Source organism: Zingiber officinale, chromosome 6A (genome assembly GCF_018446385.1).
Source record: "Zingiber officinale cultivar Zhangliang chromosome 6A, Zo_v1.1, whole genome shotgun sequence".
Lineage (NCBI taxonomy): Eukaryota > Viridiplantae > Streptophyta > Magnoliopsida > Zingiberales > Zingiberaceae > Zingiber > Zingiber officinale.
Window position 1 is genome coordinate 116,299,450 of NC_055997.1, and position 72,089 is coordinate 116,371,538.

A 72,089-nucleotide genomic window follows, 5' to 3' on the forward strand; every position below is an offset into this window, starting at 1 on the left:
GACCACTAACAAAAGCTCCACCAAGAGATAAGTTTCGGCCAACAAGAGGAGAGGAGAGAAATAGGGCCGGCCACACCACCAAGGAAAAGAGGGAGAAAAATAGAATAGAGTCGTTAGCCTTGAAGTCTTCTCTACCCCCTCTTTTATAATCCTTGGTCTTGGCAAATAAGGAAAATTTAATAAAAACTTCCTTAATTCTTTTGCCAATGAAAAGGAAAATTTATTTAATTAAAACAATTTTTTCTTTTCAAAATTCAATGGTCGGCCACAACAATAAACTTCCAAGCAAATAAAATTTTAAACACCAATTAAAACTTCCTTATTTGCTTCCGAAAATTTATAAAATTTCTCCAATAATTTTTATCCCTTCATGATTGGTTTATAAAAAGGAAATTTAATAAATTAAAATCTTTCTTTTAACATGTGGATAAAAAGAAAGTTATCTCTAAAAATTAAAATCTCTTTTAAACTACAAATAAGGAAAGATATCAAATCTTTTCTTAATCTTTTGTAGAAACTTATAAAAGAGAATATTTAATTTTAAACTCTCTTTTAAATCATGAACATGGTTAAAAAGGAAAGTTTTCTTAAAATTTAAAATCCTCTTTTAAACAACAAATAAGGAAAGATTTCAAATTTTAAACTCTCTTTTAAACATGTAGATGATTTACAAATAAGGAAAGTTTTACCAAAATTAAAACCATCCTTTTAAACTACAAATAAGGAAAGAGATTAATCTCTTCTCTTAATCTTTGTAGAAAGTTATAAAAGGAAATTTTTAATTTTAAACTCTCTTTTAAAATCATGATATCCACATAAGAAATAATTTTAATAAAATCCTTTTAATATTCTAGTGGCCGGTCACCCAAGCTTGGGACCACCTACATGACTCATCCACTTGATCTTGGCCGGCCCTATCTTGGGTTCCAAGCTAGCTTGGCCGGCCCCATTGGATGGGTAAGAAGGTGGGTATGCGGTGGGTATAAATCTCTATATACTAGAGGCTACGATAGAGACCGAGAGGAGGAATTGGTTTTGGTCTCCTGATGAAATTAAGCATCCCGTGTTCGCCCCGAACACACAACTTAATTTCATCAATAATAATTCATTCCACTAAAGAACTATTATTGAACTACCGCACCAATCCCAAATTACATTTTGGGCTCCTTCTTATTATAAGTGTGTTAGTCTCCCTGTGTTTAAGATAACAAATGTCCACTAATTAAGTAAGTTACTGACAACTCGCTTAATTAATATCTAGCTCCAAGAGTAGTACCACTCAACTTCATCGTCATGTCGGACTAAGTCCACCTGCAGGGTTTAACATGACAATCCTTATGAGCTCCTCTTGGGGACATTCTCAACCTAGATCACTAGGACACAGTTTCCTTCTATAATCAACAACACACACTATAAGTGATATCATTTCCCAACTTATCGGGCTTATTGATTTATCGAACTAAATCTGCTTGTTATTATATTAGGATTAAGAGCACACACTTCCATAATAACTGAGGTCTTTGTTCCTTTATAAAGTCAGTATAAAAGGAACGACCTCAAATGGTCCTACTCAATACACTCTAAGTGTACTAGTGTAATTATATAGTTAAGATAAACTAATACCTAATTACACTACGACCTTCCAATGGTTTGTTCCTTTCCATCTTGGTCGTGAGCTACTGTTTATAATTTATAAGGAACCGATAACATGATCTTCTGTATGTGACACCACACACCATGTTATCTACAATATAAATTAATTGAGCAACTATATTTATCATAAATGTAGACATTTGAGCAATGTGATTCTTATTTCTAGATAAATGTTTATACCAAAAGCTAGGCTTTTAGTATACACTCTAACAATCTTCCACTTATACTAAAAGACTAAGCTGCCATATCTGCTGCCATACATCTGATTCCCAACCCTTCAACATGCCCATCAAAAGCTCTTGCCTTAAGGACCTTAGTGAAAGGATCTATAGGTCATCACCTGATGCAATCTAGGCAGCAACAACTTCTCCTCGTTTATACGATTTCTCGTATTGGGTGGTACTTGCGCTCTATTGTGTTTACTTGCCTTATAGACTTATGGTTTCTTCGAGTTTGCTACTGCACCAACATTATTACAATAAATTATAACAATCTTTAGACAAACCAAAAATCATATCTAAGTCTATCTTGAGGTTATTAAGTCATTCAGCTTTTATTGCTACCTCAGAGGCTTGCCATATACTAAGCTTCTATGGTGGAGTCCAGAAAAGCACCTATGCTTATCACTCTTCCATAGTTATGACTTTACCTCCTAAAGTAAACACAAAACCCCGAGGTTGACTTATTATTATCCCTATCCGATTGGAAGCCAAAATCCATGCAACCCACTAGGACCAAATTAACTGCCTTGTAAGCTAGCATATAATCTCTAGCGCCTCTAAGGTTCTTTAATATATGCTTTACTGCAGTCCAATGTCCTTGTCTAGGGTTACTTTGATATCTGCTAACTATGCCCTTGGCAAAACAGATTTCAGATCTCGTGCATAGCATACATTAGGTTGTCTAACTGCCGAAGCATAAAGAACTGCCGACATGTCCTCAATCTCCTTTAATGTTATCGGAGACATCTCTTTAGATAAAGACACTCCATGCTTAAAAGGTAAGAAACCTTTTGAGGAGTTTTACATGCTTAAAACGAGCAAGGATTTTCCGATGTATCAAGCTTGGGATAAGTAAAATATATTTTTTCTTTCGATCCCTTATTACTTTGATCTCAAAAATATATACATTCTCCCAAGTCCTTTATATCGAATTATTTGGACAACCATACCCTTACTTCTGACAACATTTTGATATTATTTCCAACTACCAAAAATGTTATCTACGTATAGTATAAGAAATACCACCACGTTTCCATCACACCTTTTGTATACACAAGACTTATCCGTTTACTCAATAAATCCATAGGTCTGGATTACTTTAATAAACCGGATGTTCCAAGACCTTGAAGCTTTGCCTCAGTCCATAGACTGATTGAGCTTGCACACAAGATGCTCTTAGCCCTTTGCAATGAACCCTTCTGGTTGCTTTATATGGATGCTTTCATCAAGACTTCCATTAAGGAATGCTGTCTTGACATCCACTGCCAAATAGATAAAAGAATCCGGATAGACTTAAGCATGGCTACCAGTGAAAAAGTTTCCTTTTTCATCAAGCCTTGCTTTGAAAGTTACTACCTTCCTTTCTATCCCTCTTTTCCTATTATAGACCTTTTTACACCCAAAGGCTTTTATGCCATTTGGTGGTTCTACAAGCTTCCAGATTTTATTAGAATACATATATTCTAATTTTGTTATTCATTACTCTTTGCCAAGATGTTGCATCTTTATCTTGGAGTGTTTCTTCATATGTCCGGAGATCAGGTTCATGTCCTCCAGAGATCGAGTCCAAAAACTCTCCCAAAACATGAATCTTTTTAGGTTGCCTAACAACCCTCCCACTACGACAAGGCACTTTCTGCAATTGTGTATCATTTGTGATACGTGTTGCAGTTTCCTTGTGGTATCTCATCTTGTACAGTTGGTACTAGATTAGACATGTCTTTTATTACTTCCTTAAGAACAAATTTTCTTATGAGCACATGGTTTATTACATAGTCCTTTTCTAAAAATCGGTCATTGATGCTAACAATGACCTTCTGATTTTTAAGACTATAAACCTACTTTCATTTCACTAGGATAACCCACAAACAAGTGAATTCCTGTCCAACTTATCATTGTCTCTCTTCTGCATATGTGTTGGACTACCCGAATCCGAATATGCTTCGAAATAGGCTTACGCCTATTCAGCAATTCTATATGAGTAGAGAGTTCTGACTTTAGAAGGTACTATATTCACTCCCATTTCCAGAGTATATCCTTAAAATGATTTTGATAATATTCTTAATAACTCATCAATCTACTTATTTCCATAAGAGTCTTATACCTTCCTTTTCCTACACCATTCTGTTGGGGTGTACCAGGTGCAGTTAGTTGGGATTGAATCTCTACTTCTGATAAATGACTCCTAAATTCTCCCAAGAGGTACTTGCCACTACGATCTTACCGTAGTGTCTTGATACTTTTACTTTGTCGTTTCTCCACATCAGCCTCGTACTCTTTGAACTAATCAAAGCACTTAGACTTGCGGCACATCAAGTAAATATATCCGTATCTCAAATAGTTGTCTATAAAATAGATGAAATATTTGAAACAACCTCTTGCCTGGATGCTCATAGGATCACACAAATCAGAATGAACCAATTCCAATATATCTTTGACTCCATACCCCTTAGACTTAAAAGCTTCTTGGTTATTTTTCCTTCCAAGTAAGACTCGTAGGTTGGAAAGATTTCCACTACTAATGAACCCAAAAGTTCATCAGCTACCAATGAATCCTACTCAAGTTAATATAACCTAGCCTTAGAAGCCAAAGATATAATTGGTTCATTTTCGAAGGTTACTTTCTCTTAAAGTTAGAAGATGTGTTACTAATTTCCATTTGTTGCATCGTGAGAGTTATTGGATTTATAAATTGCCAACCAATGTACCAGAACAGATAACTTCCCTCTTTTTCTTAATAACAACTTTGTTATTTAAAAGAAGCAGAATATCAAGTTCTTTGAATAGTTTAGAAACTGAAAACTAGTTCTTTCTAAACTTGGTGCGTAAGGACAATTACTCAAAAATCCATGTTTTATTCTTATCAAAAGATAAACATCTCCCACTGCAACAGCTATCATTTTTATAGTAGTGCCCATGTAGACGGTGTTTTAATTTTCATTTAGTTGGTTGGAACCCTGCAATGAATTGCGGACATGATTAATGGCATCTGTATCTACACTCCAGGTTCTGGTAGATAACACCACTAAACATGTTTCAACTAATGAATTAAATACGCCTATATTGTTCTTAGTTCTAAGAAGACAGTCTACCTTAATGTCCAAGTCCTATTTCCAATCATTACAATTGGGATTACTAAGTCTTTCTTATAGTATGACTACTAGGGGATTGACAAACATTTTAAATCCTAAGAATCACAAAATACTTGGTCAAGATCAACTCCTTAAAAATCCCCATGAATTTTGTATGCCACGATAGTGTGGACGTATACAAAATCGAAGAGGAGATTTTATTCATTAATTTTATTATCTCGTCAATTTTACTTTATGACGAATAAAATTAATAGTTGATCTGTCATTGATCAAATATTTGGTCAAAAACTTTTGAATTTAAAAAAAAATATTGATTCCTCAAACAATATTATTTAAATTCACCAACACCTCAAACACCGTGAATTTTGCATGTCACGTTAGTGTGGACGTATACAAATTCAACATTTGTAAAAGGAGGGTTTTAACCCATTAATTTTATTATCTTGTCAACCTAACTTTTTGACAAATAAAATTAATAGTTGGTATCATTTGGTCACACAAATAATAGCAGTGACTCCGATGGGGAGGATACTATTAGATGTGTCTAAGTGTATACCATTACTTGACACTAAGTCCATTAATAAGATTATGCCCCTTCCGTTGGGGAAGATCACACGCCTTTGAGAACTTCAGTCATCACAAAAAGGAAGAGAGGGAGATGATGCTGATGATGGCCACAACAAGAAACAATGGAGGGAGAGAAAAGCTTGTTTGCATCACTTACAAACCAGTAATGGAGACCATGGGATTTACTTAAAAATCCCTCTCCCATTTAATTATTTATAAATGAGGAATTTTAACGATGCTAGCCTACTAAATATGTAAACTAACATGCACACACAACACAATATAAAAGCAATAAATAGAAAATCTAATTTTCAACTATTATGACTTTTATCTCTTGTTGTCCTCCATGTGTTGTCATCCCAAGCTGCTGCCATATTTGGCCACTGCCACCGGGTCTAGCTGTCGCATCCATCTTGCTCCTAGTTCCGCTGCGCCTCTGGTCCTTAGAAGGTTCCACGCTTTGCAAGATTCGATCCGCGACATAAATAGAATTTTACATTTTGATCCTATATTCCTCGAAGGAATTTACATGTAAACTAGATCGAACATAAAATAAAATTTACATCCATCGATCCTATATTCCATAAAAGGAATGTACATGTAACTAGATCAAAAATAAAATCCTAATAAAACTAAATACAGCTCCTGCTGTATTTTATAATACAATCATGCACACACAATAAAATGCCCTTGACATGTCCAAGGGTCCAATCACACACATAATAACTATAAGCCATAATAGTTGGATCCTGCATCCACAAAGTTAGCACATCCTACTATTAACCTGCCTAAATTATGTATGACATGTGCATAATTAAACTAATACCAAATACACAGAGGCAAAACCCTAGCTCTGATACCAATTGTTGGTTGCTACTCGGAAAATCTAGAGGTTCCACTGTACAAAAATTTTGTACAAAGGTCTGAACCTTTTCCTAGCTACCATGTGTTCTTTTAAATTAAATTTTGGATCGCCTGCGGAACTTAACACGTTTGATCCAAAACTTAATCTATTTGTTCTTTTAGGTTTTGACTTGGATCTCCTGCGGAACTTAACACGTTCGACCCAAATCACCTTAAGTTATTAATTCCATTAAATATTAATTTCCATAATTGATTCCCAGTACTGACGTGGCGAGGCACAAGGCCTTCTTGGATATGGGAGCAACCACCACCGACTAGACAAAACCTTTTATGGAAAGATAATATTTAATTTCCTAAAATAACTTTAGGTTAACCGAAAAGAACAATCAAATCATAAGGGAAAGAAAAACAAAAGAACACTATATCAAAAATAAATTCGAAACTCTAGAATCGTATGCCTCTTGTATTTGGTATTATTTCCAAAAATAACTAGTATGATGCGGAAAGAAAAATTACTAGTTATACCTTTTAGAAAGACCTCTTGATCTTCTACCGTATTCCTCTTCTAACCTCGGACGTTGTGTGGGCAACGATCTTCCGAGATGAGAAACCACCAATCACCTTCTTCTTCCTTGCAAGTTTCGGCCATCAAAACATCTTCTAGGATGAAGAGGTTCGGCCACCACCACCATGCTCCAAGGGATGCTAGAAACGAGGCTTGCTTTCTCTCCTTCTTCTCCTTCCTTGATCCGGCCACTAACAAAAGCTCCACCAAGAGATAAGTTTCAGCCAACAAGAGGAGAGGAGAGAAATAGGACCGGCCACACCACCAAGGAAAAGAGGGAGAAATAGAATAGAGTCGTTAGCCTTGAAGCCTTCTCTACCCCCTCTTTTATAATCCTTGGTCTTGGCAAATAAGGAAAATTTAATAAAAACTTCCTTAATTCTTTTGCCAATGAAAAGGAAAATTTATTTAATTAAAATAATTTTTTATTTTCAAAATTCAATGGTCGGCCACAACAATAAACTTCCAAGCAAATAAAATTTTAAACATCAATTAAAACTTTCTTATTTACTTCCGGAAATTTATAAAATTTCTCCAATAATTTTTATCCCTTCATGATTGGTTTATAAAAAGGAAATTTAATAAATTAAAATCTTTCTTTTAACATGTGGATAAAAAGAAAGTTATCTCTAAAAATTAAAATCTCTTTTAAACTACAAAGAAGGAAAGATATCAAATCTTTTCTTAATCTTTTGTAGAAACTTATAAAAGAGAATATTTAATTTTAAACTCTCTTTTAAATCATGAACATGGTTAAAAAGGAAAGTTTTCTTAAAATTTAAAATCCTCCTTTAAACAACAAATAAGGAAAGATTTCAAATTTTAAACTCTCTTTTAAACATGTAGATGATTTACAAATAAGGAAAGTTTTTACCAAAAATTAAAACCATCCTTTTAAACTACAAATAAGGAAAGAGATTAATCTCTTCTCTTAATCTTTTGTAGAAAGTTATAAAAGGAAATTTTTAATTTTTAAACTCTCTTTTAAAATCATGATATCCACATAAGAAATAATTTTAATAAAAATCCTTTTTAATATTCTAGTGGCCGGCCACCTAAGCTTGGGACCCAAGCTTTGGCCGGCCACCTACATGGCTCATCCACTTGGTCTTGGCCGGCCCTAGCTTGGGTTCCAAGCTAGCTTGGCCGGCCCCATTGGATGGGTAAGAAGGTGGGTATGCGGTGGGTATAAATCTCTATATACTAGAGGCTATGATAGCGACCGAGAGGAGGAATTGGTTTTGGTCTCCCGATGAAATTAAGCATCCCGTGTTCGCCCCGAACACACAACTTAATTTCATCAATAATAATTCATTCCACTAAAGAACTATTATTGAACTACCGCACCAATCCCCAATTACATTTTGGGCTCCTTCTTATTATGAGTGTGTTAGTCTCCCTGTGTTTAAGATAACAAATGTCCACTAATTAAGTAAGCTACTGACAACTCGCTTAATTAATATCTAGCTCCAAGAGTAGTACCACTCAACTTCATCGTCATGTCGGACTAAGTCCACCTGCAGGGTTTAACATGACAATCCTTATGAGCTCCTCTTGGGGACATTCTCAACCTAGATCACTAGGACACAGTTTCCTTCTATAATCAACAACACACACTATAAGTGATATCATTTCCCAACTTATCGGGCTTATTGATTTATCGAACTAAATCTCACCCATTGATAAATTAAAGAAATAAATATCAAATATATGTGCTTGTTATTATATTAGGATTAAGAGCACACACTTCCATAATAACTGAGGTCTTTGTTCCTTTATAAAGTCAGTATAAAAGGAACGACCTCAAATGGTCCTACTCAATACACTCTAAGTGTACTAGTGTAATTATATAGTTAAGATAAACTAATACCTAATTACACTACGACCTTCCAATGATTTGTTCCTTTCCATCTTGGTCGTGAGCTACTGTTTATAATTTATAAGGAACCGATAACATGATCTTCTGTATGTGACACCACACACCATGTTATCTATAATATAAATTAATTGAGCAACTACATTTATCATAAATGTAGACATTTGAGCAATGTGATTCTTATTTCTAGATAAATGTTTATACCAAAAGCTAGGCTTTTAGTATACACTCTAACACTGCCACGGTGGGGGTCAAAGGAGGTCAAAGTCAAGATGGCCAACACGTGGACGGTGTTGGTTGGTCGGGCGAGTCACACGCCGATCGGAGATTAAATACCGACCTACCGTCTTGGGCACAGGAAGTAATCAAATCGATGCTCAAGGGACGCGCAGAAGCTGAGCCGAGCGGCTCCTCCGCTCGATCTAGCAGTAGACTCAATATCAGCTGAGCACGCAGACAGTGAACTACCCACCAAGCGGCTATCCCACTCGGCGCGACAACGGACTTTCAGCCGAGCGACTATCCCGCTCGGCATGACAGCAGATAGCACTAAGATAGTAGAATTCCGGCCGAGCGGCCATTCCATTCAGCCAAGCAACAGATAAAGAAAGATATCTTTCGACATTCTTTTGGGAGCTAGTGTCACTGATAGGCGACATGGTCAGACAGGAGATCGTACGGCGGAAGCTTCACTGTCACTTCAGAGATATGCTCAGCCTATTAAGGTATTGTGTCAATGACACTTTACTGACACGTCTTTTTAGAAAAAGCTTTGAGATGCGTACTCACCTTGGGAAGCGTGCACACAAGCTTCCGGGGCTCTATATAAAGGGGGTCCAAGCATCGGCGAAGGTATGCTTTACACACGATTTCTACTGTTGCACTACAATTCTCTTTACTTCTTCTTGCTTCACCGGAGACTGACTTGACCGTCGGAGGGACATCGCCGGGGACCCTTTCCTTGGCTCGACACTGACGCTACTTGTGTTGCAGTCGGGAGTGGAGTCGACAAGAGGTCAGCAGGAGCACTACGTCCCCAGCATCCATCTCATCAACTTTCGGACAGGATCACTTATAAAACAACAGAAAAGAAATGAATAAAATAAAGATAGAGGCAAGAAAGATTTACTTAGTTTGCAATCAGAGAATTACTAATCCAAGACAAATAAAGCTCACTAAGGTCTCCTTCTTCCAAAGGCGGAGTAGGCTCTGTTGGTGCAATATCCCCTGGTTCAAGGTTGACCAGGTTGACTAAGCTTGAGTTGGCTTAAGTTTGAGTTTTGATGTTTGGGTTTTGATGTTTGGCAATATATGGAGATTGCAGGAGCAATCATCCAATTGGAGAGAGTGTTGATACAATTCCCCTCTGGTCTAGGACTGATCAGTTAGATGTGAAGAAGAGTCAAGTAAGTCAAAGGCTTGACCAGATACTTGATTGGGAAAATCCTAACTGGAGGTTAGGCAGGTGAAAGACCTAGTGAGTGAAGTTAGGCGGTTGGAAAATCTTGGTGAGTGAAGTCAGGTGAAAGACCTAGTGAGTGAAGCTAGGCAGGTGAAAGTCCCGATGAGTGAAGCCAGGCAGTGGGAAAATCCTAGTGAGTGAAGCTAGGTGAAAGTCCTGGTGAGTGAAGCCAGGCAGTAGGAAAGTCCTGATGAGTGAAGTCAGGCAGATGGAAAGTCCTAGTGAGTGAAGCTAGGCAGATGGAAAGTCCTTCTGAGTGAAGTTAGGCAGATACAAAGACCTGGTGAGTGAAGCCAGACACGTGGAAATCTAGGTAGGTCAAGGTTGACTGGACACCTGGTGTTGGGAAGTCTAAGTAGGTCAAAGGAGTGACCGGATACTTGGCACAAGGAAATTCAGTGGGTCAAGGTTGACCGGACACCTGGTATTGGGAAGTCCAAGTAGGTCAAAGGTGTGACCGGATACTTGGCACAAGAAAATCCAGATGGATCAAGGGTGACCAGACATCTGGTGGAAGAAAGTCTAAGTGGGTCATAGAGGACCGGACATTTTTCACGAGACGATAAGTCCAAGTGGGCCAAGGTTGACCGAACACTTGGCATGAGGAGAAAAGTCCAAGTGGGTCAAAGATTAACTGGACACTTGGTGAAGAAGTCCCGACAGGTCAACGTTGACCGAATGCTAAGCATGAGGAGTTTCAACAGATCACGGTTGATCGGATGTTGGAATTGAGGACCCTTGAGCTTGAGTTAAGTAAGTCAAGGGTGGTCAATCGATCAGCCGATCGATTGAACCAAAGCCTAATCAATCAGTCGATCAATTGGGAGAGTGCTGCGATAAATAGCAGCCCAATTGATCAACAGATTGATTGGGCACCTGAATCATGAGTACAGAATCTTCCCCAATCGATCAGTCGATCAATTGGGCACCACTAGGGTTGGAATCGGGTAGGGACCCGTCCCGTAACAATCTTACCCAATTCCCGTCCCAATAAAAATTGGGAATCAATTTTTTCTCCCGATCCCGTACCCGACAAGTGTCGGGACCCGAATGTTCGGGATCCCGTCGGGTAGGGAGATGATATCCCGAATGTTCAAATATTTTCACTATACAGTAGTATTTTGAGTCTATATCAGTACTGAGATATTATCAAACTACCAGAAATATTGTAAATCTACCAGTATAAACCAAAAGAAGTGTAATTTTGGAAGAAGAGGATCCTGCTGTTATACTGCAGGAAGCAGAGAAAATCCATGATGAAGAAGAAATCTGTTTAAATCAAATCTGGAACTGAAGCTCACGCGAAGCTTCAGCAAACCGAGAGCTCAGCAAAGCTCAAGAGGAAGAAGAAGAATTAGCAGAAGCAGCTCTTCCAGTGTTTTTTTTCATTGTAGAGGCCTTATATCATCTGGTATCTCCCTGCAACCTGCGAAGAAGAACAGACGAAAACAGCCTGGACCGATCAGGCTCCATCCTGATCGGTCCGGGAATCTCCTGATCGGTCCCCAGATCGATCCCCAACTCCCAGATCGCCGTGAAGACCCGATACGGGAACGGAGGAGGCAGCACGGCTTCGACTGTTGTTAGGGGCGCTGTAGCCGAACACGCAGAGAAATGGAAGAGAGATAAGAGAGCTCCCAAATGGGCAGGCGGAAGCAGCGGATCGAAAAGGAGCTGTGGTTGTGTGGGAGTGGGCTAGGGTTCCAGTGGAATAAGTTGGCGAATGGTGAAGGGCGAAGGGCGAAGGGCGAAGGGCGAAGGGCGAAGGGCGAAGGGCGAAGGGCGAAGGGCGAGGGCGAGGGCGAGACCACGAGGGTGAGGGCGGAGGGTGAACGGCGAACGACGAAGGGCGAACGGCGAAGGGCGAATGGCGAATGGCGTGATTCGAGTGTTGTCGGCGGCGTGAAATGAAGTAGTGAACACTGAACATGAGTGAATGAGAATTTTGGATGCGTAAGGCATAACAACGTAAGTCCCCTAGTTAATTAATTTACTACCTTACTGTTTACTTACTTCTCTTATTTTCTTTTTGTGTTTTTTAAAATCAAACTTCAGTAATTCAGTTTGCTATATTATTTTTTTTTAAAAAAAAAGTTGAATTAAAAATTATTATTAATATATTCGGGTCGGGTCGGGAATCCCGTCGGGTAAAACTTGTGTCCCCGATCCTTTTCCCGATTTTGGTCGGGTCGGGAAAAATCCCGACCACTCGGGTCGGGAAAGATTCGGGTCGGGAAAAATTCGGGACGGGAGCGGGTTGGGAGTCGGGAAGGGTCGGGAATTTTGTCAAAAAATCCAGCCCTAGGCACCACCAATCGATTGGTCGATCGATTGGGGCTAGTTTTCTCACCCTGACATGAGGAAGCCTGACCGATCAGGTAGTTCCCAGTAGAGTACAAAGGTGCTCTGAATCGATCAGCCGATTGATTCAAAGCCTCCCTAATCAATTGGTCAATCGATTGGGATGTGAACGTTGCGAAGGAAGGGTCAAGTTTTAAAATCGTCTTCCTCGCAGCGACTCGGCATCTCTTTCTATGGTCTTCTCTCACGATTCTCATAGGTTATCACCGCCAGTTCTTGAAGCGTCTTGGAGTCAGGTGTTGCTGCATTTTGTTAGTTAGAGCCCTAGAGCCAATCATATGATGATTGTTGTATGGACTCGATGTATCATATTCCTATATGTTCATAAAGGCATTTCTTTTATGGTTATTATACTTACTTGTATTGGTACCAAATAACTAAGTATAATAGCGTCCATGAGTAGAAGGTTCTTATCTACATTAATCGATTGGTTGAATCGATAGTGAGATGATATAGAGAACACTATTCTTAATCATTCCTAGTCAAGTATTAACATTCAGGGACAATGTTAATGCGACGAGATTAGCATGTAGGTCAACTCGATGACTTGATCTCACAAGTTATGGATATAGAGATATCAAGTTGACACATGGGTATGCATTGAAGAATGCATACTGAATGACCCGCCATGAGAAAGTATCATGGATCGTTATATGAGTGTCATGTACTTTCTCATGTGACTATTAGTATGACTATCAATCCTTGGACCTGAAGTCACCATGGTTCCCTACATAAGGAGTTACATACTTTGGCTTCGTCAAACGTCACCCGTAACTTGGTGGACTATAAAGGTGATTACTGGGTATGTAACAAATTATGCGGAGGAATGTGAGTGATGTAGATGCGATCTATCCCTCCTATATGATGGGAGTGACATCATCATTCTTGATAGAGTGAGACCACTAAGTGCATGACGATGCCCAAATGAGTCAATATGAGATATTGAGCTCATTTGATTAGAGTGAGTCTACTTGGAGTTCAAAATATAGATTGATTAGAGGATGACATGATCTATACCTTATTTGATCAATCTAGATATCAAGGATAGAAGGACATTATCATATATTGTGAAGGGTCACAATTAGTAGTCACAAGGTGATGTTGGATCTCAACATTCTTGTAACTTGGGTAGTGATGATGTGTTGCTAGATACCGCTCATTACTTATGCTTCTAAATGGGTTTAGGAGCATTGTCAACGTTACAAGAACCTATAGGGTTACACACAAAGGGCAATTAGATGGAGAATAGGTTCATATGATGAACCAAAAGGATTAGGTTCATATGATGAACCAAATTGGATCAAGAGTAATCCAAATTAAACTAATTGAGTTGGACTCAATTTGATTCATGTGTCCAATGAGTCTAATTTAAATTATGACTCATTAAATCAATTTAGTTTAATGAATAGAGATTCATTAAATTAAATTGACTTGAATCAATGGTTAGATTTGATCAACCATGGGAGAATTTAAGTTAAGTTTGACTTGACTTGAGAGGGAAGATGAAGGGTCAAGTTTGACTTTGTTAGGGTGTATACTAAAAGCCTAGCTTTTGGTATAAACATTTATCTAGTAATAAGAATCACATTGGTCAAATGTCTACATTTATGATAAATGTAGTTATTCAATTAATTTATATTGTAGATAACATGGTGTGTGGTGTCACACACAGAGGATCATGTTATCAGTACCTTATAAATTATAAACAGTAGCTCACGACCAAAATGAAAAGGAACAAATCATTAGAAGGTCGTAGTGTAATTAGGTATCAGTTTATCTTGACTGTATAATTACACTAGTACACTTAGAGTGTATTGAGTAGGACCATTTGAGGTCGTTTCTTTTATACTGATTTTATAAAGAAACAAAGACTTCGGTTATTATGGAAGTGTGTGCTCTTAATCCTAATATAATAACAAGCACATATATTTGATATTTATTTCTTTAATTTATCAATGGGTGAGATTTAGTTCGATGAATCAATAAGCCCGATAAGTTGGGAAATGGTATCACTTATAGTGTGTGTTGTTGATTATATAAGGAAACTGAGTCCTAGAGATACTAGGTTGATAATGTCCTCAAGAGGAGCTCATAAGGATTGTCATGTTAAACCCTGCAGGTGGACCTAGTCCGACATGATGATAAGGTTGAGTGGTACTACTCTTGAACTAAGATATTAATTAAATGAGTTGTCAGTAACTCACTTAATTAGTGGACATTCGATATCTTAAACACAGGGAGACTAACACACTCATGATAAGAAGGAGCCCAAAATGTAATTTGGGATTGGTGCGGTAGTTCAATAATAGTTCTCTAGTGGAATGAATTATTATTGATAAAATTAAGTTGTGTGTTCGGGGCGAGCACGGGATGCTTAATTTTATCGGGAGACCAAAACCAATTTCTCCTCTCGGTCCCTATCGTAGCCTCTTGTATATAGAGATTTATACCCACCACATACCCACATTCTTACCCAACCAATAGGGGCCGGCCAAGCTAAGCTTGAAGCTCAAGCTTAGGGCCGGCGAAGCCTAAAGGTTGGCCTTAAGGTGGCCGGCCAATAGCTTGGAGCCCAAGCTTAGGTGGTCGGCCACATCATATTAAAAAGGATTTTTTATTAAAATTATTTCTTATGTGGATATCATAGTTTTAAAAGAGAGTTTAAAAATTAAATCTTTCCTTTTAAAGCTTTCTACAAAGATTAAGAAAAGATTTGAAATCTTTCCTTATTTGTAGATTGAAAGGAGATTTTATTTTTAAGAAAACTTTCCTTTTAACCATGATAATAATTTAAAAGAGAAGTTTAAAATTAAATATTCTCTTTTATTAGTTTCTATAAAAGATTAAGAAAAGATTTGATATCTTTCCTTATTTGTAGATTGAAAAAGATTTTAATTTTTAGAGATAACTTTCCTTTTGGAAATTATCCACATGTTTAAAAGAAGAATTTTAATTTATAAAATTTCCTTTTTATTAACCACCATGAAGGGAAAATTATTGGAGAAATTTTTTATAAATTTCTGGAGACAAATTAGGAAGTTTTAATTAATTAAAACTCTCCTTGTTTATAACTTGATGGTGGCCATGTAAATTGAGAATAGGAAAATTATTTTTAATTAAATAAAATTTTCTTTTCATGGCAAAAGAATTAAGGAAGTTTTTAATTAAATTTCCTTATTTGCCAAGACCAAGGATTATAAAAGAGGGGGTAGAGGTGCCTTCATGGGTGATCAACTCTATTATTCTTCTCCTCTCTTTTCCTCCTTGGTGGCCGGCCCTAGCTTCTTCCTCTTCTCTTCTTCTTATGGCCGGCGGCAACCTCTCTTGGAGCTCTTGATGGTGGCCGGTTCTAGCTAGGAGAAGAAGGAGAGAAAGGTGGTTTTGTTTCTTGCATCCCTTGGAGCTTGGTGGTGGTGGCCGGACCTCTACTTCTCTTGGAGAATTGTGGTGGCCAAAACTTGTAAGGAAGAAGAAGGTGCTTGGTGGTTCTCATCTCGGAAGATCGTTGTCCACACAACGTCCGAGGTTAGAAGAGGAATACGGTAGAAGATCAAGAGGTCTTTTAGAAGGTATAACTAGTAATTTTTCCTTTCCGCATCATGCTAGTTATTTATGGAAATAATACCAAATACAAGAGGCTTACGATTCTAAAATTTCGAATATGTTTTTCGATGTTGTGTTCTTTTGTTTTTTCTTTTCCTTGTGATTTGATTGTTCTTTTCGGTTAACCTAAAGTTATTTTAGGAAATTAAATATTACCTTTCTATAAAAGGTTTTGTCTAGTCGGTGGTGGTTGCTCCCATATCCAAGAAGGTCATGTGCCTCGCCACGTCAGTACTGGGAACCAATTATGGAAATTAATATTTAATGGAATTAATAACTTAAGGTGATTTGGGTCGAACGTGTTAAGTTCCGCAGGAGACCCAAGTCAAAACCTAAAAGAACGAATAGATTAAGTTTTGGATCAAACGTGTTAAGTTCCACAGGCGATCCAAAATTTAATTTAAAAGAACACATGGTAGCTAGGAAAAGGTTCAGACCTTTGTACAAAATTTTTGTACAGTGGAACCTCTAGGTTTTCCGAGTAGCAACCAACAATTGGTATCAGAGCTAGGGTTTTGCCTCTGTGTATTTGGTATTAGTTTAATTATGCACATGTCATACATAATTTAGGCAGGATAATAGTAGGATGTGCTAACTTTGTGGATGCAGGATCCAACTATTATGGCTTATAGTTTTATGCGTGTGATTGGACCCTTGGACATGTCAAGGGCATTTATATGTGTGTGCATGATTGTATTATAAAATACAGCAGGAGCTGTATTTAGTTTTATTAGGATTTTATTTTTGATCTAGATACATGTACATTCCTTTTATGGAATATAGGATCAAAATTGTAAAATTCTATTTATGTCGCGGATTGAATCTTGCAAAGCGTAGAACCTTCTAAGGACCAGAGGCGCAGCGGAACAAGGAGCAAGATGGATGCGACAGCTAGACCCGGTGGCGGTGGCCAAATATGGCAGCAGCTTGGGATGACAACACACGGAGGACAACTAGAGATAAAAGCCATAATAGTTGAAAATTAGATTTTTCTATTTATTGCTTTTATATTGTGCTGTGTGTGCATGTTAGTTTACAAGTTTAGTAGGCTAGCATAGTTAAAATTCCTCATTAATAAATAACTAAGTGGGAGAGGGATTTTTAAGTAAATCCCATGGTCTCTATTACTGGTTTGTAAGTGATGCAAACAAGCTTGCGCATTGGCTCTGAGTGCCTTCCTCCATAACGGATGAGCTTGTTTGCAGATCACTAGAACAGACTTCCATTTTTGGATGACTATAGGAAGTTAATTAAGAGCGTGTGATCTTCCCCAACGGAAGGGGCATGATCCTGTCCGAACCAGGGGTCAACGAACGCTGGGGACGTGGCGCTCCCTGCTGAATCCTCGAGTGCTCCGGCGAACCTGCAACAAAACCGAGCCGGGAGGGGTGTCCCGGCGACGGCCCTCCGACGCTCAAGTCAGGCGAGGAAATAGCAAAGAAGTGGCTTTTAAGTAGAAGACTCGTGTACCTCCGGTGAAGAAATGGAGACCTTATATAGACCTCTCAAAGAAGCCTGGGCGCGCCAATCAAAGCAACCACCTCCTTTTGACCATGCCCAGGTATGGGTCTGTCAGAAGGGCCATGCCCAGACATGGATCTGTCAGGAAGACGTCCATGAGGCCATACTGCTACTGTATCAACCTTTCCATGATGTGACGGCGAGATCTTCCATCGTGCAATCTTGTGTACGGCCCAACCATCAGACATGCCTTCTCTGACATCCCAGATCCCGAGGCAAGCGAATAGGCCGCTCGGCTACCTTTGTACCCTCGCCCTTATCTTGGCCGAACGGGCGACCCGCTCGGCCCTTCGATCCTAGCCGAGCGGGATACGGGCAACCCGCTCAGCCCTTCGATCCTCCTGCCTTAGCGTCGGAAACCCAAGCCCATGGATGGGTTATCTCTAGCTCCGCTCGGACCCTTCAGAGGGTGGGCCCCCCCATTCTTACCGCCGGATCAGGGCATAATCTTATTAATGGACTTAGTGTCAAGTAATGGTATACACTTAGACACATCTAATAGTATCCTCCCCATCGGAGTCACTGCTATTATTTGTGTGACCAAATGAAACCAACTATTAATTTGTCATAAAACTAGGTTGACAAGATAATAAAATTAAAGGGTTAAAACCCCTCTTACAAATGATTGATTTTGTATACGTCCACACTAATGTGGCATACAAAATTAACGGTGTTTGAGATAATTTTATTTGTCATAAAGTTACGTTGACAAGATAGTTAATGGGTAAAACCCTCCTCTTACAAATGTTGATTTTATATACGTCCACACTAACGTGGCATGCAAAATTCACGGTGTTTTGAGGTGTTGGTAAATTTAAATAGTATTGTTAGAGGAATCAATATTATTTTAAATTTAGAGTCTTGACTAAATATTTGATTAAAGATAGACCAACTATTAATTTTATTCGTCATAAAGTAAGGTTGACGAGATAATAAAATTAAATGATAAAATTTCCTCTTTGAATTTGTATACGTCCACACTAACGTGGCATACAAAATTCATGGGGATTTTTAAGGAGTTGGTCTTAACCAAATATTTTTGTGATTCTTAGGAAGATGGTCAATCCCTAGCTGATATACTTTAGGATAGACTTAGTGGTCCCAATTATAATTGATTGGAAATAGAATTTGGACATTAAGGTAGACTGTCCTCTTAGAACTAAGAACAATATAGGTGTATTTTATTCATTAGTTGATACATGTTTAGTGGAGTTATCTACCGGTACCTGGTGTGTAGATATGGGAGCCACTGATCATGTCTGCAATTCATTGCAAGGTTCCAGGAAACCCGACAACTAAATGAAAATAAAAAATACCGTCCATATGGGCACTACTGCAAAAGTAGCAGCTGTTGCAGTGGGAGAGGTTTATTCTCTAATAGGAATAAAATTTGGATTATTAGGAATTGTCTTTACATACTAAGTTTAGAAAGAACCTGATTTCAGTTTCTAAACTATTATAGAATAGATATTGTGTCTATTTTGATAACAAAGTTGTTATCAAGAAAAATAGGCAAGTTATCTATTCTGGTATGTTGGTTGACAATTTATAATCCAATAACTCCCATGATGCAACAAATGGAAATTAATAACACATCTTCTAACTTAAGAGAAAGCAACCTTCGAAAATGAACCAATTATATCTTTGACATCTAAGGCTAGGTTATATTAACTTAAGTAGGATTCATTGGTAGCTGATGAACTTTTTGGGTTCATTAGTAGTGGAAATCTTTCCAACCTATGAGTCTTACTTGGAAGGAAAATAACCAAGAAGCTTTTAAGTCCAAGGGGTATGGAGTCAAAGATATGTTGAAATCGGTTCATTCTGATTTGTGTGATCCTATGACTATCCAGACAAGAGGTAGTATTGAATATTTCATCTATTTTATAGACAACTATTCAAGATACAAATAAATTTACTTAATGTACCACAAGACTAAGTACTTTGATTAGTTCAAAGAGTACAAGGCTGATGCGGAGAAATGTTAAAGTAAATGTCACTATGGTAAGATCGTAGTGGCAAGTACCTCTTGGGAGAATTTAGGAGTCACTTATCAAAAGTAGGGATTCAATCCCAACTAACTGCACCTGGTACACCCCAACAGAATGGTGTAGTAGAAAGAAGGTAAAGGACTCTTATGAAATAATTAGATAGATGATGAGTTATTTAGAAAATTACCAAATTTGTTTTAAGGATAAACTCTGATAACGAAAGTGAACATAGTACCTTCCAAGTTAGAACTCTCTACTCATATAGAATTGCTGAATAGGTGAAAACCTATTTTGAAGCATATTCGGATTCGGGTAATCCAGCACATATGTTAAAGAGAGACAATGATAAGTTGGATAGGAGTTCACTTGTTTGTAAGTTATCCTAGATAAACAAAAGTAAGTTTATAGTCTTAAAAATCAGAAGGTCATTGTTAGCATCAATGACTGATTTTTTAGAAAAGGACTATATAATGAACCACGTGCTCATAAGTAAATTTGTTCTTAAGGAAATAATAAAGGACATGTCTAACCTAGTACCAACTGTACAAGATGAGATACCACAAGAAAACTGCAACACGTATCACAAATTGATACACAATTACAGAAAGTGTCTTATTGTAGCGGGAGGGTTGTTATGCAACCTAAATAGGTTCATGTTTTGGGAGAGTTTTTGGACTCGATCCCTGGAGGGCATGAACCTGATCTCCGGTCATATGATGAAGTACTCCAAGATAAAGATGCAGCATCTTGGCAAAGAGTAATGAATAAAAGAATTAGAATATATGTATTCTAATAAAATCTGGAAGCTTGTAGAATCACCAAATGGTGTAAAAGCCGTTGAGTATAAAAAGGTCTATAATAGGAAAAGAGGGATAGACAGGAAGGTAGTAACTTTCAAAGTAAGGCTTGATGAAAAAGGAAACTTTTTCACTGGTAGTCATGCTTAAGTCTATCCGGATTCTTTTATCTATTTGGCAAGAGGATGTCAAGACAGCATTCCTTAATGGAAGTTTTGAAGAAAGCATCCATATAAAGCAACCAGAAGGGTTCATTGCAAAGGGCTAAGAGCATCTTGTGTAAGCTCAATCAGTCTATGGACTGAGGCAAAGCTTCAAGGTCTTGGAACATCCGGTTTATCAAAGTAATCCAGATCTATGGATTTATTTAGTAACTAGATAAGTCTTGTGTATACAGAAGGTGTGATGGAAGCGTGGTGGTATTTCTTGTACTATACGTAGATAACATTTTTGGTAGTTGGAAACAATATCAAAATGTTGTCAGAAGTAAAGGTATGATTGTCCAAATAATTCGATATAAAGGACTTGGGAGAATGTATATATTTTTGAGATCAAAATAATAAGGGATCGAAAGAAAAATATATTTTACTTATCCCAAGCTTGATACATCAGAAAATCCTTGCTCGTTTTAAGCATGCAAAACTCCTCGAAAGGTTTCTTACTTTTTAAGGATGGAGTAACTTTATCTAAAGATATGTCTCTGTAGACATCAAAGGAGATAAAGGAAATAAAGGCAGTTCTTTATGCTACGGTTGTTGGAAGCCTAATGTATGCTATGTACGAGATCAGAAATCTGTTTTGCCAAAGGCATAGTTAGCAGATATCAAAGTAACCCTGGACAAGGACAGTGGACTGCAGTAAAGCATATATTGTAGTACCTTAGAGGCACTAGAGATTATATGCTAGCTTACAAGACAGTTATTTTGGTCCTTGTGGGTTGCATGGATTTTGACTTCCAATCGGATAGGGACAATAATAAGTCAACCTCGGGGTTTTGTGTTTACTTTAGGAGGTAAAGTCATAACTATGGAAGAGTGATAAGCATAGGTGTTTTTCTGGACTCCACCATAGAAGCTTAGTATATGGCAAGCCTCTGAGGTAGCTATAAAAGCTGAATGACTCAATAATCTCAAGATAGACTTAGATATGATTTCTGGTTTGTCCAAAGGTTATTACAATTTATTGTAATAATGTTGGTGCAGTAGCAAACTCGAAGAAATCATAAGTCTATAAAGGCAAGTAAACACAATAGAGCGCAAGTACCACCCAATACGAGAAATCGTATAAACGAGGAGAAGTTGTTGCTGCCTAGATTGCATCAGGTGATGACCTATAGATCCTTCCACCGAGGTCCTTAAGGCAAGAGCTTTTGATGGACATGTTGAAGGGTTAGGAATCAGATGTATGGCAGCAGATATGGCAGCTTAGTCTTTTAGTATAAGTGGGAGATTGTTAGGGTGTATACTAAAAGCCTAGCTTTTGGTATAAACATTTATCTAGTAATAAGAATCACATTGGTCAAATGTCTACATTTATGATAAATGTAGTTGTTCAATTAATTTATATTGTAGATAACATGGTGTATGGTGTCACACACAGAGGATCATGTTATCAGTACCTTATAAATTATAAACAGTAGCTCACGACCAAAATGGAAAGGAACAAACCATTAGAAGGTCGTAGTGTAATTAGGTATCAGTTTATCTTGACTGTATAATTACACTAGTACACTTAGAGTATATTGAGTAGGACCATTTGAGGTCGTTTCTTTTATACTGATTTTATAAAGAAACAAAGACCTCGGTTATTATGGAAGTGTGTGCTCTTAATCCTAATATAATAACAAGCACATATATTTGATATTTATTTCTTTAATTTATCAATGGGTGAGATTTAGTTCGATGAATCAATAAGCCCGATAAGTTGGGAAATGGTATCACTCATAGTGTGTGTTGTTGATTATAGAAGGAAACTGTGTCCTAGAGATACTAGGTTGATAATGTCCTCAAGAGGAGCTCATAAGGATTGTCATGTTAAACCCTGCAGGTGGACCTAGTCCGACATGATGATAAGGTTGAGTGGTACTACTCTTGGACTAAGATATTAATTAAATGAGTTGTCAGTAACTCACTTAATTAGTGGACATTCGATATCTTAAACACAGGGAGACTAACACACTCATGATAAGAAGGAGCCCAAAATGTAATTTGGGATTGATGCGGTAGTTCAATAAAAGTTCTCTAGTGGAATGAATTATTATTGATAAAATTAAGTTGTGTGTTCGGGGCGAGCACGGGATGCTTAATTTTATCGGGAGACCAAAACCAATTCCTCCTCTCGGTCCCTATCGTAGCCTCTTGTATATAGAGATTTATACCCACCACATACCCACCTTCTTACCCAACCAATAGGGGCCGGCCAAGCTAAGCTTGAAGCTCAAGCTTAGGGCCAGCCAAGCCTAAAGGTTGGCCTTAAGGTGGCCGGCCAATAGCTTGGAGCCCAAGCTTAGGTGGCCGGCCACATCATATTAAAAAGGATTTTTTATTAAAATTATTTCTTATGTGGATATCATAGTTTTAAAAGAGAGTTTAAAAATTAAATCTTTCCTTTTAAAAGCTTTCTACAAAAGATTAAGAAAAGATTTGAAATCTTTCCTTATTTGTAGATTGAAAGGAGATTTTATTTTTAAGAAAAACTTTCCTTTTAACCATGATAATAATTTAAAAGAGAAGTTTAAAAATTAAATATTCTCTTTTATTAGTTTCTATAAAAGATTAAGAAAAGATTTGATATCTTTCCTTATTTGTAGATTGAAAAGAGATTTTAATTTTTAAGAGATAACTTTCCTTTTGGAAATTATCCACATGTTTAAAAGAAGAATTTTAATTTATAAAATTTCCTTTTATTAACCACCATGAAAAAATTATTGGAGAAATTTTTATAAATTTTCTGAGACAAATTAGGAAGTTTTAATTAATTAAAACTCTCCTTGTTTATAGCTTGATGGTGGCCGGCCATGTAAATTGAGAATAGGAAAATTATTTTTAATTAAATAAATTTTTCTTTTTCATGGAAAAAGAATTAAGGAAGTTTTTAATTAAATTTCCTTATTTGCCAAGACCAAGGATTATAAAAGAGGGGGTAGAGGTGCCTTCATGGGTGATCAACTCTATTATTCTTCTCCTCTCTTTTCCTCCTTGGTGGTCGGCCCTAGCTTCTTCCTCTTCTCTTCTTCTTATGGTCGGCGGCAACCTCTCTTGGAGCTCTTGATGGTGGCCGGTTCTAGCTAGGAGAAGAAGGAGAGAAAGATGGTTTTGTTTCTTGCATCCCTTGGAGCTTGGTGGTGGTGGCCGGACCTCTACTTCTCTTGGAGAATTGTGGTGGCCGAAACTTGTAAGGAAGAAGAAGGTGCTTGGTGGTTCTCATCTCGGAAGATCGTTGTCCACACAACGTCCGAGGTTAGAAGAGGAATACGGTAGAAGATCAAGAGGTCTTTTAGAAGGTATAACTAGTAATTTTTCCTTTCCGCATCATGCTAGTTATTTATGGAAATAATACCAAATACAAGAGGCTTACGATTCTAGAATTTCGAATATGTTTTTCGATGTTGTATTCTTTTGTTTTTTCTTTTCCTTGTGATTTGATTGTTCTTTTCGGTTAACCTAAAGTTATTTTAGGAAATTAAATATTACCTTTCTATAAAAGGTTTTGTCTAGTCGGTGGTGGTTGCTCCCATATCCAAGAAGGTCATGTGCCTCGCCACGTCAGTACTGGGAACCAATTATGGAAATTAATATTTAATGGAATTAATAACTTAAGGTGATTTGGGTCGAACGTGTTAAGTTCCGCAGGAGACCCAAGTCAAAACCTAAAAGAACGAATAGATTAAGTTTTGGATCAAACGTGTTAAGTTCCGCAGGCGATCCAAAATTTAATTTAAAAGAACACATGGTAGCTAGGAAAAGGTTCAGACCTTTGTACAAAATTTTTGTACAGTGGAACCTCTAGGTTTTCCGAGTAGCAACCTACAGACTTAACCTTGACTTGACCAAATGTCATGTCATTGTGACTTGGCATAGGGCCGGCCAATGATGATGTGCCACATCATCAAGGCAACTTCATGGTATGTCACCTCATGAGGGAAACCAAGAGTCTTGACTCTTGAGATTCCATGGAGGTTACAAACCTCATTGAAGTGGTCGACCACTTTTAGTGATAGAATGAATTGATTTTCATTCAAGGCATCATCTTCTTCCTCCTCTCTTCTTTCTTGCTCTCCCTCTCATCCTTGCCGAGATTGCTTGGGGTGCTAGCACACTCTAAGGTTTCCTCTCCATCTCTTGTTTGTGTGGATATTTCTAGAGGTGTGTACACTTGAACACACTTGAGATCCGAAGAACCTTGGACGAGCGGGATTTGCGAAGGGCTTCGCTTCAAAGGTATAACTCACTTTCTTGTAGATCTAGTGTAGATCTAGGATAGGAAACATGTACACGAAAAATTTTAATCTTCGCACGGATCCAGTGGCTGAGAACTTCGGGGTTTCCGCAACGCAAAAAGTGATTTTTGTAGCCCGAAAGTCCTAAAACATTTCCAAGGTCAAGAGGCATTCTAAACAAGAAGGAGAAGCAAGCTAGGGTTTCCTCATTGTAAATCTTGCAAGATTTATTATTGTATTAGCTTGTATTTCTTTCTTCTTGTATTGAGAGATTGTACAAGGCTTCTCCGCCTTCGGTAGTTACTAAAAAGGAGTATTTTTCTTAGCGGAGAGTGCGTCATGTGTGGATCCTTGGATTAGTCACCTCTTCTTGAGGTGGATACCAAGTAAATCAACGTGTTAGCATTGTGAGTCTTGTTTCGAGTTCTTTCCGCTGCACATCAATAACACTGAAGCAAGCAAACAAAGCGCAACAAGCTGTTCACCCCCCACCCTCTCTAGCTACAAATCAACCCTAACAACCTCTTACAACGTTGAAAGTGTAAAAAGTAGAGAACAAAACTAGAAGTGTAAGCATAGAAATTGTTACAAGTGTTGTCCCAAAAATCAAGACTACATTTATAGGCCTGATCTGGGAGCCTGGAAGGGTTCCGGGTGCCTGGAATGGTTCCGGGTGCCTGGGTATGAATTAAATTTTATCTTCGTTGTAACGGATCATGACGGAATGGGTCTGGATAAAGTTTCTCTGGACGCCTAGAAGGATTCTGGGTGCCCGAACCGCCTTTGCATAGGGGCGCCTTGGCGAGGTGCCCCGACTGAACCAGATCGATCCGAGCACCCGGATTCCAAGCACCTGGAGTAGCTCTAGGCGTCCAAACCACAATCAACTTCAAGTTGGCTTTTTGTCCAGGTCTTCCACTCCGGCTCCGCTCGCTTGGGTGATTTCGGTCATCCAGAATATGGCTCACCCGAACCCACTTTTAGGCCTTCTTGAGCAGTCTTCCGCTCTGGCTTCTCGTCCCTCGGAAATGTTGTGCACCTCCTTCTCGTCTGCCAGCGTACTCTTCTGTAGCGCCTCGTTCTTCGTACGTACCGAGCCTGTCGGCTCTCTCCTGTGTCGTCCTTTTTGCTAGCTGCATTTTTCGCTCAACTTCCTGTGTTCTTAAGTTCCTGTACACTTATACACAAGGCATCAAAATAACAACATGACCTAATTTGACTTGGTTAATCACATCAAAATCATCATGGAGTACTTACAATCTTCCCCTTTTTAATGTAGATCAACCCAAGTTAAGTTAGGTTGTTAGGGTAAAACAAGATATTAAATTAAAGACATTAAATGGCATTGCAAGTTTTGAAACAATAGATATGCAATATTTTGAAAAAACATATCTCCCCCTTAAACTTAACTTCTAACTCTCCCAATTTGATCACATTAAAAATAGGGATTTCTTACTAAATTAAATTGAAATAAGGTCTAAGGAATTTATACTTGAAATTAAAACCAGTGACTTACACTTAGGAAAAATTTTTAAAAAAATTATACTCAAAATTCTGATTTTTGTGATTAAAAAAACTTGTAAACAAAAATAATTCTAAGAAATATTTTATTTGTTGAAAAATTCTGAAAATTTTTATAAAGGTTAATCAAGATATCTAAAATCGGGATAAAATTTTCATGAGAAAAAATGAAATAAATTTAAATAGTAAATAATTATTTACTATAGAAGGATGAATTTTTCTTAAAAATAATTAAAAAAAAATTTAGGCTAAAAAAATCTAAAAAAAATTCTGAGAATATAATAGAGTGCAAAAAAATTTAAAAATTGAGTATTCAAGAATTTTTAATATTAAAAATTAGTGTTTTAATAGAAAATTCACATAAATTCAATAAAAGTCAAAAAAAATTCATAAAATTTTTCTTGGACATAGAATGTGATAAATTTCACAAAACATAAATTTTATAAAAAAATAACTTTGTGAGATATTTTTAATTTGCAAGATATAATATTTGAATGAAAATTCATAAATAATAATATAATGGTCAAACAATTTTAAAAAAAATTCTACGGATACGAAATAAAATTCTCTTTTTCAAAAAAATTAATAGCTAATTAAGTTTGAACAAAAATTGTATAAAGAAATTTATTTTGGTACATTGAGCAATTAAAAGGCAAATATTAAATCAAATTGAAATTTGAAATATGCATAATTTAAACTAAGCATGATTTTGAAACCTGATATAGGTTCCTTCCAATTGGGTTAATCAGGTATTTTCTTAGGATGTATGTTTTTGTTACTCTTCTAATTTGATCCTTATAAAATCTATAATACCAATTTAATCCTTTATAGTTCCTAAAATTTGAAGTAGAGAAATTTAAATATGCAGAATTTTTAAAATTTTCTATTTGATCTTTTAAATTTACATTTTTCAATTTTTAATTTTTCAAGATCCTCTATTAAGGAATATTTTACCAAAATTCTTTTTATTTCTAAGTTTTCCTTTTTAAATTTGTCATTTTTAGTTTTCAATTTGCACATATATTTAGACATTGATTTAATACTATAATATAGTTGATCAGGAGGTAAGAGGCATACCTCACTTACCATGTCAGATTTGAAGCTTGATTCTTCCCCTACTTCGCTGCATTCGTCTGAAGTCGCTCCCCCTTCATTGATGTTAGCTTCTGAGGTGCTTTGTTCTTCGTGGCTAGCCATCAGTACTACTCCGGCGTATGCTTCTATTTCTGACTCGAATGATGAGCTTTCGTCCTAAATGACCTTGAGATTCTTGTGCTTGTTTTGTTTGGGTCTCTTGTCTTTTTACTTTTTGAGTTCCGGGCAGTCCTCCTTTATGTGTCCCTCTTTTTGACATTGATAGCATCGAACTTTTCTTCTATTTCTTGGATTTTTTCTATTTTGTAGTTCTTTAAATTTGTTAGATCTAAATTTTTTTTCTAAATTTCCTTACCATGTAAGCTTCTTGGTCTCCTTCCAAATTTGAGTTTGACTCGGGTTCATCCTTTATGGTGACATTTAGTGTCAGATTTTGGCTTGATTCTTTTGTTGTACTTGCACATCTGGTTTCATGTAATTCTAAGGTAGAAAAGAGTTCCTCTAGGATACTTACCTCCAAGTTCTTCGAGATGTAGTATGCGTCGATTATAGAAGTCCATTATAGAGTCCTAGGGAAAACGTTGAGTGCATAGCGTACCAAATTCCGATTGATTATTGTTTCGTTGAGGTTAACCAGTCCGGTAATCAGCTCCTTGATCTTTGTGTGTAGTTCGGCTACCTTCTCACCTTTTTCCAGACGGATGTTCGTTAGCTTGTTCCAAAGAATGTCCCGTCGTGTGAGTTTCACTTCGGATGTTCCTTTATAGAGTTCCAAGAACTTCTCCCAAAGGTCTTTTGCCGATGTGTAGCTTCCAATGTGATTTACTTCTTGAGGCGGTGATACACTTAAAAGGTGATATTCCGCTCTGCTGTTGGCTACAAAATCGCTTTGCTCCTTCTTCGTCCAGAGATACTCTTCTTTTTCGTCCAGAGATACTCTTCTTTCTCTACGCCTTATTGATCTTTTGGAACTATAAAACCTTACTTAATTATTAAAATAATTTCAAAGTCAGTTTTAAGGAATACCTCCATTCGGAGTTTCCAGCAAATTCCCCCTCAAATTTTGGCAGGATGAAGCTTGGCCCAGCCATCGATTTCATTGCTTCGGTCGGCGATTAGTCCTTCTAAAGCATTTTGGCTCTGATACCAATTGATAGTCCTTTAGCGGTCGGCTAGAGGAGGGTGAATAACCCTGAAAAATAAACGAATACCCTGTATTGAATTTTGAACTAAGTTAGGCAAAATACTTGTAAAACAACATAAAAGAAATGAATAAAATAAAGATAGAGTCAAGAAAGAACTACTTGGTTTGCAATCAGAGAATTACTAATTCAAGACAAATAAAGGTCACTAAAGTCTCCTTCTTCCAAAGGTAAAGTAACCTCTTACAACGTTGAAAGAGTAAAAAGTAGAGAACAAAACTAGAAGTGTAAGCACAAAAGTTATTACAAGTGTTGTCTTAACTAATAGAAATCAGGACTACATTTATAGGCTTGATCCGGGCGTCTAGAAGGATTCCGAGTGCCTAGGTGTGGATAAAATTTTATCTGCGTCGCAATGGATCATGATAGAAAATATCTGGATAAAATTTTTGGTCCAGGCGCCCATATCACCTTCGTACAGGGCCGTCTTGGCGAGGCGCCTCGGCTGAACCAGACCGATTTGGTCACCTGAACCATAGTCAACTTCAAGTTGACTTTTTGTCTGGGTCTTCCGCTCGGCTCCGCTCGCTTGGGTGATTTCGGCCATCCAAAATAGGGCTCACCCGAATCCATTTTTCGGCCTTCTCGAGTAGTATTCCACTCCGATTTCTTATCCCTCAGAAATGTCTCACGCCTCCTTCTCATCCGCCAGTGTACTCTTCCATAGTGCCTCGTCCCTCGACCACACCAATCTCGTCGATTCTCTCCCGTGCTATCATTCTCGCTAGCCGCGCCTTTTGCTTGACTTTTCGTGCTCTTAAGTTCCTAGACACAAGACATCAAAATAACAACAAGACCTAACTTAACTTGGTTGATCATATCAAAATCATCACAAGGTACTTACAAACATAACCAAAAACATGCACCCAACTTAAACTTGATCACTTCATAAGTATGAACATAAGCATAAACATGTGAGTTCAGATCCTTTATCCCAACGATCATGTGCCCCCGTGTCCCTGCCTCCTCGGATGAGTCTAGTGGCTAGCGCATGAGGTGTTATCACCATGAGGTCTGGGGTTCGAATCTCGGCAAAGCCGAGGTAAATACATTCCTTATGTGTTAGTCACTATTCCAAAGACTAGTAGCTGCCCGTGATTTAGCTCCTCCGTGTTGACCCTGGGACGGGTTGGCGGGGGGCGCTAGGAGTGAGCGTATTTGCCTTTTGTCACCATGTGTCCTCGTGTCCCCTCGCCGATCGAACGAACCAGATCACATCTCAAGAATATAGTGCACATCACGAGGATATCATACACATCTCGAGGATATCATGATAGCCCGATAGGTGAGGGGACATAGGGACATATGATCGTTGGGACAGAGGGTCTGGACTCTAAACATGTACTCAGCACAAACCTGATCCCTAAATAAACATGGAGATAAGCATAGATATGTACATAAGCATGATTATGTACCTAGACATATGATCACTACACAAGCATGAACATAAACATATACATAAACATAAACATAAACATAAACATGATCACTACATAAACATGGCTAAGGCATCAAATATGGTTGGCTTCACATCATTTTAAATCCCTAAAAACAAAATCAGTGACTAATATAACATGCCAAGACATCAATACACGGTTGGCTTTATAACCACCTAACCCTAGTCCGAAACTAATTTGTATTTTAATGATATCAAAACATAATTGCTAACTGGAAACAAGTAAAAGATCCTAAGAATGATTGTAAAGTAAAAACATGATTATTAACCCCTAAAAATAGCGAGGAAAATAATTCTTACATAATCCGAAATCTACAAATTTTACAAATCATTTTGAACATAAGAAATTTACTAACTTCTAAGTACAAAAAAAAACAACATGGTTATGATTGTAGAGTAAGAACATGTTTAGCAACCTCTAACAATAGTGAGGATAATAACTTCCATATAAACCGTATTCCATTAAGTTACAAGAACTAACTAATGCATGTACAAGTAGAGAATGTGCATAATTACATGATGTGGTACAACTATCAAAACATGAAGATTTCAAGGCCTCCTAACACCATTAAAATCGAACTTTAAGGGCATCTAAACATCCATGAATTTAAGGAATTAAATAAAACATAACAAAGTATAGAACATGGCTTAAACCTTTGCTATCAAAACCCCTCCCTCCTCCTCTCCTTTGTTTGGAGTTTGATGATTGACGGGAATTGGTGAGGGTGAAAGCTCTAGGGGCAACGGTTTGGGAGTGTTAAGGGGATCTTTAATTTTCTTTCTTCCCAAAACTCCCTATTCGAATATCATAGGGGGATTTATATACAAGGTTATGCCAAATCTATCCCAAAGGAAATTTGAATGGTTCTATAACAAACTAAAATTTTATATACATTAATTTTCATATTATTTTTTTTCTATGGAAAAATTTATCTATATCTCAAATTTATTACAAACTATATATGCATAATAAATTTTTTATACATAATAAAAATTTACATAACATATAAATTTATACATCCTAAATTATATTTTACAAAAATTTGGATATATATATATATATAAAATAAATTTTATACATTTTTATACATATAAATTTTATATGTATTAAAATTTAAACCTGTCAATTTTTAATACATATATATTTCTAAATCTTAAATAAATCCTTAAATTAGAGTTACCCTATATAGCAATTATATTAATGACTAATTCTTCCTATGAAACTAATTACAATCTTTTTTATTTAACAATTTAGTTGAGAGATATTTTTTCTAAAAATTTATAATTATGGCTAATAAATCAATATTGTTTCAATTAAATATTTTGACCTACTCTAGTTATGTATAGTGTTAATATGGATTGGTTTTGGGCACTATAATATTTGTTTTGATTAAAATTATTAATAAAATATAGTTTTAAAAATTAATAGATCACAAATAATATATTTTTTAAAATATAATAATAAAGAGTGAAGTGATATAAAACTACTTATTTTTAAAATTACCATATGAATCAGGAATTAAGTAATATTTTAAAAAATATATTTTGAATTGTAAATTAAAATTAAAAAGCATGTAGAATTTTGATGCAAAATTATTATATTGATATTTTGTACTAGAATTTTAAAATAAAATATTAAGTGCATTTTAGAAGGTCATTCGAGTCTATGCATATTTTTTTAGTAACTAAATGATATGATTTTAATTAAAATTATTATATTTTATTTTTACATTAAAATTTTAAACAATTAAATGAATCTGAAAATTTAATAATATATATATGAACTAAACTCTCATAAATAATGAAACTAAACTTCAATAATTATTTTAATAATTGAGTTCATTTTAAACTTTTGCTTTAGCTTATTAAATAAATTTGATCATTTTACAACTTAACTCGATTTGAATTGTTTACCGTCTGTGCCGGGATGCTTGTGAGTTGTGAAGCCGATTTATTCGGCTCAGCTCAAGCCGATCCGGCTACCCACGCCGGCACGTCGCCGTCATCCCGCGTCTTTGTCGATTCCTTTGTGGCCGCACGTGGGCTTCCACCGGCGCCACCCGGTAACCTCTTAATTTCCAGTTCGATAATATAAAGAAAAGAAAACAAATGAATCCGTCACAGAGCTATCCAAGACTTCGGTGGCGTCGCGAAGAGGAGAGATTTAGATAAAGGGAGGGTCGGAGGGTTGCATCGACTTGATTTATTTTTCAATCGGATCCAGCGATGGAGAGGGACTTCCTTGGAATCCTCGGGCGGGATTCAGGCGACGGCGCCGCCGCGGGCCGCTGCGAAGCAGGTGTGCTAATTTTATAATCGTTCTATAAGCGTGTCTGTTGGATCCATGAGCCTAGGTCCTAGGGTTGGTTCTATTCTTCATATGTTTTTTTCTTCCTGTTTATTTTTGGAACTGGAGCTGTAGGTTTGCTGAGGATCTGATTTTTGCTAAACTGTTTGATGAAATGTAATAAGCTATTTTAATGTTCAGCTGATTGTCAGCTAACGATGTATTACGTTTATAGTGGATTAGCCTTTGTTCAAGATAAAATTGCCAGGAAATTTTCCTATTGTAGTGATTTATAGGAGTAAGCTACGGATATATTAAGCTTTTTATGGTGGATTAGCCATTGTTCTCTACTAAATTATGATTTTTTTTTTTTGGATCATAGTGATTTCCTAGTTATGTTTGCTCGACGATTTATTTTTATCGGTGTTGGCTGTCTCCATTTCCTAAAAGATTAGATTGCCTTATCTGCTGTAAAATCATCATATTATACTGTGAAATTAACAAAGAAGAAGAAGAATTAGATCTTATTTCTACTATTTTTTCTTTAGCACACTGAAAGATTAATAAAAATCATTGTATTACCTATTCAGAAGGGGAGCTTGGCGCAACGGTAAATTTGTTGCTTTGTGACCTAAAGATCACGGGTTTGAATCCTTAAAATAGCCTCTTGCAAAAAGTAAGATAAGGTTGCGTACAATGGATCCTTCTCTGGGACCCGATATGACGAGAGCTTCGTGCATCGGGCTGCCCTTTTATTGTATTACCTATTCAAGGTAATCTGACAGATTAGTTGTCTCTAATCATCCGTTGTAAAAGAAACCATAGGCCAATTCTCTATGCCATTGCCTCATGAATTGAAAGAAATTTAAGGAAGAAAATAAATAAGATGTGAGAAACCCATTATGAAGAATAGGCCATGCTTAATTTTTATTTTAAAAAAATGCCAACACCAAAGAATCATATGTTTGTTTGCCAATTTGACATTCAAATTATGCGGATTTATCAAATCAGACCCAAGTATATTTTGGATTAAAAGCTATATTTTAACCACTACTGGAAAAATGCAAGTACAATTTGAATGATGATCCACGAGTTTTTTTGGGTTAAAAACTATATTTTTGAGTATTACCAACAAATATAATATTGGGGTATTTGGAACCTAATTGAAGCAGAGTTTTGGCGCAACAGTAAAGTTGTTGCCATGTGACCAAAAAGGTCACGGGTTCGAATCCTGGAAACACCCTCTTGCAAAAAAGCAGGATAAGACTGCGTACAATAGATCCTTCCCCAGGACCCCGCATGGCGGGAGCTTCGTGCACCGGGCTACCTTTTTTTTTTTTTTGGAACCTAATTGTATTAGAATGAAAAAATGCACAAAATATTCTGCAAGTGGATTCGCAAATCTGATTTTTTTTGTTTTTATCTTGACAAAAAAAACACTTTTAGGTACCTTTCGACCTATTTTGGTTTATTTCAGGTATGTCAAACCTCAATTTTATGTAAATTTGAGTCCTTTGAGGCTCAAGTCAATTACCAATTTGCAAATTAACTTGTCAGATGATAAAATGTAGATATAAAAAATCAAGGGTAATTTGAATCAAAATTGCGCTGGGGAATGATTTGGTAAAAGAACAAAATATTCGAGGGTGTGGTTTGGTAATTATGACTAAAATTCTCAGTTATTGCAGCTACTGTCTACAGCAGTGGTGATTAGAATTCCTTTAAAGCCAAGCAATGTTGAAAGCAACGTTAATCAGAAATAAGACTTGCATTTGCAAGTGCAACGGTTAAACATTATGTAGTATTCTTAATACTCCTCTTTAGTTAGCCTTGGCAACTGAATCTTCTTTATTTCCATTTGTATAGTGATCCATTATATACTTTTCATGACTATATACTTCTATACCTTTTTTAAAAAATTATTATTAATAACACTGTCATAAATAACTCATTAAATTCATATTCTGACATGCAAGGAATTTTTATGATCTCTTGTTGCTCTAGTTTCTACATCTATAAATTTGCATGAGATAATATCTTTTACATGACAAGAAACATTGTTAAGAAAGAGAGCATTTGTCACAAATAACTGATATTTTGATTTTATGGTGGATTTATTTATTGTCATTTGGGTTGATGAGTCTTACAGGATTTCTGATCAGTAATTTTGGTTGTGCTGTATGATTGCCTTGTGTATTTTGGTTTTGAACTTCAGCTCTCCCATCAGTGAAGTGGCCTTTCTCAAATATGGTATCTACCACCCAGCAGTTCAGGTTCCCCAAGTGTCCACCAGAAGAGAAGCCTAGGAGACATGTCTTTAATAACCATTCATCTTCAAGATTTCATCATTTATCTTTGATGGATGCCATTGAGGTTAATCAGAAAACTCCCCATGTTTTAGCAGCTCAGGTATATTATCTTTTACATGTTAGTTTTATATATCACGATTCATGAATCGTTCTAATAATACCTTACCAAAGTGACAAATTTGGTGTCATGCTTATGTAGAATTGTTTGGGTTTTGATAAACAAGGCTTCAGTCAAAATCCCCTGTATGCATATCAGCCTTCTAAAGCAGAATCCTTCTCTGCTTTGCACCACCAGTTGCACCACCGATTGAATGAACTCCCAACATTTCCTGTCTTCTTGGACCATGGCTTTCCTGACACTAACAGCAGCCCTTTCTCCAACATCCAATATGCACATAATAACCCTAATGTAAGAGTTGCCTATCCGAAGCAACAATTTCTTGGTGGTCAAATTGGCCCCAGTAACTTTTTAGGTCATCCTGGCAGCTTGTAAGACATGTTCAGGCTTTTGGTACAAGTTCTCTATTGTTCTTATCAACATTAGTTTTTCATTTATTGGTGACATTGTGGTATATTTGATTAGTTTCATCAGGAATACTTCATGGCCCGCTAAAATGACTGCTCAATTAACTATCTTTTATGCTGGTCATGTGAATGTGTATGATGATGTTTCATCAGACAAGGTTAGTATTTATGTTCAATGGTGTTTATGCCATTTGTGAGATATAAGAGATAGCATGTTTGTGAAGCTATGTCATCAAATGTTTTATTTTTTCAGGTACAAGAGATTATTTCTTTGGCAAGCCAGGGATCCAATATGAATTCTAATATTATGGATCAAACAGCCCATGCACCCATACCAACCACATCAATGGGTCCAACCAAAATGGCAGGATCTATTGATTCAAGGACAAATAAGAAGCATGCCATAATCCCTACGCCGAAGAAGCAGTGTATTTCATCATCAGTCACATCACATTCAGTGGCTAGCTCACTAGGTGGTTTTAGAATGAATAGCAATGCAGCAGATTCTAAAGCTGCTTTTCAACTAGCAGCAAACGAGCAAGGGGCTGCCACAATTTCATCTGCTGTTTTCTGCTTGCAAACTGCAGAAATTAACATTCCAAAAGGTGATTCCTCCAATATTCTGAGTTTATTTAATTATGAACGCTATCAGTAGAGACCATATTTTCTAGTTCATCTAATCACATCTCAGTTAAATCGTTTTCTTGCCTTGCAAAACTAACTATTAGCTCACAATTTTGATAATATGACACTGGTTGCCTATTTGCAGCCGTTCCTCAAGCTCGGAAGGCATCACTAACACGTTTCCTAGAAAAACGCAAGGAGAGGTTGGTTTTATTGTGTTAAACTCACTCCTTTATGCTTCAAGTACTCACTGGGTTATGATTGTTCTCTTGCTGTCTCACTTCTTTGCTACTGGGTTTTCCATGACTTTGTAGAACTACATTTAAAAACTGCTAGTAGTTACAAATCTTCTACCTTTGTTAGGTTAACCAGTGCCATGCCCTACTCTTGCTCCAAGATAACCCCAGAGAGTGGCAATGTATCAAGCTTATCTTCATTAACTGATATCAATCTTTCTGGCAACGGGAAGGAGTCATCACTCACAGCAGATCAAAAGTCCAGTATTGAGAGTGAGGAGTCTCTCAGTACCAAGTAGCATCACTTTATGTGTACGAGAGGTGCCAACTTGGTTCCAAGGTGGTAATGATCTCAACTCTTGGGTTTAAAGTCTAATTCCATGGAAATGGGTTTTGCTTTCATATATACATTATCAAGTAAATAAATAAATAACATCGGTGTGTATGATTGTCTGGACAATGTTTATTTCAAAATTACTAGTAATGACAAGTACAATTATATATATAAATTTAATCAAAATTACTATAAAGTATCATTATATTAAAATACATTTTATAACTTTTTAAAAAATTTAAATTTAATTAAAATTACTCTTAAAATATTATTAACTTAATTTTTAAATTCTCTATCATTTGATTTACTAGTTCTAGGGTGATTAGTTCGGTTCTATAAAATATTTTTATCGACCATTAGAATAAATCGGAAAACGTGTGCGTTGAGCAATCTAAGAGGCTACCATCCTTTGATTGCGTGCTTCATTTGGAGAAAATATTTTTGGAAATACATTATAGTTGGGGATCAAATCGTGGATGTCTGAGTGATAACTTAGATGTCCTATCGTGACATCATAGCTCCGGGGTTATTTTTTTTTAAGCTAAAAAAATAAATTCTCTCAGGACGGTGTAATAGTTAAGACATGAGGTGCTATCATATTAGGTCAAAAGGTTAAAATTTGGCATATCTGAGTATGTCTTTCCCAATATCTTGGTCGTACTAATGGTTATTAGTCACATTTGATTTACCTTCTCCCTGTTGGTCTAGGGATGGATTGACGGGGAGCGTTGGGGGTGAGCGAATTACCTTTTACCATATTCGAGTTTAAAAAATAAATTTACTTTTGCCCTCGGGACTATGGTATCGCAGCAGGACATCCAAGTTGTCATTTGGACACCTGCAGTTCGATCCTCCAACTATGGCGCATTTGTAAGAATTTTTCTTCAAAATGAGGCGTGCAACTAAAGAATGTTGATGCTAGACTTTTGGGCCACTCGGTGCGAGCATTTTTCAATTTATTCTGATGGTCGATGGAAAAATTTCTTAGGGTCAGACTGATCATCGAGGGTTAGCTGGGCTTATCATTTTTTTTATTTTCAAACTTAATAAACAAATAAATTGTCCCTGGGGCTATGGTACAATAGAAAAGCATCCAGTTGTTATCTAAACATCAATGGTTCGATTCTTAGTTATGGTGTATTTATAGAAATTTTTCCTTCAAATGAGACTCACGATGAAAGGATGTTAGGTTTTTAGACCGAATATTTTCTGATTTATTTTGATAATCGATAAAAAAAATTTATGAAATCGGATCGATCTTTCTAAATTTAACGTTATCTAACCTAATTATTTATTCATTTTTTCGAGCTTCATAAATAAGCTTAGTAAAAGGAACACTTCGAACTATGGAAGGCATTCCTGTTAGCCCCCCTTTGCCCCCTCCTGGCCTTTGATTTTTTGTTTTTTTTTTTTTGTTTTTTTAGAATACGGTGGTTTTGTGAAATAAGTATTGGACAAGGGGCATCGGGTGGAAGCAGAAATTGGCATGACTACCTGTATATCTCTATATAACCCCACTCCACCCTCACTAATTCCGCCACTTTCATTCTCTGTTGCCTAAGATTGCTCCCGTTCGGCTAGGTCTCTAAGACCATCTCAAATCAGTGGCTTTTTGTACCATTTTGGTGTGAAAGGGACACCAAATCTTTTTCCATGGAGACCCCTAAATTTGATGGTGTTATATTGTTCATTTACACCATTTTGGTATAAGTACGATTTGTTTTTAATATAATATATTATAATATTAAATTTATATTTAAAAATATTCTTAAATATTATAAATTAATATTATTTAATTTAATTAAATTTATTATGTAAATTTTATATATTATAAATTTACATTAGTTGTTAACTTAAATAAGTAATATTTAAAATATTTGTTATATTATTAAGATTATAAATATTTTAAAATTTATAATATTGGTAATTTCATAACAAACACACAATTAAACATTTAAAATTTCAAATTACATTAATATAAAATAGATAACATATAGTACAATATACAATTTAAATATGCAACAAACAAATAAACACACATTTAAATAACTATAATAACATTGTAATACTAAATAAAATGATGTTTAATATTTTGAAAAATCACTTTCTAATAAACCATCGAAATAATCATAAAATTTATTGGAGTCATTCAAAGATTCTTGAAATCCTTGTCCTTCTTCTTGAAACGAATTGAATTTAGATCATTCTCCTTGATGTGGAATTGATTTAGATTTTTGGTTTTCAATCATCATTTACATAATTCTGATTTGTTCACCGTCAATAAATTCACGCATTATCGGATCATCGGTACCATAAAATTATTAATTTTAATAGTAATTATTATTGCAATAAAAATATTTAACGAATTAATATGTAGGTTGATAATAAATTATAAGTTGGAAAAATAGAATATTATAGGAATATTCCTTTTAGGGAGGAAATGGTGTCTATTGTTGGAGTTGAAAAATTTTTAGTGCTGCAACGACACTAAATTAGTATTGAAAATACACCAAAATAGATTTTGTGGTTAGAGATGATCTAATCTCCTCTCCCACCTCCCCCTCTCCCCACCATCCACTAGGTTTTAGATTATGTCGTCATCTTCTCGCGTGGTCCTCAACCCGATTCGTGAACTTCTATTACCAGAGCTTTGCTCCCAGTCCAATGATGGCCAAGATTATTGATAATTCTCATGGAAAGTCTCATCTAGACAAAAAAACACAGCACTATGGAGAAGGCTAGTTATTAAAGTAATTGAAGCGGTGTAGAAATCGGTTAAATTGGCACACAAATCTACCCAATCTGCACCGATTTAGTTGATTTTTATGCCGCTTCAATTACTTTAATAGCTAGCATTCTCCGCCGTGTAATATTTTTTTTTTTTCTTTAGACGAGGCTTCCCATTGGATTGGTCAAGAATCTTGGCCATCTTCATACTAAGAGCGAAGCTCCGATAACGGAAGGTCACAGATCTACTAGAGCGGAGTCCGCCCGAGTCTAATGGAGATCTCCCAAGCTGTAGCAGAAACCTTTGCTGCCAATGCCACTGTTGCTAATCCTTCTAATGGTGAGTTAAACATTTTGATGATGAGTCTGTTACCTCGAGTCCGTTTCAGCCCATCGAGGACACCCCGACTGCTGATTAAAACCTAGTCCTATAAAGCAGCTAGATCACAGTTTATTTTACCAATTATATTTCTTTCTTTTTAGTTTGATTTCTAATACAATTGGTTTTGCAATTTAGTTTGATCACAGTTTGATTTCTATGAAGCAGCTAGATCACAGTTTATTTTGCAATTTACATTTCTTTATTTTTAGTTTGACCTTTATAGAGGTAAGTATTTAGTTATTTTAGTTAATTTGATATTAATTTTGTATAAAATTTTTATTATTTTTTAAACAAATTCAATTAATTCGGTGTTAACCGAAATAATTAATTTTTAATTTAATTAGATTAATTTGATTTTAATTAAACTTTAATTTGATTTGATTAACTAATATTAAAATATTTTTAAAATTAATTTAATTAATTTAAATTTGAATAAATAAGAATTTAATGATAATTGTAACGAAATTTTTAGAAAATTTCTATTTCAACTTAGTAACTTCTATTTAATTTATTTTTGTTGTTTTCTTCAGCTTAGATCAAAAATGTAAGAGTTAAGCCCATACAAAATTTAAAGGGGATTTATGGCTAAGGGTAAGGATGTAAGAGTTATAGTTATTTTAGAATGTACCGATTTGCCCAAAATGATGTCAATAAGGAATCGTCGAATATTTATAGATATATTACTCAAAAGAATCGATACAATATGTCTGGTCAATTAGAATTGAGAAAATTTTGTTACTATTATCACAAGCATACGATTCATGAGAAAATCAAGAAATAATTTGAACGGAACACATGTGTTCTTTTCAAGTCAAAGAAGAAAAAGAACTTAACATATACAAATCTATGCTATGCAGCATGGTTCATTGGTTGTTTTTGTCTTTCAATGTTTTTATAATAATGCTTATACATAATTTTTTTTAAAATAACATTCGAATTTTCTCCAAAATATGTATTTTTTAAATCAAAATTAAGTTGGTTTTTATAATAATACTTATACATAAGTTTTTTATTAAAAAAATGACAATTCCAATTTTTCTCCAAAATATCCATTTCTTGAAACAAAATTAAGTACGATTTTATAATAATGCTTATACATATTTTTTTAAAATGACAATTCTCTAAAATATAGGTTCTAGGTAAAAAAAATCTTTAATATATTTTTTAAAATAAAATTTTTCCTCATCTTTTTACATTTAGATTTGGACCGACAAGGTTTAAATTTTTTTTAAAAAAATAAAATATTAACTTTAAAAAATATTTTTTTATATAAAATTTAGTTTTCTAAATTGTTGAGATGTAAAATTATTAATTAAATTTTTATATTCAAGAGTTAATAATAATTTTTTTTAATTGATAAAATTACTAGATTATTTAATCTTTCTTAATACATTGTTGAACGTAAATTAGACTTTATTAATTTTAATTTTAAAAAACTTCTTTATGTTAAAGCGATACTATAGTTAATAATATTCTATAAGTTATCTATGCATTAGTAAAATAATTTTATTTTTTTATAAGGTTGAATATCGCAAGTGCGGTTTTTAATTTTGAATTTATTATTTCTTTTAATTTTTTAATTCTAAAAGTAAATCTAAATCATCAATATCAAATAACATGTTGTTAAAAAATTTTCAAGATTTAAACATTTTATTTTTAAAAATTCATCATCAAGCAATTTTAATTTTTCTACGTCCTATAAAAATTTAAATTAACTTAATATATTTTAAATTATTCAAATATATTTTGAAATAAATAAATAGCATGGTCAATAATATAATTAAAGTAATTAATTTTAAAAAATTCTTTAGGGGAAAGTTTCACATCATTAATTTTATTCCCATCAAATCGTTTATTTCTTCTAATTACACATTTTTCATGAAATTTTAGTTCTATATTTTAGGACCAAAAGTAGCTAGAGAGGGGGGTGAATAGCTCGTCGCGTTCGCTCGGTGCTTGGCGTTGCTCGGCGTTGCTTGGCGTTGCTTGTTTCTTCAAGAATATGTAGCGAAAAATACAGAAACAAATACAACCACGCTAACACTAGGATTTTACTTGGTATCCACATCCAAAGAAGGTGACTAATCCAAGGATCCACACCACGCACGCACCCTCCACTATGAAACACTCCTTTTCGGTAACTACCGAGGGCGGAGAAGCCCTACAAGACTCTCGGTACAAGAAGAAGGAAAGGGAAACAAAATACAAGCACAAAGCTTACAATGAATGCAGAAAACCCTAACCCTAACTTCTCTTCTTGCCTTTGATCCGCCTCTTGACTCGGAGAGCTTCCAAGAACCTTCAAGAACTGGCGATCACGAGCTTTGAGAGTGCTGTGGAGGAGCTGGCGAAGATCTGAGATGAAACGGTGAAGAGGTGCCGAAGCGCACTGCAGCTCAAATACGACGCAACGGTCGGATCCCGATCGATTCGAATATTCCCAATCGATCGGGAGGCTTTGGATCGATCCACGGATCGATCCGAGTTTCTGAAACGCTGGATCGATCCACGGATCGATCCGGCTATTCCAAGCGAACAGCGTCCCAATCGATCCATCGATCGATTTGGACATCTGGATCGATCCATGAATCGATCCGAGGGCCTTCGCTAGGAAGCTCTGGATCGATCCACCGATCGATCCCTCTCTAGATCGATCCATCGATCGATCCAGACTGGTTTTGCCCAAAACCAAGTCCCAAGCCTCTCAAACCAACATCCGGTCAACCTTGACCTGTTGATACATCATGCCTAGCATCTGGTCACTCCTTTGACCTGCTAGGACTTCCCACCAAGTGTCTGGTCAATCCCTTTGACCCACTTGGACTTTACTCGTCGTGCCAAGTATCCGATCACTCTCTTGTCCTACTTGGACTTCCACCAGATGTCTGATCATCCTTGATCCATCTGGATTTTCCCTTACCTGGCTTCACTCACCAGGACTTTCACTTGGCTTCACTCACCAGGATTTCCTTCTGCCTAGCTTCACTCACTAGGACTTTCACCTGGCTTCACTCACCAGGATTTTCAATCTGCCTAGCTTCACTCACTAGGGCTTTCCTTCTACCTGGCTTCACTCACCAGGACTTTCACTTCTGCTGCCTAACATACCAGTTAGGACTTCCTAGTCAGGTATCCGGTCACTCTTGACCTACTTGACTTTCCTTCAATCACACTGATCAATCCCTGATCAGAATCTCCCCACATGAACAACTGCACCTGCATTGTCCATGTGTCTTCATGTATTGTCAAACATCGAAACTATGACCAAGACCTAAGCTTGGTCAACTCAGTCAACCTTGACCTAAAGGATATTGCACCAACACTATATTCATTTCTTCTAATTACATTTTCTAATACAATAGCAATGTTTATATTTTTATATTGTAAAAATTTACTAACAGTATTAACCGCAAATATTATATCATCACTAGTTTATATAAAGTTTCTCTTATTTGTGGAGTTTGATATTTTATTGCTTTAATGCTTTCAAAATGACTTTCTTTATGATAATGGTTTAAGAGTTAAATTAGAAATATGATCTTGTAAAATATTCTATCTTTTTGTAGATGAAGAAAATAATGAGTAAATAAGTTGTATCACACCAAAAAATATAATTGCACTAGGACAAGAATTAGCCATATTACATAGTACTAAATTAAGACTATGACAATCACAAGATGTATAAAAATCTCTAGAATTTATATCTAACAATCTCTCTTGTACGCCTTGTTGTTTACCTTTCATGGTAGGTTCATTATCATATCCTTGTCCTCTTATGTCATTTACATCCAATTCAATCTTCTTTATTATATTAATAAGCGTATTAAAAAGACCTTTTCATGTATCATCTACTTTTAAAAATTCAAAAAAATATTCTTCTATTTTGATTGACCTGTACACTTCTTTTCCTAATATATTTATTAACTCATTTTGTATATTACTACTAAGATAATAATTATTATTTTTACCATTTTTAATATGTTTAAGGTGTTCTTGTATTATAAGATCAAATTCAATCATTTGAATTAAACCTAAAAAATTTTCATTATTATCTTGATAAATTTTCTCATTTGTACCACAAATTGCCAAATTATTTTTTTACAAGATTTTTAACTATATCAATAATTCTTATTAATACATTCTTTCAATGTTCTTTTTTTCCTTATTTATTTTTTCTTGTAAAATTTGATCAATGATTTTATTTTTAAGCGATCTCATTCCAATATTAATCCAAATATTCATATTTATAATATATTCACTATTTGTTTCATAACTTTTAAGCTTGACACTAAGATTTTTTTCAATCTAGACATCCTTCGTTTGTTAATTAAATTATAATTAATTTTTGACTAAATAATTTACAACAAAAACAAAATACTTTATCTAATTCTTTTGAATATATCAACCATTTTCTATTATATTTTTCTTTTGATAATTTTCAAATGTAATGAATCATAGAAAAATGTCTAGAATTTTTATCATTTGGAAAAGAAATATTAATTTATCTAATTTAACCCTTTTCAACTAATAAATCTATTAAATTTGAATTTATATTTTTTCATTCGGCTTATTATATATATTTTGAATAATAGTTTAATCAATATTATTACAAAAATTATCTTCATGATTTATTAAATCTTCTTTTTCTTCTTTTGAATTGCAATTAATTTACTCATTAATATTAATATTTGATAAATTCTATTATTGATCATTAGAAAGTTCTTGATAGATTTTTTTTCCTAAAGTATTATTTTCCAATGAAAATTTATTATTTTCTAAGTTTTTATTTTGATTATTAATAATAACTCTATCAAGTATAACTTTTTGAAATTGAATAAATTCTTCTATTTTTCTTTTTGTCATACATTTTATATATATCCAGAATCATATTTTTTCACAAACATATTTGAAAATATAATTCCCCTACTATTTTATCAAAATAAAATTACTTAGAATTAAATCAACAATAAAACCTTATTTACGACGTGTAATTTTAATTTGATGATATTTTAAATTTTTACAAATATAATAAGAAAATATTAAATATTAAATTTGATTTGAATCGATTAATTTAAGTAGTTTATAATAAATTGCACGTAATATAATAAATCAGATAAGTGCATATAGTATTAAAAATCTATAAATCATATTTTATATTTTTTAGTGCATAAATTAGGTTTGTGATGTAATAATTTGTGCATCTAAAAAGAAAATAATGGGGGAAAAATTTTATACAATTGTTAATAATTTATTTTTCTAACTATATTTGAGTCTATTTTATCCATAATTTATTATTTATATAAAATGATAAAGAATATTTTAAGAAAGAAGAAAAGATAGAAAAAAAAATATTATTTGATGATTGAGAAGGTCGAAGTATACCTTCTAAAACTGAAAGAATTATTGATCAGATAATGAGGGATAAAAATAAAGAATCATCGATGAGGGATAAAAATATAGAAGATGAGAGTCATGAGACTTGAGAGAACGAGTGAGGTTATGAAAAGAAGAATACGATGAAAAAAATAAAATTCGGTGATAGTTTTTGATAGGGTTGTAAAAGATTATAATAATTATAATTAATATATAATTAATTGGAGTGGCTGCCGCCGTTGTAAGATATAGGAGTGCCACATGAATTGCTTTGACTGCTGTGCACGGAAATGGAAGTTATTAAAATCTAAACGCCAATATCTTCTCTTATCCAGAATTAAGTTTTAATTATTAAATTTATTTAATTGTTTTAATATAATGGATCCCAATAAAATTGGGGCCCTAGCATTAAAAATAAAAATAATAGGTACGAAAACAATTAAGGAGGTTTAACTCTCAAGCTTGAGTTCGACTGTTCGAGTATAGCTGTGTTTGGAAGAGGAATCAGGAAATTCAACGGCCATGAAATAGAAAAACAAGAACGAATCATATTTTTCAAACTCCTCAGGATGAAGTGAAAATTATGAAAAACTTCTGGGAGCAAAATGAAAATGTTGCTATAGGAGGTTTATGCCATCGCCTGATGCCTCCCTGGTTTACTCGGCCGCCGGAGGAGCTCTCGGATTCTTCTTATCGCCTCCGTCGATCTCTTTCTGGCAACGGGAAGGAGTCATCACTCACAGCAGATCAAAAGTCCAGTATTGAGAGTGAGGAGTCCCTCAGTACCAAGTAGCATCACTTTATGTGTACGAGAGGTGCCAACTTGGTTCCAAGGTGGTAATGATCTCAACTCTTGGGTTTAAAGTCTAATTCCATGGGAATGGGTTTTGCTTTCATATATACATTATCAAGTAAATAAATAAATAAATAACATCGGTGTGTATGATTGTCTGGACAATGTGTATTTCAAAATTACTAGTAATGACAAGTACAATTATATATATAAATTTAATCAAAATTACTATAAAGTATCATTATATTAAAATACATTTTATAACTTTTTAAAAATTTTAAATTTAATTAAGATTACTCTTAAAATATTATTAGCCTAAATTTTAAATTCTTAAAGTATCATTATATTAAAATACATTTTATAACTTTTTAAAAAATTTAAATTTAATTAAGATTACTCTTAAAATATTATTAGCCTAAATTTTAAATATTCTCTCATCTGATTGACTAGTTCTAAGGTGATTAATTCGATTTTATAAAAAAAATTTATTGATCATCAGGATAAATCGAAAAGTGTGTGCGATGAGCAATCTTAGAGGTTACCATCATTTGATTGCGTGTTTCATTTGAAGATTTTTTTTTTTGAAAATACATCATAGTTGGGGATCAAATCGTAGATGTCTGAGTGATAACTTAGATGTCCTATCGTGACACCATAGCTCCGGAGATATTTTTTTCAAGCTAAAAAAAAAAGTTCTCTCAGGACGGTGCAATAGTTAAGACATGGGGTGCTACCGTATTAGGTTAAAAGGTCAAAATTTGACATGTCCGAATATGTCTTTCCCAATGTCTTGGGCGTACTAGTGGTTATTAGTCACCTTTGATTTACCTTCTCCCTGTTGACCTAGGGATGGATTGACGGGGGGCGTTGGGGGTGAGCGAATTACCTTTTACCATATTCGAGCTTAAAAAATAAATTTACTTTTGCCCCCGGGACTATGGTACAGTCGCAGGGCATCCAAGTTGTCATTTAGGCACCTGCAGTTTGATCCTCCAACTATGACGTATTTGTAAGAATTTTTCTTCAAAATGAGGCGTGCAACCAAAGAATGCTGATGCTAGACTTTTGGGCCACTCGGTGCGAGCATTTTCCAATTTATTATGGTGGCTGATGGAAAAATTTCTTGGGGTCGGACTGGTAACGGAGGGCTAGCTGGGCTTATCATTTTTTTTATTTTCAAGCTTAATAAATAAATAAATTGTCCCTAGGGCTATGATACAATAGAAGGGTGTCCAGTTGTTACCTAAACATCCATGGTGTCTAGTTGTTACCTAAACATCCATGGTTCAATTTTTTGCTATGACATATTTATAGGGATTTTTCCTTTAAATGAGACTTACGACGAAAGGATGTTAGGTTTTTGAGTCATCTGCCATGAATATTTTCTGATTTATTTTGATCATCGATTGAAAAATTTTATGAAATCAGATTGATCGTCTTAAATTTAACATTATCTAACCTAATTATTTATTCATTTTTTCGAGCTTAATAAATAAGCTTAGTAAAAGGAACACTAGGAACTATGGAAGACATCCCTGTTAGCCCCTCCTGGCCTCTGATTTTTTTTTTTTTTTCGGAATACGATGGTTTTGTGAAATAAGTATTGGACAAGGGGCATCGGGATCGAAGCAGAAATTGGCATACTATATGTCTATCTCTATGTAACCCCACTCCACTCTCACTAGTTCCGCGACTTTCATTCTCTCTTCCCTAAGATTGCTCCCGTTCGGCTAGGCCTCTAAGACCATCTCGAATCGATGGCTTTTTGCATCATTTTGATATAAAAGGGATATCAAATTTCTTCCCACCGAGATCCCTAAATTTGATGGTGCTGTACTTCACTTACATTATTTTAGTGCAAGTACAATTTGTTTTTAATATAATATATTATAATATTAAATTTATATTTAAAATATTCTTAAATATTATAAATTAATATTATTTAATTTAATTTAATTTATTATGTAAATTTTATATATTATAAATTTATATTAGTTATTAACTTAAATAAGTAATATTTAAAATATTTATTATATTACTAAGATTATAAATATTTTAAAATTTATAATATTGGTAATTTCATTCAAACTACATTAACATAAAATAGATAACATATAGTCAACGTACAATTTAAAGATGCGAAAACACTAAAATAAACATACACTTAAATAACTATAATATCATTGCAAACTAAACAAAACAATGTTTAATATTCTGGAAAATCATTTTCTAATAAATCATCGAAATAATCATGAAATTTATTGGAGTCATTCAAAGGATCTTGAAATCCTTTCCTTTTTCTTGAGACGAATTGAATTTAGATCTTTCTCCTTGATGTGGAATTGATTGAGATTTTTAATTTTCAGTCCTCTTTTACATAATTCTGAATTGTTCACCGCCAATAAATTCACGCATTATCAAATCAGTGATGGTACCATAAAATTATTAATTTTAACGAAAAATTTTTAGTGCTGCAACGATACCAAATTAGTATTGAAAATACACCAAAATAGATTTTATGGTTGGAGATTATGTAAGCTCTTCTCCCACCTCCCCCTCTCCCCACCATCCACTAGGGTTTAAACTACGTCGGCATCTTCTCCGATGGTCCTTGACCCGATCCGTGAGCTTCTGTTACCACAGCTTTGCTCCCAGTCCAATGATGGCCAAGATTATTGATAATTCTCATGGAAAGCCTCATCTAGACAAAAAAAAAAACACAGCACTATGGAGAAGGCTAGGTATTAAAGTAATTGAAGCGGTGCAGAAATCGGCTAAATTGGCATACAAATCTACCCAATCTGCACTGATTTAGTTGATTTCTATGCCGCTTCAATTACTTTAATAGCTAGCATTCTCCGCCGCATAATATCTTTTTTTTCTTTAGACGAGGCTTTCCATGTGGATTGGTCAATCTTGGCCATCTTCATACTAAGAGCGAAGCTCTGATAACAGAAGCTCACGGATCGGCTGGAGCGGAGTCTGCCCGAGTCTAATGGAAATCTCCCAAGCTGTAGTAGAAACCTTTGTTGCTAATGCCACTATTGCTAATCCTTCTAATGGTAAGTTAAACATTTTGATGATGAGTCTGTTACTTCGAGTCCGTTTCGGCCTATCAAGGACACTCGACTGTTTATTAAACCCTAGTCCTATGAAGCAACCAGATCACAATTTATTTTACCGATTATATTTCTTTCTTTCCCGTTTGATTTCTAATACAGTTTGTTTTGCAATTACATTTTTACATTTCTTTCTTTTTAGTTTGACCCTGTATAGAGGAGTACTTGATTAATTTAGTTAATTTGATATTAATTTTGTAGAAAATTTTTATTATTTTTTAAACAAATTCAGTTAATTCGATGTTAATCGAAATAATTAATTTTTAATTTAATTAGATTAATTTGATTTTAATAAAATTTTAATTCGATTTGATTAATTAATATTAAAATAATTTTTAATCAATTTAATTAATTTATGGATAGTTTTTTTTTAAAAAAATGACGATTCGAATTTTCTCCAAAATATCCATTTTTTAAACCAAAATTAAGTTGGTTTTTATAATAATGTTTACACATAAGTTTTTTTTTTAAAAAAATTACTATTCCAATTTTTTTCAAAATATCCATTTCTTGAAACAAAATTAGTACGTTTTTATAATAATGCTTATACATATTTTTTTTAATGACAATTCTCTAACATATCTATTTTTTGAACCAAAATTACGTAGGTTTTTATAATACAACTTATACAATAAATATCTATTTATGCATTTTTTATTATAACTAGTGTTAATTAATAAATAATTAGGATCGTCTCAAGGTTCCATGAGGTCTTATATTAAAAAAATCTTTAATATATTTTTTAAAATAAAATTTTTCCTCATCTTTTTTCGTTTAGATTTAGACCGACTTTTTAAAAAAAATAAAATATTAACTTTAAAATATATTTTTTATATAAAATTTAGTTTTCTAAGTTGTTGAGATGTAAAATTATTAATTAAATTTTTATATTTAAGTTTTGATAATATTTTTTTTTAATTGATAAAATTATTAGATTATTTAATTTTTCTTAAGATATTGTTGAACGTAAATAAGACTTTATTAATTTTAATTTTAAAAACTTCTTTATGTTGAAGCGACACTATAATTAATAATATTCTATAAGCTATCTATGCATTAGAAAAATAATTTTATTTTTTTATAAAGTTGAATACCGTGCGGTTTTTAATTTTGGATTTATTATTTTTTTACATTTTTTAATTATAAAAGTAAATCTAAACCATGTCATTTACATCCAATTCAATTTTCTTTATTATATTAATAAGCGTATTAAAAAGACCTTTTCGTATCATCTACTTTTAAAAATTCTACAAATTATTCTTATTTTTTTATTGAACCTGTTGAAATATCTACACTTCTTTTCCTAATATATTTATTAACTCATTTTATATATTATGACCAAGATAATGATTATTAATTTTACCATTTTGAATATGTTTAAGGCGTTCTTGTATTATAATATCAAATTCTGCAATCATTTTAATTAAACCTATTTTTTTTTATTATCTTGATAAATGTTCTCATTTGTACCAGCCAAATTGTTTTTTTACAAGATTTTTAATTATAACAATAATTCTTATTAATACATTCTTTCAATGTTCTTTTTTTCCTTGTTTATTTTTCTTGTAAATTTTGATCAATGTTTTTATTTTTAAGCAATCTTATCTCAATATCAATCCAAATATTCATATTTATGATATATTCACGGTTTGTTTCATGACTTTTAAGCTTAACAGTAATATTTTTTCAATCTAAACACCCTTCGTATGTTAATTAAATTATAATTAATTTTTGACTAAATAATTTACAATAAAAATAAAATACTTTATCTAATTCTTTTGAATATATTAACCATTTTCTATTATGTTTTTTTTCTATTTGGCAATTTTCAAATGTAATGAATCATAAAAAATATCTATAATTTTCATCATTTGGAAAAGAAATATTAATTTATCTAATTTAACCATTTTCAACTAATAAATCTATTAAAATTGTATTTATATTTTTCCATTGTGCTTATCATATATATTTTGAATAATAGTTTAATCAATATTATTACAAAAAATATCTTCATGATTTATTAAGTTGTCTTTTTCTTCTTTTGAATTACAATTATTTTATTCATTAATATTAATATTTGATAAATTCTATCTGTGATCATTAGAAAGTTCTTGATAGATTTCCCCCCCTAAAGTATTATCTTATGATGAAAATTTAATTAGTTTTTCATTTAAATTTTCAATTGTCTTATTTTTTGAGTTTTGATTTTGATTATTAATAATAAATCTATCAAGACTTTTTGAAATTGAATAAATTCTTCTATTTTTTTTTCATATATTTTATATATCGAGAATCATATTTTTTCACAAACATATTTGAAAAAAATAACTCCCTGCTATTTTATCAAAATAAAATTACTTAGGATTAAATCAACAATAAAATCTTATTTACTCCGTGTAATTTTAATTTGATGATATTTCAAATTTTTATAAATATAATAAGAAAATATTAAATATTAAATTTGATTTGAATCGATTAATTTAAGTAGTTTATAATAAATTGCACGTAATATAATAAATAAGATAAGTGCATTAGAGTATTAAAAATCTATAAATCATATTTTATATTTTTTAAGTGCATAAATTAGGTTTGTGATGTAGTAATTTGTGCATCTAAAAAGAAAATAATGGGGAATTTTTTTTATACAATTGTTAATAATTTATTTTTCTAACGATATTTAAGTCTATTTTATTCATAATTTATTATTTATATAAAATGATAAAGAATATTCAAAAAAGAAAAAAAGATAGAAAAAAATATTATATGAGAAGTCAAGTATGCCTTCTAAGATTAAAGAATTATTGATGAGATAACGAGGGATAAAAATATAGAATCATCGATGAGGGATAAAATTATAGAAGAGAACGAGTTACGAGTGAGATTATGAAAAGAAGAATACGATGAAAAAAATAAAATTTGGTCATAGTTTTTATAGGGTTGTAAAAGATTATAATAATTATAATTAATATATAATTAATTGAAGTGGTTGCTGCCGTTGTAAGATATAGGAGTGCCACATGAATTGCTTTGACTGCTGTGCACGGAAAGCGAAGTTATTAAAATCTAAACGTCAATAGCTTCTCTTATCCAGAATTAAGTTTTAATTATTAAATTTATTTAATTTTTTAAATATAATGGATCCCAATAAACTTGGGGCCCTAGTAATCTAGTATTAAAAATAAAAATAATAGGTACGAAAACAATTAAGGAGGTTTAACTCTCAAGCTTGAGTTCGAGTATAGCTGTGTTTGGAAGAGGAATCAGGAAATTCAATGGCCATGAAACAGAAAAACAAGAACGAATCATATTTTTCAAACTCCTCAGGATGAAGTGAAAATTATGAAAAACTTCTGGGAGCAAAATGAAAATGTTGCTATAAGAGGTTTATGCCATCGCCTGATGCCGGCCCTCCCTGGTTTACTCGGCCGCCGGAGGAGCTCTCGGATTCTTCTTATCGTGGCCTCCGTCGATCTCTCCTCGTCTTCCAAAGTCCCCTCCGATCAAGTCCTATAATTCTGAAAGAATTAGGTAACCCTACGCTTTCGGCTCGAACCTCGGCAAGAAGCTTGCGGGGACAGCAACCCTTCATTTCCGTTCTTCTCCGTTATCCGGTCATTCGCACCACAGTGGTTTCCTTCCCCGGTCGCGATCATCAAAGGGTCCTCCGAACCAATTCCTGTGACTGTGAGGGCCTGGCGGCCTGCCCTCCCGCATGCTGCCGTGAGCCCTCCAGAACCTGTATCCTCTGCAGTGCACTGTGTGTATTTCTCTTATCTGCGGCACGGACATCAGAAAGAAGGGCTCCTAGCCTGCTCTTTGTTTTTCCAATCAGGGGCAGGGCAAGAGGTAGGGAAGAGCTGCGTTGTTGTGCCAATTGGTGGGAAGCGGATTATATTATGTTCGACTGTGGCATGCATATGGCATACCTAGACCACCGTCGCTTCCCTGATTTCTCTCTCATCTCTGAGACTGGTGATTTCAATTCTGCTCCCACCTGTGTCGTCATAGCACACTTGTATGCATACTTTTGACCTACTTTTGGTGATGCTTTCCTTTAATCTGAGAAAATATTCTAATTGGTATATTTAATATTAGAAAACCAAATTGGGAATATCTGTTGGGAAGTTCAGTTTTGAGTTTTTAGGAGATCTACTTAAAAGCCACTAAAAAGAAAATCTTTTTCAAAATGCTTCTATTTCTCAAAATCTACTAATGGACATTTTTTTAAAAAATTTCTGATATTTCCTTTTTTGGTGAGTTGAGTCAATGCAATGGAAATATGCAAAAAAAAAAAAAAAAAAAAGCGTAATGCTGAGTTTCATGTTTGCATCATTATTCAATGTCATATAAAGTGCATGCGCAATCTATTTACACTTCTGTCAGTGTTCTCTACACCCAGGATACCATTATATATTATGCACACATGACTACTTGAAAGGAGGTTTTTATATTGGTATGCTGTCATGCCTTCTAAAGTCTAAGCTGATTGTACATTGTATTCACTTTCTTGTTCCAGACGCTTAGGGATGTGTAATTGTTTTCTTGTCTCCTTATTTGCTGAAAGTAATTCAATCTTCTATATTTCAGCCATCTAGATCATGTTGGTGCTCTTCCTTACTTACAGCAGTTTGTGGGTATCGTGGACCCCTATGCATGACGGCAAGTTTTCATTACCTCTCAAAGTTCTATTTCTGCTAGCTGTTTTCTCTACGTATATCATAACTGTGACAAGTTATTTTGTGTACATCTATTGTTTGTTCTGTTTTATTCATAGTATTCTCTTTCCTTGGATCCAAATATGCTACGCTATACTTCAAATTGTAGATACAAAAATTATCTGAGTATATCTAATTGATGTGATTAGCTGTTGTGAATGTATATGATGCTAATCAGCATCTATATGGAATCATGTATGAGTTTTACTTTACATATTGAGACACTGCCGTTTAGAGAATATGGTCGAACTATTATATGTATGAATTCAAATGGGTTTTGGGAAACTTATTTGCTTTTTTTTTTTTCATCATTCCGGTAGGCTTGACAAGTAGAATATTTATACTTGCTTGTTTCAGATATGTTTAGGTCAAATAATTCATTATTCTCACTTTGTTTGTGCATTATCCAACTAAGGCCTTGGCCCCATTGATGTTAGAAGATTACAGAAAAGTTATTGTAGATCGAAGAGGAGAGGAAGAGTTGTTTACATATGATCATATTATGGAGTGTATGAAGAAAGGTATGCCTAACTTTCTGAAATGTGACCTTGATGTCCATAAGATCTTTAAACACATATTTTGTATGCCTATCTTTGGTTCAGTAGTATGCATGCTGCGAGGACTAATATAGTAGTTGAGTTAGGCTTGTACCAAATTCGTTTTTGTTTGTTTCTTCAACTAATGATTAGTAATGATTAACAATCTCTCAGTTTTTTTCTCTTCTTTCGTTTACGATTGCTACCGTCAAGTAATGTAAGATTAATTGCATAGCTCCAGTCAACCCTTGTTTTTATAACTTAGTTTTCAATTACTGCTTCTCATCTTCTCATCTTGATTGTTTGATTTAATGGTTTTAGCTCCAGATTATTGGTTAGGTTGGAGCAATCTGGGTACCATAGGTTTTGATGTTTGGGCAAAGATTTAAGTTAGGTTTATTGTTGTATTTGATATGCATTATGAGTGTGCAGGATACAGGTACAACAAGGAAAGTACAAGGGTGATCTTGGCAAAGGAGGTAAGTCCAAGCATGTAGTCTTGGCAACGTAAGTCCAAGTGTGACTTGGCAATGGATGAAGTCCCGGAGGTGCGATCTCTTGGCAAAGGAAGACCCGACAACAATGACAAGATCGATGGAAGCTCCAGAAGGCAAGACGTGAAGGATGAGGAGGCATCCAAGGGACGCAAGGCAGATGGAGGAGGCTAGAAGACTAGGTCTAGGTTGGTTCGGCGAGGACGAGTGCTGTGTGAATGTACTCAGGGGTTAAATCCTAGGATTAGGGTTTCATTGTAGCGTTATTACAGCAGTACTGTAGTGTTACTGAAGTAGTACTGTAGCATTACTGTAGCAGTCAATTGGTACTTTCATCAATCGACTGGTGCGGTCGACCCGATAGTCGACTGAGAGAGAACAGAATGCTTCTGTTCATTCGGTTAGTGTGGAACAGTCGACTGATGGAAGTATAAGTCGATTGGTATCAAGCCGTTGGATTGTAACGGTTGAATTTCACGTAGGACCAGTCGACTGGTGGTTGTACCAGGCGACTGGTGGTGGGGAAAACAGTAGGTGTTTTCCTCCCGAGCTCTATTTAATGGAGCTCGGGGTGCTTGGCCAAGGTTGACGAAATTAGTGGTGGTTAACCCTAATAAAGTCTCCAAGTGCCCAAGTGATCTAGCGTGCTTGTACGAGGTTGTGGCGAGGTTTCTCCACCCACAAAGAGCTATGCGAGCTAGACGGAAGTTCTCCGGGGAATCATCCACCGATGGATCGGGATCGTCTACCTTACGGATAGTCGTGGAGTAGGAGTTGTTGAATTTTGTTTTAAAATTCAAAGCATTTTTTGGAGTATTTTTAGTCCCACATTGCTAAGTGGAGAAGTTTGGAAGGGCTTATATAGGAAGCCCTTCCATCCTTGCTTAGCAATGATAAGAGGACCTACACGCATGCGCGGACCAAGCCCAAATCGAGTGGATTTGGGGGGTTCGAGCCGGAAATCCATAAATCGGGCGTCACGTGCGCGATTAACGCGCGCAGGGGGGGGTGCAAATCCCCAGCCCGTGGGCCTTGCGCTCACGGGCGGCCCGGTCTGTTTTTGCTGGTTTGGTTCAGTCTGAACCAAACCAGTTTGGTTTCCGGTTCTGATTCGGACTTCGGGTTTTGGTCCGCGTAAGGAAGCGAAGCAGCGCTTCGGTTCTGTCCGCGTCGCGTGAGGATGCGAAACAACGCATCCGCGCGGGAGAAGAGGTAGCAGAAGCAAAGTGTGCGTCCCTCCTCTACACTGCTTCAAGTGTATAAATACACTTCCTCACTTCCTTCTCAATTCACTCCAGAAAGCATAGCATTCCTTCTCCCTTGCTTTCTACTTCTTCTTCTTCTTTCTTTCTGAGTTCTGAGGCTTGGTTCGCGATCTGAGGTTGAGTCCGAGTGCGGCGCTCGTTTTGGAGTGCACCTACGAGCGACGCGAGCGGTTGTCGGATCTTGGGAGGATTTTGCCAGAGAGCCTCTGCACCGTGGGCGGCAATCAATTCTCTAAAGACAGTTGGCACGTCCGACGCTTCGACCGGAGATACACAATTTCTTAACCCTTACTGTTACTAACGTTTATTGCATGCTCGTCATTTATTGGTGCAATTATAGATTACTGTATTAGCATAATTAGTTCTATTACAGTTATTACAATTTTAGAGAATTGATTGTAGCATCAATAAACATGATGAACGATAGGGTAACGGGGTTCGATGAGGCTAGCGCCCGACCCGAAAGATTTTTCGGGCAAAACTTTAGACGTTGGCAACAACGAATGAAATTTTGGCTTACTACGCTAGGGCTATTCTCCGTTATAGAAACAGACCCCCCTTCACCCAATGAAGAGGAACCTGCCCGTAGTGCTACCTTAGAGAGGTTTAAGCAAAGGGATTATCTCTATCATGGGAGAATCCTATCTGCCCTCTCAGACGCACTATTTGATGTGTACTGTTCAACCGCTTCAGCTAAAGAGCTGTGGAAATCTTTGGATAAAAAATACAACTCTGAAGATTCTGGTTTAGAAAAGTACACTGTGGCAAAATTCCTAAACTTCAAAATGGTTGAAGGCAAATCTGTGATAGAGCAGACACATGAATTCCAAGTCCAAATTCATGGTCTTGCTGAAGGAGATATGCCATTACCTGAAAAATTTCAGGTCTTGTCAATCATCGAAAAATTGCCTCCGAGTTGGGAAAATTTTGGCATGACTCTTAAACATCGGAGAGGTAAAATCTCTCTCGAAGATTTGATGATTGCCTTAAATATCGAAGAAGAACATCGGAAGCAACATAAAAATGATGATACAAGAATGCCTATGGATTTTATTCCAAAGGCGAATGTAGTAGTCTCATCTGACAAAAAGAAATTCAAAAATCAGAAAATGAAGAACAAGATGAAACCCAACCCAAAGGTTAAAAAGAAAACTGGAACTAAACCTAAGCCTTGTTGGGCATGTGGACAGGTTGGACATTATGCCAAATTCTGCCCTAAGCCAAAGGACAAGAACCAAAGCAATACGTCCAACACCAAGGCACAAGTAAATGTCGTGACTGCTAGTGACGACACCAGCGATAGGTTTGTTACCTTCAAACCTGAACTAAATTTGATCTATCAACCCAATGAATGGTTAGTTGATACAGGTGCTAATGTACACTGTTGTGCTGATCGCTCTGCCTTCCTTACTTATCAGATAATTGAAGGCACTTCCGTGACCATGGGGAATCATTCTGCAGCCAGGGTGTTTGGGATAGGACAAGTTGACCTGAGGTTCACCTCTGGAAAAGTCCTGTCATTCCATGAGGTGCATCATGTTCCAGCGGTCCGTCGGAATTTGATTAGCGGATCAAAGTTAGTTCGTGCTGGTTATGAGTTGAACTTCAAATGTAATAAAGTTGTAATATTACATTTAGGAACCTTTATTGGAAAAGGTTACCTTAATGAAGGTTTATTTAAACTCAATGTAGAAAATGCTACTTTAAATAAAACTTCTAATATTGGTTGTTCATATAACATTGAGTCTTATGATATGTGGCATGACAGATTAGGACATGTCAATTTTAATACCATAAAAAGGATGATGAATCTTGACATGATCCCTAAGCATGCTATAAATGATAAGAAAAAATGTGAAATTTGTGTAATATAAACAACCCAGTAAACCCTTCAAATCGGTTGATAGAAATTCGATATTTTAGAATTGATTCATACTACTGTTGTGAGTTTAACGATGTAATAACGAGAGACCATAAAGGTATTTCATTACCTTCATTGATGACCACTCTCGTTATTGTTATGTTTATTGCTAAAACCAAGGATGAAGCTTTAGATAAATTTATGATTTTAAAATAGCTGAGAATCAAACCGATAAAACTATTAAGAGGTTAAGGTCTGATAGGGGTGGAGAATTTACCTCGAACCTGTTTCAAAAATTTTGTCAAGATACAGGTATAATCCATGAGGTAACTGCTCCATATAGTCCTCAATCCAACGGTATAGCAGAACGAAAAAATCGAACCCTTGAAGATATGATTAATTCCATGTTAGGCAGTTCTGGGTTACCCAACTTTATGTGGGGGGAGGCTCTATACACTGCATGCCATGTGCTAAATAGAGTCCCAATGAAGTCAAGGGATAAAACCCCATATGAGCTTTGGAAAGGTCGAAGAACAAGTTTGAAATACCTTAAAGTGTGGGGGTGCCTGGCAAAGGTACTAGTACCTGAACACAGAAGAAAAAAACTTGGTCTAAAGACCGTAGATGGTATTTTCTTGGGTTATGCTCAAAATAGTATTGCATATAGGTTCCTGATTATTAAATCAGAAATTCCTGGAATAGATGCAAATACTATTGTAGAACTTCGCGATGCTACATTTTTTGAGGATATATTTCCTATGAAGACGAGAACACCTCAATCTAGTATTTCTACTAGAAATGAGCCTTCTTCCGTAGAGGTCCCATTATCCGTAGTGGGTACATCTTCCTCAAGTCACTCTAGACTAGATGAATCTAGTGAGTATACAGAACCGAGAAGGAGCAAGAGGCAACGTGTGTCTATGGATTTAGGCCAGGACTTTATCACCTACAATATAGAAGGCGACCCTGTGACATATAGAGATGCTATGGCTTCTCCTGAAGCTAAGCACTGGAAAGAGGCCATTAAAAGTGAAATGGACTCTATTATCTCTAATGTCACTTGGGAGTTGGTAGATTTACCTCCTGGGTGTACCACTATAGAATGTAAATGGGTGTTTAAGAGAAAACTAAAGCCTGATGGGTCAGTAGATAAATTCAAAGCCCGTCTAGTTGCTAAGGGATTCAAACAAAAAGAAGGGATTGACTATTTTGATACTTATTCTCCTGTTACTATAATTACTACAATCCGAGTGTTAATCGCATTAGCATCCATATATCATCTTGAGGTCCATCAAATGGATGTCAAAACGGCATTCCTAAATGGAGATCTAGAAGAAGAGATATATATGGATCAGCCTGAGGGATATGTAGTCTATGGAAATGAGAATAAAGTATGTAGGTTAGTCAAATCTCTTTATGGTTTGAAGCAAGCCCCAAAGCAGTGGTACAAAAAATTTGATAGAGCTATGCTATCGTTTGACTTTGAAGTAAATGACTCTGATAAATGTGTGTATGCTAAAATGAAAGGTGATAATTGTATTATCCTATGTTTATATGTAGATGATATTCTACTATTTGGAACTAATCTTTCAATTATTAATGAGACTAAGGCCCTCTTAAGTGGTAAGTTTGATATGAAGGATATGAGTTGTGCTGATATGATTTTAGGGCTGAAGTTGACTCGTTCAACTGATGGAATAACAATTTCTCAGTCACTCTATGTTGAGAGAGTATTAGAGAAATATGGTTATAGTCAAGTTAAATCTGCTGTCACACCATATGACCCTTCAAAAACTCTCCACAAGAATAATAGTGGTGTGGCAGTGTCTCAATTAAGATACTCACAAATAATAGGTAGTCTAATGTATTTAGCTAATTGTTCTAGACCTGATATTTCTTTTGCTATATCGAAATTGAGCAGTTTACCACTGTCCGGACGAACGCATTGGGATGCATTAGGCGAGTACTCATATCTAGAAGGCACTATATCCTTGGGCTTGTAGTATGGGAGATTCCTTGCGATCGAGGGATATAGTGATGCTAGTTGGATAGCTGACACTGCTGAGTGTAAAGGCGTTACTGGTTATGTCTTTACACTTGGAGGCGGTGCAGTTGCTTGGAGGTCTGTTAAACAGACGATTATAACCCGGTCTACATCTGAGGCAGAATTATGTGCTTTGGATACCACAGTAACTGAAGCTGATTGGCTTAAGGGTCTTCTTTCTGAAATTCCCTTGATGATGAAGCCAATACCTTCTATTTCAGTACACTGTGATAATCAAACAACAATAGCTCAGATTAGAAGCTCCAAGTATAACCAGAAACAGAAGAGACATGTACGATAAGATTAAAGTCTATTCGTGAGCTAGTGTCTCTTGGAGTGGTGTCATTGGACTTTGTAAGTTCAAAAGACAATATTGCTGACCCACTCACTAAAGGACTTGATTATGAGAAAATCAAGAGATCCAGTAAGGGAATGGGACTGAGGCCTGTCCTGGTTTCATCTATAGCGGCAACCCAACCTATCTGATTGGAGATCCCAAAAAGTAGGTTCAATGTGTTACAAACAAGCTATAAGGGTGAAACGTAAGCATCAAATTGATTGAGATGTAATCTCATAGTCTTTTCCCTGGATAGATGCTTGACTGCTAGTAAGGATGAGCTTAGGAGCTCTTAATGAGTTCAAGGTCTTAATGACAGGATGCTTGCAGTACATCCTTGGAGAACTCACCTATGTAAGTGTAACTGTGAGACCGCAGTGTGGGGGGTCTAGGCAACTCTCCTTAGCACTTATGAAACAAGATTCGGTGGCATGGCCGTAATGCACCAATCCAGAAGGATTCAACCGTCGCCAGTGATGAGTTGTTACCAATTGATCTTCACATATAAAAGGTTTAAGATCAAGACTCTGTTCTCTTCAAACCTATGTGAATAAGATTGGTGTACTTAGGTGAAAATTCAAACCGGAAGGTATTTTCACTGAAAGCTCATTGCAACCAAGCCTCAGAACATATCTTTGTTTTTGACTAAAATGATTTGAATTTGTGGGGGATTGTTGAATTTTGTTTTAAAATTCAAAACATTTTTTGGAGTATTTTTAGTCCCACATTGCTAAGTGGAGAAGCTTGGAAGGGCTTATATAGGAAGCTCTTCCATCCTTGCTTAGCAATGATAAGAGGACCTACACGCATGCGCGGGCCAAGCCCAAATCGAGTGAATTTGGGGGGTTCGAGCCGGAAATCCATAAATCGGGCGTCACGTGCGCAATTAACGTGCGCAGGGGGGGTGCAAATCCCCAGCCCGTGGGCCTTGCGCTCACGGGCGGCCCGGTCTGTTTTTGTTGGTTTGGTTCAGTCTGAACCAAACCAGTTTGGTTTCCGGTTCTGATTCGGACTTCGGTTTTGGTCCGCGTAAGGAAGCGAAGCAGCGCTTCGGTTCTGTCCGCGTTGCGTGAGGATGCGAAACAACGCATCCGCGCGGGAGAAGAGGTAGCAGAAGCAAAGTGTGCGTCCCTCCTCTGCACTGCTTCAAGTGTATAAATACACTTCCTCACTTCCTTCTCAATTCACTCCAGAAAGCATAGCATTCCTTCTCCCTTGTTTTCTACTTCTTCTTCTTCTTTATTTCTGAGTTCTGCGGCTTGGTTCGCGATCTGAGGTTGAGTCCGAGTGCGGCGCTCGTTTTGGAGTGCACCTACGAGCGACGCGAGCGGTTGTCGGATCTTGGGAGGATTTTGCCGGAGAGCCTCTGCACCATGGGCGGCAATCAATTCTCTAAAGACAGTTGGCACGTCCGACGCTTCGACCAGAGATACACAATTTCTTAACCCTTACTGTTATTAACGTTTATTGCATGCTCGTCATTTATTGGTGCAATTATAGATTACTGTATTAGCATAATTAGTTCTATTACAATTATTACAGGAGTTTTATCTCTGAACTACGTTAAATCAACGTGTTAGGTTTGTTTTCTATTATTAGTATTTGTTTTTGTATTCCGTTGTGCGTACTAACTATTGTAGGAAGCGACGTTTTGGGTGAGACGCTATTCACCCCCCTCTAGCGGACGTCAAGATTCCAACAAGTTATACATGCAGTGTATTTGATTGATTAACACAATTGAAGTTTCTGCTTTGTGTTACTGCCACCATCCTTTTCCTCTTTCCTTCTTGGTCCCATCCCCCTTCTCTGGTGACTATGATCTCTCCTCTTTCGATGCACTTATACAACATGTTCTCCACTCTCCTCTAGTATCATGATCAAATCGCCACCCTCTCTCCAATGTCATACTCCTGTATTACACTCCCACTCCTTTTCATTTGTAGTAGCTCTCCTTGTCTACTCTGTAGCCATTCTATAACCTCTCTTCCTTTCTGTACTGTAGAAATCTCTTCTTCCCTTTCTTATATCTAGGTTTTAGGGTATGTAATCTCTCAACTATAAAGTCTAAATTAATTTCTTTTTTCATCTTAGGGTTACTCCTATTTCCTCATGCTCATATCTAAGTCCTACAATATTAATTATTCATCAATTTGTCACCTTCTCTTCGCTTATAACATCCTTGATCAATGAACTTAAACCTTATAGTTCCCTGAAAACCAATATCAAACTCAATGCTTCCAATTGTCTTCTTTGGACTAGGTGCTTTAGGTTCTAATTGATTCTTATGCAAAGATCAAACATCTCACATATCTACTGCTAAACTAGAAGAATGCAACTTATTCAGAATGAAAGAGTTAATTTCAGCATTTATATTACTTCCCAAGTATCTAACTGATTGTGATTGCTTCTGTGATGTTCCTTTTCACCTACAATGAGATAGATACGAGTTCTTATAAAATATTTGCTTATATGCTGAATGACTCTTGCATTTACCAAGTATATAAAGATATCTTAAAAAATTAAAATGAGACGTTTATTGTCATCCAATTCAAGAATATTCTGCTTCTCTCCGTAATCAGTGAGATAAAATAAGGATTATATATATCAATCTTCTACTCCATTGATATAGAGGAGGCAATGCAAAGAGTTAATTAAGGGTGGCATACTTTTTGTTTGGTTTACTGATTTTCATTATCAACAAGGTTGTTTAGGATTGAAATCCTACCTAGAAATGAAAAAAGGTCCATAGGTTCAGATCATAGGATTGTAAGATCCTATAATTATTTTGGGACTATATTTAATATTTATAATTTATCCTATGCAATAACATAGCTAGTACCAACTTCTAAGATGAATGATAATTCTAATGATGCTGTCTTTGCTACGAAAGCTTAACTCAGAGGCTAAAATTAGAGGATAAGAGAGGAGTGCACGACATTATAATCTTCAATTAAGAATTCAAAAGAAAAACAACAATGAAAATTCACATCCACTTAAGCTTGCAGTAAGCACATTATAAGCATTGTTATTTTTTTAAGATAGTGAGCACTATTTGTACATTAATAGTTATATATATATATATATATATATATATATATCATTAAGTGATCTAGGTTCTCCGGGTATGAATCATATTATCCAACACTTAGGTTAAAATTATCATTAGTCATATCATAGATTAAAATCTTGAGTCGTTTCGCCTGATAAAGGGGAAACATCTCGTTCAACCCACGAACCAACACAACGCCGCCACGACGCTATGCGTTCGGACGTGTTGCGCATGCCTGGTGACGCATTCGAACGCGTCGCATGGGCTGAGGGCGCATCTGTTGGACCAAAATGTAGCTAGAGGGGGGGGGGGGGGGGGGGGGGAATAGCTTGTCGCGTGCTCGTGGTCGGCGTTGCTTGTTTCTTCAAAGATGTGCAGCGGAAATACAAGAAATAACTACAACAACGCTAACAAATGGATTTTACTTGGTATCCACCTCACAAGAGGTGACTAGTCCAAGGATCCACGCACACACACACCTCCACTAATAAACACTCCTTTTCGATAACTATCGAAGGCGGAGAAGCCCTACAAGACTCTCAATACAGAAAGAAAGGAAAGAGAACAAAAGTATAAGCAAAGCTTACAATGAATACAAGAAACCCTAACCCTAGCTTTCTTCTTCTTGCTTTTGATCCGCCTCTTGACTTGGAAGAGCCTCCAAGAGCCTTCAAGAACTGGCGATCTGGAGCTTAGAGAGAGCTGTGGAGTTGTCGTTGAGGATCTGGAGTGAACAGTGCGAGCTGCTCCGAAGAAGACGCACGCCAACTGCCTTTATCTGTGCCAACGGTCGGATCCCGATCGATTGGATTGCTCCCAATCGATCGGGGAGGCTTCGGATCGATCAACTGATCGATCCAGAGCGCCTCTGTGCTCTGGGAATTTGCCTGGATCGATCGACCGATCGATCCAGGGCTTATCGCGACACATCGCAACTTCCCAATCGATCCACTGATCGATTGGGACCTCTGGATTGATCAGCCGATCGATCCAGCAGGCTTCTGTGCACTCGCGACTACCTCCCAATCGATCCACTGATCGATTGGGACGAAGGCTTCTCGCGGGGACTCCCCAATCGATCGACCGATCGATTTGGCTCCAGTCAATCGATTGGCTGATCGATCCAGATGCTGATTTTTGCCCAAAACCAAGTCCCAAGCCCCCCAAACCAACATCCGGTCAACCTTGACCTGTTGGTACATCATACCTAGCATCCGGTCACCCTTGACCAGCTAAGACTCTCTCACCAAGTGTCTGATCAATCCTTTTGACCCACTTGGACTTTTCTCCTTGTGCCAAGTATCCGGTCAATCCCTTGACCTACTTGGACTTCCATCAAATGTCTGGTCAACCTTGACCCATCTGGATTTCCCTTGCCTGGCTTCACTCACCAGGATTTTTACCTAGCTTCACTCACTAGGATTTCCATCTGTTTGGCTTCACTCACCAGGACTTCACCTAGCTTCACTCACTAGGATTTCCAACTGTCTGGCTTCACTCACCAGAACTTTCACCTAGCTTCACTCACTAGGATTTCCAACTGTCTGGTTTCACTCACCAGGACTTTCACTTCTGCCTGACTTCACTCACCAGGACTTTTCTGTCAAGTATCCAGTCAACCTTGACCTACTTGACTCTCCTTCACATCTCAACTGGTCAACCTTGATCAAACGAGAATTGTATCAACAATCTCCCCAAATGGACAACTGCACCTGTATTGTCCATATCATCTAAACCCAATATATTGTCAAACATCAAAACTCAAACCAAGACTTAAGCTTGGTCAACCAGGTCAACCTTGACCTAAGGGATATTGCACCAACAACATTTGAACGTGTTGTGCAAACCTGACAACATGTCTAGATGAGTCGCCCGACTCTGGCGACTTGTCCGAATGCGCTGCGCGTGCTTGCGGCCGTCATGGAAGAAAGGTAGGTGGGGTGATTTTTAACTCAGGCTTTAATAAATAACTTAGGTTAATAATTTTAATCAATTCCTAGTTATAATTGAGATAATTTAAATAGGCTTAATTAAAGCCTAATAAAATTATCTTATTATTTTAATATTTATATATATTTATTTTTTATTTTTTTTAAAAAAATATTTAGATTAATTTTTTTAGTTAATATATTTTATATTTAAAAAAAAATATTGAAACTATATTAGCATGACACGATACTGTACTTTAATTGTATCATTCTGATCTAGGATTAAACCTTTGCATGCTCGAAATTTTAAACCATATACAATAATATGTTGCCACAGAATAAATAATGATTATGAGCGACTCGTGCTACTATATCTCTGTGGACCGGAAGCTCTTTTCAAAAATTAGACTTAAAGTTTTCACTTTTTAATACTTACAACAATCAAGAAATTTACATTCAAATTGATTCATCAATAAGTTAGAGACAGTTTGCAATCTCACACCGTTCCAGGTGACTCGGTCGAAACATATTGTTTTGATGAATTACCAAACTTGATGCTCTTTTGCACAGGTAATTTATCCTATATCACTGTATCACTTTAGAATTACCTTAATTAAGCCAATCAAATTGACTTTTTTACCAATCAAAAGAAACTGTGTGAATCCCCTACATAAATTTGGAGGAGAGAAAGATTTGGCTTCTAAGTGTGTATAAGCTGTGCTCCAGAGGTAAGATTTACTTGGTAGGCGAACTACAGGGAAGGCTATCTGCCTATTATCAAAAAGCAAAAAAAAAAAAAAAAATCAACTCTAAACTAGCCAAAATAAATTGAAATCAAACTTGATTTATCACAAGGCCCACCAAATGGATTTATTGACGCAAAAATTCGACTCCAATTATGCCCCAATTAACGTAAATGATGGTTTGGTTCAACTCTTGTTGGGATTGATTTTGTACATTAATAGAAAAACTTTATTAGAAATATTTACAAGTCTGAGCAAGTAGTGTAATATGTTTAAGGAGTCCTAGGACACTGGCCCAACTAACAATTAGGATTAGTAACGTTACTGTGAGGAGAGATGGAGGACAGGAAATTATGTAATTAGAGTTGTTATAGTGAATTGGTGATATTGACCTCAGATGAGCTCAGTGGTCAATAGATCACATAACTCCAATTACGCCCCAATTAATGTAAATGATTGTTTGGTTCAACTCTTGTTGGGATTGCTTTGTGCATTAATAGAAAAAACTTTATTAAAAGTATTTACAAGTCTGAGCAATTAGTGTAATATGTTTAAGGAGTCCTAGGACACAGGCTCAACTAACAATTAGGATTAGTAATGTTAGTGTGAGGAGAGATGGAGGACAGGAATATATGTAATTAGAGTTGTTATAGTGAATTGGTGATATTGACCTCAGTTGAGTTCAGTGGTCAATAGATCACATAACTAATTTGGCTGGGACCTTTCCTTATATCCTGGTTACATTAACATTAGCACTTAAGTTTCTTTTTATTGTGATCTTTTATTTTTCCTGTCATCTTTTCTTGTTCATAGAACATTTGAGAAAGATATTTGGTATTGTTTACAATCTCTCTATGCAGTTACAAAGTCGATGAGGATCTTGAGATTCGTGCCTATTATATATGCTGGACATGTGCGTTTTTGTTTTCTTCATTTTTTTTGATTTTCTTACAATACATTTTAGTTTATTTTCCTTTTCTTTTATCCATCTCAGTCTTTGCACATTCAATTTTTTTACTTGTCAGAATTAATTTTTAGAAGTTTGTTGGGAAGATGAAGTATAAGCTTTTAGTTCGAGATAGTCAAAAGAGTATATATAATTGTTTTGTGTTGCAAGCCAGTCGTTATCATCTAGTAAAATTTCATTAACTTTTTTATATTTTTTTTATAAAGGTAAATTGTATTAAAGTAGATCAAGGATTTAAATGAGGAGTACTCAAAAATCTAGACATGTGTTTGAACCTTTTCAAACATCCTCTCAATGTTTGACACACCCTTTTCATATTGACATCGATTTCGGATTTGCCAAATCAAATAGATCATATTGGATACATCCAAGTGACGGATTTTATTGAGTAGAAATGTACAATTAAGTCAACTTTATGTTGTCAATTTTAATATTCTTGTGCTCATACACTAATAGAGAATCAAACCCATTCTTAGACCAACTCCAACCGGTGCCCTTTTACACCATTTTGGTGTAAAAGAGACACCAGATCTCCTCCAATGGAGACCCCAAAACCTGTACCATTTTGGTGCAGGTGAACAGTGCACCAATTTGGTGCAAGTACGGATTTTTAAAATATATTATATTTTAATAAGCAAGTTATATTTAAAATATTTTTAGATGTTATTAATCTGGTGAAAATATTTTTAAAAAAATTATCTAAATTGTTTATGATTGTGTATTATCTTTAAATATTATATATTAGTATGTTTATTAAATTATTTCTAACAAAATTATAAAAATACTAATTTTAATTTTCTTGTAACTAAAAATATAACATCATAAAAATTAATAGTAATTATTATCGTAATAAAAATATTTAACAAATTAATATATATGTTGAATAATAAATTATAAGATGGAAAAATAGAATATTCTAAAGAATATTTCTTTTAGTGTAGGAAATGGTGTCCATTGATTGGAGTTGGAAAAAGTTTTGGTACTCAAATGATACCAAATTAGTGTTGAAAGTACACCAAAATAGGTTTTGTGGTTGGAGATTGTCTTATAGGCCATTGATTGAATGATTTTACCTTTTTGTGTTTTTGCATCATTGGATGCGCTCGGTAACTATCATAGATGAGCAGAGTGACCTAATTATCTTCTGTTCACAACTTTTTTAATGTATGTAACAATAGTTATGATAACATGGCTTGATGATGATGATAATGATTATTAGGTCAATGCAAGGAGTTGCATAATATATGAAGCATGGTGCGGATGAGCAGAAGGCGGAAGAGATGCAGTCACGATGAAGCATGTTGAGGGTCATCTACAAGGAAGGAGACGTATTTGTGGTGCTGGGTGCATGTATCACTGTGTAGGTGGGGCGGCGAATTGGTGTTCTCCTGTACAAATGGTGTTGTTAGGGAAGAGGTGAGGAGCAGATAATGACATAATGAGGATGGTGGCAAGTAGGCCTGGATCGGTACGGTATACCGTACCCAAAGTCAAATACCGTATACCGTACCGAAAAAATCGGTATTCTAAGAAATGATACCGATATCGTACCGACATTTCGGTATACCGAATTTCGGTATACCGAAATGTCGGTACGGTATCGGTAAAATACCGTCATGCCGAAGTTATATATATATTACATATAATATATAAAAAATAATTCTCTTGTAATGAAAGTAGTGATCATATAAGAACAAGAGTTGGGATTTCGAACCCAAATATGCAAGATTGAAAATTAAACCAGTAGCTAGTGGTCCCAGGGTGGTGGCTCGCCGGAGATTTGTCGAAATCTTGCCAGAAATAACTAAATGCTAGCTGGAAAAATAGGGGAAGCATATAGGCTTCAATCCCTACTAAAAATACCATAAATCCACCAAAGAAACAAAAGTTAAAACTCACCGGAAAATCGGACAAGAACTTGCGCAAGCATAACTCTCAGAACAAAGCTCGGTAATTAGATTTCTTCAGATTCAATGAAGGGAAAAAAATATTAGGGATGGAGAAGAAGTTTCTAAGTTGTTGTGCATCTTCTCCAGCGACTACGTGCGGTGGTCGACTGTGGAAGGAAAGAATCGCGAGTCGCGACGTGTGCACCGATGACGCAAGGAGAGAACATGGTTTGGGGCCGTTTAGGGTTTGGTTTAGGCTTTAGGGGAATCTAAATTAATCATTTAATCTATAATTACTCGGTATTTCGGTATACCGAAATATTTTAAATCGTTATCGTTACCGTTACCGAAAATTTCGGTACGGTATGATACCGTACCGAATTTTTCGGTATACCGAAAATTTCGATATAAACGGTATTTTTTCGGTATGATTTTTCGGTATTTCGATATTTTTTTCCAGCCCTAGTGGCAAGTAGTGATTAAAATACTGTTATGTGCCATTCGGCATGGACAGATTTTATTGTTTTGACACGGGAGCGAAACCGGTATCATACGCTCGACAATTTCGTGTGCGTCATCACGTGCGTCGCACTCGCACGATAGAAGGTGGGTTGGAGGCGTCTGAAGGCGTCGTAGGACACATTCGGCGCCACCAGCAGCGATTCCGTGACGCGCGGTGCTACTGTGCCTAAGAAAATTAAAACTGTATGTGCACATGCCCCAATCCTAATAGAATCAGCACTATCAATCTGTCATATCATTTGATCCGGTAGTAAGAACAGGGGACCCCGCCCTGTGGAGTCAACGCCACGTGGAAGTCACAGTGGCAGTTGTCCATCCGGAGAGGGCCGGGTCCGACCGGACGGCCGGCCGGCCGTCCGATGGAATCGAACGTCCGGAGAGGGATGGGTCCGATCGGCTGGTCGACCGGACGATATTCGGCTGATGGTTAAAGGCGCCCTGTCGAAATCAGGGTTCCGGCGCTCAGTGGAAAAGGTCGTGGGGCCGAGCGGATTTCACGCTCGGCCAAAGCCATAAGTTAACACTGCTAATAGTCTCCACAAAGCACGTGATGGGGGATCTCCCCAAGTAAACCATCGCATATGTCCGGCCGGATGTTGAGGGAGCTGTCCGCCCGGAAGCCAGATCTGGAGCAAAGGGGAAAAGGACAAGGAGCGTCTTTTTCTGACAGCAGGTATGTTTCACGCGTGGGCCATGCTCCAAATCTTGTGACAGGGGATTCCGCTGTCCCATCGAGGACATGCTGAGACTGTAGCAGTATGGGTTAGGGAAGCTCACTGACAAGTCCTTACTGGAGTATGGGTCATGGACACGTGTACACCTCGGTAGGTGTACACTCACTTCTTCGCTGCCCTATATAAAGACCCTCATTCTTCGCCGGAGGTACACTCACTTCCGCTGTCCCATCGAGGACATGCTGAGACTGTAGCAGTATGGGTTAGGGAAGCTCACTGACAAGTCCTTACTGGAGTATAGGCCATGGACACGTGTACACCTCGGTAGGTGTACACTCACTTCTTCGCTGCCCTATATAAAGACCCTCATTCTTCGCCAGAGGTACGCATGCTACGAGTTTTGAAGCCACTGTTTCTTTCTTGAGCTTCGCCTGACTTGAGCGTCGGAGGGTCGCCGCCGGGAACCCCTTCCCGGCCCGATTTCTGTGCAGGTTCGCCGGAGCTTCGTGCCACTAGTCGAAGAGCCACGACAGCAGTCGAAGAGCGCCCCGTGCCTAGCGTCCGTTGATTCAGCATTCGGACAGGATCAATTTGGCGCCGTCTGTGGGAACGCTCCTGCATCCGAACGGAAACAATGGACGAGGCTGGACGACAACACACGGTGACGCTTTCGACGGAGGAACTCGACGCCTTGATCGAGATAAGGGCCGCCAAGCTTGTGGAGCAAAAACAGAAAGCCACAGCCGAGCGGCCGGAGCAGCAAGCAACCTCAGCTTCTGGTGGCCGAGCGGAAGCACCTCAAGCCACCGTTGCATTTCATCGAGCCTTATTCCGCACTCCTGAAGTCGCAGCAGCTCATAGAGATCGTGGATCTTCTTCGGACGAAATGCCTAGACGAGATGACAGAAAAGGGAAAGCCCCCCGAGCGGACGCATCTTCCGAGAGGATTAATCGCCAATTTTCAGAGGTTATTCTACGAGATCCTCTGCCGAAGCACTACGTGCCTCCGACGATCGGCGAGTATAATGGGACAACCGACCCAGACGATCATCTGGGTAAGTTTGATAACACAGCTACGCTCCATCAATATACAGATGGAGTAAAATGCCGAGTTTTTCTTACCACTCTCGCGGGATCGGCTCAATGGTGGTTTCGGAGGCTGCCGGACGGATCCATCACAAGCTTCAAGGATTTCCGAACGGCCTTCCTCCACCACTTCGCAAGCAGTCGGCGCTATCAGAAAACCAGTGTTAGTCTGTTTGCCATCAAACAGGAGCCGAGAGAGCCGCTCAGAGCTTATATCCAACGGTTTAATCAGGTAGCCATGGATATTCCAACGGCCACCTCAGAGACAATGATGAACGCATTTACACAAAGCCTCGTGGACGGGGACTTCTTCCGCTCGCTCGTTCGGAACCCGCCTCGAGACTATGACCATATGCTACACCGGGCCAACGTGGAGGAACCGCAAGCGGTCAGGAAAAAAAAACTCCAACTGAGCGGGCTCCTCCTGCCGAGCGGAAACAGCACGCCGCTCATCAGCCGCCCAGAGGACCGAGGGCCGAAGCAATCCGCTCCCCCATACCAAGTCTCACGTGCAAGAAGTAGCTGCCGCCCGGCCCAAGCCAAAGAAGAAATGGACCCCGATGTTCTGCTCTTTCCACCGGACGGACACGCACAACACAAGGGATTGTCGCAGTCTTCCCTTTGTGGCTCATCCCCTTCCCCGGAATGGCGGCCGACGGTCTCCCTCAGTCGACCGACGACAGATAACTCATGAAGCCGACCGGGCGCGAGCTTATAGGCGACAGCAATAGACTCCCGATCGGCATCGCTCTCCAAGGCAGGAGAATCGCCGAGCGTCAAGAGAAAGGTCTCGACCATCCGCTCGGGAGGAAGAAAATAGAAGCAATACTTCCCGAGGCGAGATCAACATTATCGCTGGCGGGCCGACCGGAGGGGACTCTAACCGAGCAAGAAAGGCGGGCGTCCGGCAGCTCCAGATCCATGCAGTCGGCTGTAGCCGAGAGCGGGCGAGTGGACCCGAGATCAGTTTTGGACCTGGGACTTG

General features: G+C 36.3%; 2 protein-coding genes across 2 annotated transcripts; both read left to right on the plus strand.

The window, feature by feature from the left end:
* The first annotated feature begins 32,387 nt into the window (after positions 1–32,387).
* On the plus strand, positions 32,388–36,771 carry LOC121997626 (protein TIFY 6b-like). The gene is made up of 7 exons (XM_042552140.1): positions 32,388–32,584; positions 34,788–34,981; positions 35,081–35,370; positions 35,465–35,564; positions 35,660–36,011; positions 36,176–36,233; positions 36,394–36,771. The coding sequence occupies exons 1-7, from the start codon at positions 32,512–32,514 to the stop codon at positions 36,563–36,565; spliced, it is 1,239 nt and encodes a 412-aa protein (XP_042408074.1). The 5' UTR covers positions 32,388–32,511; the 3' UTR covers positions 36,566–36,771.
* A 15,609-nt stretch (positions 36,772–52,380) lies between these two features.
* On the plus strand, positions 52,381–53,664 carry LOC121995202. The gene is made up of 2 exons (XM_042549007.1): positions 52,381–53,009; positions 53,582–53,664. The coding sequence occupies exons 1-2, from the start codon at positions 52,381–52,383 to the stop codon at positions 53,649–53,651; spliced, it is 699 nt and encodes a 232-aa protein (XP_042404941.1). The 3' UTR covers positions 53,652–53,664.
* Positions 53,665–72,089: the final 18,425 nt, after the last annotated feature.

What these genes read in the sequence shown, in the direction of transcription:
- LOC121997626 (XM_042552140.1), top strand. Translation starts at nt 32,512, where the DNA reads ATGGAGAGGGACTTCCTTGGAATCCTCGGGCGGGATTCAGGCGACGGC. An exon ending in ATGATGTTTCATCAGACAAG is followed by an intron (nt 35,565 to 35,659) that starts GTTAGTATTTAT and finishes TTATTTTTTCAG; the next exon opens with GTACAAGAGATTATTTCTTT. An exon ending in AGAAATTAACATTCCAAAAG is followed by an intron (nt 36,012 to 36,175) that starts GTGATTCCTCCA and finishes GCCTATTTGCAG; the next exon opens with CCGTTCCTCAAGCTCGGAAG.
- LOC121995202 (XM_042549007.1), top strand. Translation starts at nt 52,381, where the DNA reads ATGCCATCGCCTGATGCCGGCCCTCCCTGGTTTACTCGGCCGCCGGAG. An exon ending in TGTGTCGTCATAGCACACTT is followed by an intron (nt 53,010 to 53,581) that starts GTATGCATACTT and finishes TCTATATTTCAG; the next exon opens with CCATCTAGATCATGTTGGTG.